A 72,089-nucleotide genomic window follows, 5' to 3' on the forward strand; every position below is an offset into this window, starting at 1 on the left:
GTGGGACCACCACTACACTATTGGTGGGAATGTAAATTGGTGTGGCCACTATGGAAAGCTATATGGAGGCTCCTCAAAAATCTAAAATAGTTTCCATATAACCCAGCAATCCCACTCATGGACATATACCCAGACAAACTGTAATTAAAAAAGATATATGCACACCTATGTTCAGAGCAGCACTATGTATAATAGCCCAGACTTGGAAATAACCTAAATGCCCATTGACAGATAAACGGATAAAGAAGATATGGTACATACATGTGATGGAATACTACTTGGCCATAAAGAAGTGTGAAATAATGCAATTTACAGCAACACGGATGCAACTAGAGATTATCATACTGAGTGAATTTAGAAAGTCAAATATCATGTGCTATCACTTGTATGTGGAATCTAAAATACGACAAATGGACTTATCTATTCAACAGACTCATAGACATAGATAATAGATTTGTGGTTGGTTGCAAAGGAGGAAAAGAGACGTGAGGGGGATGGATTGAGAGTCTGTGATTATTAGATGCAAACTAGTGTATATAGAATAAATAAACAACAAGGCCCTACTGTATAGCACAGAGAAATATATTCAATATCTTGTGATAAACCAGAATGGAAAAAAATATGATAAAGAATGTATATATATATATAAATTTCTTTGCTGTACAGAAGAAACTAACGTAACATTGTAAATCAATTATACTTCAGTAAAATAATTTTTTACGGTTTTAAATTAAAAAAAAAACAAATAGAGATGTTAAGTAGACAATTAAATATACAAGACTGAAGCTCTGACACGTAGTTTACTTTGGAGATATGAATTTGGAAGTTGCCAGTACCCAGAGAAAAAGTCAGACATGACTGAGTAACTGAACTGAACTGAATACCCAGAGAGCATTTGCAACAGGGAGAACAGATGAGATAGGCAGGAAGAGAGAGAAAAGAAGGAGTCATAGCAGTTCTCCTCAAGGTCCTAGGAAGTCATGGCAGCAAAGGAGGCTGCAATTGAGTAAAAAAATGTGAAAGAAAAATCTAGGAGAGTATGGCATCCAAAGAGATCAAGAGAGGAGAGTTTTAAGGAAGAGGGGTCATCAACAGTGCTAAATGTTCCAGTAAAATCAAACAGGAAAGTCTCCAGCAGACTTGTCAACATGGAGGTCATTGGTGTCCTGGATTAGAGGAGAGTAAGTGAAAGGAATTGCAGAAACTCAGCTGAAGTGGGCTGATGTATGAATGGAAAATGAGCAGTCAGAGGCAGCTAATAAATATGAATTTTACAAAACTTTGTCACTGGAGTAAAGGAAAAGAACAGAGCAGTAGCTGGAGGGGGTTGTGGGATAAACAGAGGGAATCTTCCAGTGTGAGTGATACTCTGCTTTGGGAAAGGCTGATGGAGCAGTCAAGCAAGGTCAAGTTTGGTGAGGATCACACTGACCGCTTTCCCAGCACAGCTCCTTAAGAGTTGGAGTGTGTTGCAGAAGAGGGTGAGCTGCAGAGGTATTAATAGAAAAGCTAAGAAATCTGTGGGGTGTAGGAGAGCCATAATCAGAGAGGAAATGCTGAATAGCATCAGCAAATTAGACCAAATTAGAGCCTTAGCACTCTGTCTCAGCAATACTGGCCAGAAGAAATTGAAATGAGAAGCTTTGTTGAGGGACTGCTGTTGTGGTCCAGTGGTTAAGACTTCACCTTCCAATGCAGGGGATGTGGGTTTGAACCCTGGCTTGGAAATTAAGATTCCACATGGCTTGCAGCTACAAAACCGAAACATAAACCAGAAACAATATTGTAACAAATTCAATAAAGACTTTAAAAATGGTCCACATAAAACATTAAAAAAAAAGAAAAGTATTGTTGAGTAGAGATTCCACTTGACAATGAGAAAACCAGTAAAACCAGTATAGGGCTGGAGGGCTGGAGGGTGTTGGCAGTTTTCCAGAGTAGAAACACACAAGGCAGAAGATGATGGCACTGAACAGCTGGGGATGGAGGTGGGAGGTGTGGTGCTTGGCCTGAAATGATAATCCTTCATTAACTCAGAACCGAGCTACCCACTACTGATGTAAAGGTCAGGAGACGGTGTTTGGCCTTGTTGATTGTTCCTGCACTGCTGTGTTCTCCTTTTCAATATAGAGACATCCTGCCTCCAGGGACAATTTGTAACATCTTCAGCACAAGGTGGGAACTGTGAGTTGGATCCTAAATCACATTCACTATGTCTGGGATCTTCAGTTTCTCAAAAGGCCAAGCTTGTATCAGAAAACCAGAGCCATGGAAATAAATATGAGATAGCTGTATTTGGGCAGCGGGGAGCCTTGGAGAAAGGATGGGACAGTCCTCATTGTCAGACACCCTTTCAACACCTGCCTTCTGCCACCCTTCCTAGAGGTGGTCTCTTATGGGCAAGGGAGCTCAAGGGAGCACCAACTCTGGTGACAGATGACAGAAATCAGTAGGTATCATGTTCCCCATAACTGGCCTCATGCAGCCTGTGAAGGATATCACACAGGATACATTTCCCACATATGTCCCTTCTCCTGCTGCCTTCCAGAAAGTGCTGCTTACATCAGATTTCCCTTCCAAAGTCAGGGCTGAATAGAATTTGACCAGCGAATAGCAATGAATCTGTCTTTTCTCAACTGTCTACCATAAGCTAGATAACATTCTAAGAGCTTTCAGTTTTTCAATCTGTGTTTAATTCTCACAACAATTCAAAATAGATACTGCTAGCATTCCCATTTAGAAATGGGAAAACTGAGGCTCAAAGATTTGTTTAGAGGGTCTGTGTTGATGTGAGTGGTAAGAGACAGAGAAACAGCAGAAACTCAGCCAGTCTGGGGGAGAACTCTGCTCTTAATCTCTATGCTGCAGGGCAGCAGGGCTATGTCTTGAGGCTCCTTTATAATTCTTTATTTTTTTAACTGAAGTTATAGTCAATTTAGTGATTCAGTTAATAAGTGATTGAGTTGATTTAAAATTCAGTGATTCATATATATATATAACTCTGTGTGACCCTATGGACTGTAGCCTGCCAGGCTCCTCTGTTCATGGGATTCTCCAGGCAAGAATATTGGGGTGGGATGCCATACCCTCCTCCAGTTGATCTTCCCGACCCAGGGATCGAACCTGCATCTCTTATGTCTCCTGTTTTTACAAGCAGGTTCTTTACCACTAGCACTACCTGGGAAGCCCAATTATTAACCAGGCATCCTGTGAAAGACCTGAATTCCAGTCTCAGCATAGCTTCCCCAGGATCCTTGAGATAGAGGTGGGATCCCCAAGACTGTTCAGGGTCCATCCCTGCACACCCATTCTCCTTGTTCAGAGGCTCGCCAGTCATACCAAGGCAGCAATTCAATTGGAAATAGAGATGTTCATTGACTATAGTTCAGATCATTCCTGAGGGCTACAAAATATAGCCCAAATATAAGCTGGGCCCTCCTGATTAAACTTGGCCTAGACAGAACAAGAGCCATGATTTCTGTAATTTCCTGCACTGGCTTCCTGCTGTTTACATGCCCACACCAGCCAGAAACCAGCATAATGACTGGCTCCACCTGTAGTCTGGTCTTCCTCTCCCAAACACAAAGGTGCTCTTGCTGGGGGTGGGGGCTGATATGGGGAGGCCTCCCTTCCACATGGCCCATATTCTGGCGGAGTATTGGAGTAGAAGGATGCACTGGAGGTGTTCTGCAGAGCTGGGACTGAGGACCAGTGAGTGGGGAACAGGAAACACAGACGAAGAAGAGAGCAGATGAATGGCCTTCCAGAAGAAACAATCAGATTTATGGTTTGCAATCTCCAGGTCACCCAGACCTAATACCCCTTTCACCTATTCCTGACATGACCTGTGACACATTACTGCCTGAAATCTAAGGCTTACCAGTGAACCTTCCTTATGTGATGGATGCTTATTTTTTCTTACTAAAGTCAGGTTATTGAGCTAAACTCAATAAAAAACCTGAACATCCAAACACAGAGAATGGATAAAGAAGATGTACATATATACAATGGCATTTACTCAGCCACTAAAAGGAATGAAATAAGGTCATTTGTATAGATGTGGATGGAACTAAAGTCTGTCATACAGACTGAAGTAAGTCAGAAAGAAAAGCAAATATTGTGTATTAATGCATATCTGTGGAACCTATTTGCAGGGCAGGAAAACAGAAGCAGAGGTAGAGTACAGACATGTGGACATGGGGAGGGGAAAGCGAGGGTTGGATGAATCGGAAGATTGGAAATGACATATATACACTACCATGTGTAAAATAGATAGCTAGTGGGAAGCTGCTGCAGAGCACAGGGAGCTCAACTCAGTCCTCTGTGGTGATTCAGAAGGTGGGGAAGGCAGTGGGAAGAGAGAGGGGATATAGATATACACAGAGCTGATTCATGTCATGCTACAGCAGAAAGTGACATAACAATGTAAAGCAATTCAGTTCAGTTCAGTTGCTCAGTCGTGTCTGACTCTTTGAGACCCCATGGGTTGCAGCACACCAGGCCTTGATGTCCATCACCAACTCCTGGAGTTCACCCAAATGCATGGCCATTGAGTTGGTGATGCCATCCACCATCTCATCCTCTGTCGTCTCCTTCTCCTTCTGCCTTCAATCTTTCCCAACATCAGGGTCTTTTCAAATGAGTCAGTTCTTCACATGAGGTGGCCAAAGTATCGGAGTTTCAGCTTCAACATCAGTCCTTCCAATGAACACTCAGGACTGATCTCCTTTAGGATGGACTGGTTCTGTCTCCTTGCAGTCCAAGGGACTCTCAAGAGTCTTCTCCAACACAACAGTTGAAAAGCATCAATTCTTTGACGCTCAGCTTTCTTTATAGTCCAACTCTCATATCCATACATGAATACTGGAAAAACCATAGCCTTGACCAGACGGACCTTTGTTGGCAAAGTAATGTCTCTGCTTTTTAATATGCTGTCTCAGTTCAGTTCATTTGTCACTCAGTCATGTCTAACTCTTTGCGATCCCATGAACCGCAGCACGCCAGGCCTCTCTGTCCATCACCAACTCCCGGAGTCCATCCAAACCCAGGTGCATTGAGTCGGTGATGCCATCCAACAATCTCATCCTCTGTCATCCCCTTCTCCTCCTGCCCCTAATCCCTGCCAGTATCAGGGTCTTTTCCAGTGAGTCAACTCTTTGCATGAGGTGGCCAAAGTATTGGAGTTTCAGCCTCAGCATCAGTCTTTCCAATGAACACCCAGGACTGGTCTCCTTTAGGATGGACTGGTTGGATCTCCTTGCAGTCCAAGGGACTTTCAAGAGTCTTCTTCACACCACAGTTCAAAAGCATCAGTTCTTCAGCATTCAGCTTTCTTCACAGTCTAACTCTCATATCCATACATGACCACCAGAAAAGAGATAACCTTGACTAGACGGACCTTCATTGGCAAAGTGATATCTCTGCTTTTTAGAGTGCTATCTAGGTTGGTCATAACTTTCCTTCCAAGTAGTAAGTGTCTTTTAATTTCATGGCTGCAATCACCATCTGCAGTGATTTTGGAGCCCCCAAAAATAAAGTCTGAGACTGTTTCCAATGTTTCCTCATCTATTTCCCATGAAGTGATGGGACCAGATGCCATGATCTTTGTTTTCTGAATGTTGAGCTTTAAGCCAACTTTTTCACTCTCCACTTTCACTTTCATGAAAACGTTCTTTAGTTCTTCTTCACTTTCTGCCATGAGGGTGGTGTCATCTGCATATCTGAGGTTATTGATATTTCTCCCAGAAATTTTGATTCCAGCTTGTGCTTCCTCCAGCACAATAATACTTGTGATGTACTCTGCATATAAGTTAAATAAGCAGGGTGACAATATACAGCCTTGCCGCACTCCTTTTCCTATTTGGAAACAGTCTGTTGTTCCATGTCCAGTTCTAACTGTTGCTTCCTGACATGCATACAGGTTTCTCAAGAGTCAGGTCAGTTGGTCTGGTATTCCCACCTCTTTCAGAATTTTCCACAGTTTATTGTGATCCACACAGTCCAAGGCTTTGGCATAGTCAATAAAGCAGAAATAGATGTTTTCTGGAACTCTCTTGCTTTTTCAATGATCCATCAGATGTTGGCAATTTGATCTCTGGTTCCTCTGCCTTTTCTAAAATCATCATGAACATCTGGAAGTTCATGGTTCACATATCGCTGAAGCCTGGCTTGGAGAATTTTAAGCACTACTTTACTAGTGTGTGGAATGAGTGCAAATGTGTGGTAGTTTGAACATTCTTTATCATTGCCTTTCTTTGGGATTGGAATGAAAACTGACCTTTTCCAGTCCTGTGGCCACTGCTGAGTGTTCCAAATTTGCTGGCATATTGAGTGCAGCACTTTCACAGCATCATCTTTCAGGATTTGAAATAGCTCAACTGGAATTCCATCACCTCCACTAGCTTTGTTCATAGTGATGCTTCCTAAGGTCCACTTGACTTCACATTCCAGGATGTCTGGCTCTAGGTGAGTGATCACACCATCATGATTATCTGGGTTGTGAAGATCTTTTTTGTACAGTTCTTCTGTGTTTTCTTGCCACCTCTTCTTAATATCTTCTGCTTCTGTTAGTTCCATACCATTTCTGTCCTTTATTGAGCCCATATTTGCATGAAATATTCCCTTGGTATCTCTAATTTTCTTGAAGAGATCTCTAGTCTTTGCCATTCTATTGTTTTCCTCTATTTCTTTGCACTGATCACTGAAGAAGGCTTTCTTATCTCTCCTTGCTCTTCTTTGGATCTTTGCATTCAAATGGCTATATCTTTCCTTTTCTCCTTTGATTTTGGCTTCTCCTCTTTTAATAGCTGTTTGTAAGGCCTCCTCAGACAGCCATTTTGTTTTTTTTTTCATTTCTTTTTCTTGGGGATAGTCTTGCTTCCTGTCTCCTGTACAATGTCATGAACCTCAATCCACAGTTCATCAGGCACTCTATCAGATCTAGTCCCTTAAATCTCTTTCTCACTTCCACTGTATAGTCATAAGGGATTTGATTTAGGTCATACCTGAATGGTTTCGTGGTTTTCCCTACTTTCTTCAATTTCAGTCTGAATTTGGCAATAAGAATTTCATGATTGAGCCACAGTCAGTTCCTGGTCTTGTTTTTGCTGATTATATAGAGCATCTCCATCTTTGGCTGCAAAGAATATAATCAATCTGATTTTGGTGTTGGCCATCTGGTGATGTCCATGTGTAGAGTCTTCTCTTGTGTTGTTGGAAGAGGGTGTTTTTACCAGTGTGTTCTCTTGGCAAAAGTCTATTAGCCTTTGCCCTGCTTCATTCTGGACTCCAGGGCCAAATTTGCCCCTTACTCCAAGTGTTTCTTGACTTCCTACTTTTGCATTCCAGTTCCCTATAATGAAATGGACATCTTTTTTGGGTGTTAGTTCTAGAACGTCTTGTAGGTCTTCATAGAACTGTTCAACTTCAGCTTCTTCAGCATTACTGGTTGGGGCATAGACTTGAATTACCATGATATTGAATGGTGAAGCAATTACATTCTGATAAAAAAAAAATCACAGTTTGGGGGAGGAAGTAGTTATATGAGTTTGACAAATGCATACAGTTATGTTAACCATCACCACAGTCAAGAACTAAAACATTTCTGCCACTTTTTTTAATCCACCCTTCTTCGAACTGCAGTTCCTGGAAACTGCTGATCTAATTTCTGTCTCTGTAATTCTGCTTTTTCCAGGATGTCGTATAAATGAAATTATATAATATTCAGCCTGTTGAATATGATTTCTTTTACTTAGCAGAATGCATTTGTGTTTCATCCACATTATTGTGTTTTTTTTTGTTGTTGTTAACTAGTTTTCAGTTGTGTGGATATACCACAGTTTTATCCATTCACAAGTTGATAGACAGGCTATTTCTAGTTGGAGGCATTATGAAAAAAGTCACCACAACCATTCACATACTGATTTTTGTGGAAGCATAGGTTTTTATTTCTCAGGTACACATCTAGGGTATTTACTGGGTTATATGGTAAGTGTATGTTTAACTTTGGGATTCCCAGGTGGCTCAGTGGTAAAGAATCCTCTTGCTGATACGGGAGATGTAGGTTTGATCCCTGGGTCAGGGAAAATCCCCTGGAGGAGGAAATGCCAATCCACTCCAGTATTCTTGCTGTGAAAATGTCATGGACAGAGGAGCCTGGCAGACTACAGACCATAGGGTCTCGCAAAGAGTCAGACACTACTGAGTGACTGAGCACAGACATGCACATGTTTAGCTTAGAAATTGGCAAACTATTTTCCAAAATGGCTGTACCATTTTCCAATCCCATCAGCAAGGTTGTGGGAGCTTCAGTTCTCAGATTTTTAACAGTTGATAATGTTTGCTTTTTTGGCTCAGTTTTGTGTGTTTGTTTTGAATTTTAGCTATTCTGATCAAGGTGTGTCAGTATCTCATTGAGATTTCTATCTGCATTCCTCTAAGATTTATGACATTGAACACCTTTTCATGTGCTTCTTTATATCTTATTTGATGATGTGTTTGTTCAAATATTTTGCCTACTTTTTAAATTCTTTTCTTTTTATTGTTTTGAGAGTCCTTTGTATATGACTAAAGAACATTTGTTTTTCACTAAGACTTTATCTGGAGGACATAACTAAATTGTGCCACCACCTCCACCTTAGTTTGAAGAAGGGTTAGTACAGTGAATGTTATAAAGCAAGTATGAACAGTTTGAGAGACTGGAGCCAACATTAACTGACAAAAACCAATTTCCATCTGAATCATCATAAAAATGTTTAAGTAAAAAGAAGGGGGGAAGGGGGAAAAAGTGGTTTCAGATTGAACAAGATCATCACATTTTATCTAATAAATTCAATCCTAGCTAAGGTTTACCAAGATTGAAACAGGATTGCATCTGTGCTAAGTCGCTTCAGTTGTGTCCAACTCCTTCTGACCCTACAGGCTGTAGACCGCCAGGGTATCCTGTCCGTGGGATTCTCCAGGCAAGAATACTGGAGTGGGTTGCCATGCCCTCCTCCAGGGAAATCTTCCTAACCAAGGGTTGAACCCATGTCTCTTGTGTCTCCTGCATTGGCAGGCAGGTTCTTTACCGTTAGTGCCACCTGGGAAGACCTAGGAAACAGGATTACTATAATACAAAACTTCCACTACAGCACGCTGCACACACCTGTGCTCCAAGCCCACCCCCTTCTCCCTAATGCTTCCATATTCAAACTATTCCCCAGCCTGTTTGGCCTGTCCACAAAGGAGCAGGTAGATCTCTTTGATCCAGTCTTTGTTATAAGGCTGGTATATCTGGGTATCAGCTCGGTAAACAAGGCAGCTGAGGTCTGCCAGGTCATCAATAAAATCAAACAACTGACTGATATCATATGGGATAGAGGGGCTGTTTCAGATGCTCTTCATATATTTTACAAACACCTTCCAGGCACTTATTCACAGATTCACAGTCAGCGGAAGTTCTGCCTTCTGGCCTCTTGGTAGGCCGTACCCACACAATGGCATGAGACGTCGCGACAAAGTTTCCTGCTGTCTCCACACAGGAGCTTATCTGCAGCACCACCCGCAGCCAATCCCCCGAGAGTTCTTTACAAAACCTAGATATAGAGCTTTTATCAGATATATATTTTGTAAATGATTTCACAACTGATTTTTTAAAATACAGGTTTTTTTCCTTCTCTCTTTGTTCTAATACTATTACCACTTCCTGGTATAATCATTACCACTGACTGGATTATAAAACATAAAGAAAACATTTATCACCATTTTATGGAAGAGAAAAACTGAGGCACAGGTTTGTTTTTTTTTTTAACAGACCTGCTGCTTCCACTGTAATGGACAGCTGGAGCCAGCTGTGAGATTTGATGACTAAGGAGAAAGTCTTAGAAGGTTTTTGAAACCATCATTCCCTTTAAAGGGGTGCCATTCTGTTAAGTAGGATCCAGTCAGCTTACTTCATGGAGGAGGAAACAGGTATTTGTTAAAAATCTATGATGCACCTGTGAATGATTTAGGTCAGGTGCCAGTAAACCACGGCCAGTGACCCAAATCTGGTCCTTTTTTTTTTTTTTTCTTTTTTACAGCCTGTAAACTAAAGGTTTTTGTTTTTGTCTTTCCTCCCACAAATGAACATTTGCAACTAATTTGATGACAGAAAAAGCTAATTTTGAAGCCCCAAATGAGGGAAATGCAATCCCTCCCCACCCCAATTCCATTTTATTAGTTGACATGTATTTAAACAAACAAACAAAAAAAACTGGGGCTTCCCAGGTGGTGCTAGTGGTAAAGAAGCTGCCTGCCAATGCAGAAGATGTAAGAGACGAGGGTTTGATCCCTGGGTTGGGAAGATCCTCTGAAGGCGGGCATGGCAACCCACTCCAGTATTCTTGCCTGTAGAATCCCATGGACAGAGGAGCCTGCTGGGCTATAGTCTATAGAGTCACAAAGAGTCAGACACGACTGAAGCAACTTAGCAGGCACACATGCACATTGTAAAAAGCTATATTCAAAATGTGCTATGAGAGAGATAACCAGTGTTCTCACCACAAACACATACATATACACATACACAAATTATACAAGGTTATGGACATGCTAATTAGCTTGATTGTGGTAATGATTCTTTAATGTGTACATATACCAAAACATTACTTTGTTTGCTTTACATATACACAATTTTTATTTGTCAATTATGCCTTAATAAAGTTGGAAATACTGACCTCAATTTTTATTAATTACATAGTATTAATTATTATTATCATATTTAAAATTTTGTCAACAACAAATTTGAAGAAATTTATTTTCTCTCTTCTTGTTTAAGAACCTACATAATATCCTCAATTTTATCTCTTTGCCTGCAGAGCTTCAAATATTTGGTATTTCCCTGATGGCTCAGATGGTAAAGAATCTGCCTGCAGTGCAGGAGACCAAGGTTCAATCCCTGGGTTAGAAGGGAATGGAAACCCACACCAATATGGTCACCTGGAGAAGTCCATGGACAGAAGCCAAAACATCCTCAATCTATCTCTTTGTTTGCAGAACCTCAAATATTTACTATCTGGCCATTTATAGAAAACATTTGCCAGATCAGATCAGATCAGATCAGTCGCTCAGTCCTGTCCGACTCTTTGCGACCTCATGAATCGCAGCAGGCCAGGCCTCCCTGTCCATCACCAGCTCCCGGAGTTCACCCAGACTCACGTCCATTGAGTCAGTGATGCCATCCAGCCATCTCATCCTCTGTCATCCCCTTCTCCTCCTGCCCCCAATCCCTCCAAGCATCAGTCTTTTCCAATGAGTCAACTCTTCGCATGGGGTGGCCAAAGTACTGGAGCTTCAGCTTTAGCATCATTCCTTCCAAAGAAATCCCAGGGCCGATCTCCTTCAGAATAGACTGGTTGGATCTCATTGCAGTCCAAGGGACTCTCAAGCATCTTCTCCAACACCACAGTTCAAAAGCATCAATTTTTTGGCACTCAACCTTCTTCACAGTCCAACTCTCACATCCATACATGACCACTGGAAAAACCATAGCCTTGACTAGACGAAGTTTTGTTGGCAAAGTAATGTCTCTGCTTTTCAATATGCTATCTAGGTTGGTCATAACTTTCCTTCCAAGGAGTAAGCATCTTTTAATTTCATGGCTGCAATCACCATCTGCAGTGATTTTGGAGCCCAGAAAAATAAAGTCTGACACTGTTTTCACTGTTTCCCCATCTATTTCCCATGAAGTGATGGGACCGGATGCCATGATCTTCGTTTTCTGAATGTTGAGCTTTAAGCCAACTTTTTCACTCTCCTCTTTCACTTTCATCAAGAGGCTTTTTAGTTTCTCTTCACTTTCTGCCATAAGGGTGGTGTCATCTGCATATCTGAGGTTACTGATATTTCTCCCGGCAATCTTGATTCCAGCTTGTGTTTCTTCCAGTCCAGCGTTTCTCATGATGTACTCTGCATATAAGTTAAATAAACAGGGTGACAATATACAGCCTTGATGAACTCCTTTTCCTATTTGGAACCAGTCTGTTGTTCCATGTCCAGTTCTAATTGTTGCTTCCTGACCTGCATACAGACTTCTCAAGAGGCAGATCAGGTGGTCTGGTATTCCCATCTCTTTCAGAATTTTCCACAGTTTATTGTGATCCACATGGCACCCCACTCCAGTACTTTTGCCTGGAAAATCCCATGAACGGAGGAGCTTGGTAGGCTGCAGTCCATGGGGTCGCTAGAGTCGGACACGACTGAGCAACTTCACTTTCACTTTTCACTTTCATGCATTGGAGAAGGAAATGGCAGCCCACTCCAGTGTTCTTGCCTGGAGAATCCCAGGGATGGGGAAGCCTGGTGGGCTGTCGTCTATGGGGTCCCACAGAGTCGGACACGACTGAAGTGACTTAGCAGCAGCATTGTGATCCACACAGTCAAAGGCTTTGGCATAGTCAATAAAGCAGAAATACATGTTTTTCTGGAACTCTCTTGCTTTTTCCATGATCCAGTGGATGTTGGCAATTTAATCTCTGGTTCCTCTGCCTTTTCTAAAACCAGCTTGAACATCACGAAGTTCACGGTTCACATATTGCTGAAGCCTGGCTTGGAGAATTTTGAGCATTACTTTACTAGCGTGTGAGATGAGTGCAATTGTGTGGTAGTTTGAGCATTCTTTGGCATTGCCTTTCTTTGGGATTGGAATGAAAACTGACCTTTTCCAGTCCTGTGGCCACTGCTGAGTTTTCCAAATTTGCTGGCATATTGAGTGCAGCACTTTCACAGCACCATCTTTCAGGATTTGGAATAGCTCAACTGGAATTCCATCACCTCCACTAGCTTTGTTCATAGTGATGCTCTCCAAGGCCCACTTGACTTCACATTTCAGGATGTCTGGCTCTAGGTCAGCGATCACACCATTCTGATTATCTGGGTCGTGAAGATCTTTTTTGTACAGTTCTTCTGTGTATTCTTGCCACCTCTTCTTAATATCTTCTGCTTCTGTTAGTTCCATACCATTTCTGTCCTTTATCGAGCTCATCTTTGCATGAAATGTTCCTTTGGTATCTCTGATTTTCTTGAAGAGATCCCTAGTCTTTCCCATTCTGTTGTTTTCCTCTATTTCTTTGCATTGATTGCTGAAGAAGGCTTTCTTATCTCTTCTTGCTATTCTTTGGAACTCTGCATTCAGATGTTTATATCTTTCCTTTTCTCCTTTGCTTTTTGCTTCTCTTCTTTTCACAGCTATTTGTAAGGCCTCCCCAGACAGCCATTTTGCTTTTTTGCATTTCTTTTCTATGGGAATGGTCTTGATCCCTGTCTCCTGTACAATGTCACGAACCTCATTCCATAGTTCATCAGGCACTCTATCTATCAGACCTAGGCCCTTAAATCTATTTCTCACTTCCACTGTATAATCATAAGGGATTTGATTTAGGTCATACCTGAATGGTCTAGTGGTTTTCCCTACTTTCTTCAATTTAAGTCTGAATTTGGCAATAAGGAGTTCATGATCTGAGCCACAGTCAGCTCCTAGTCTTCTTTTTGCTGACTGTATAGAGCTTCTCCATCTTTGGCTGCAAAGAATATAATCAATTTGATTTCGGTGTTGACCATCTGGTGATGTCCATGTGTAGAGTCTTCTCTTGTGTTGTTGGAAGAGGGTGTTTGTTATGGCCAGTGCATTTTCTTGGCAAAACTCTATTAGTCTGTGCCCTGCTTCATTCTGTATTCCAAGGCCAAATTTGCCTGTTACTCCAGGTGTTTCTTGACTTCCTACTTTTGCATTCCATTCCCCTATGATGAAAAGGACATCTTTTTTGGGTGTTAGTTCTAAAAGGTCTTGTAGGTCTTCATAGAACCGTTCAACTTCAGCTTCTTCAGCGTTACTGGTTGGGGCATAGACTTGGATTACTGTGATATTGAATGGTTTGCCTTGGAAACCAACAGAGATCATTCTGTCGTTTTTGAGATTGCATCCAAGTACTGCATTTCGGACTCTTTTGTTGACTATGATGGCCACTCCATTTCTTCTGAGGAATTCCTGCCCACAGTAGTAGGTATAATGGTCATCTGAGTTAAATTCACCCATTCCAGTCCATTTCAGTTCGCTGATTCCTAGAATGTTGACATTCACTTTTGCCATCTCTTGTTTGACCACTTTCAATTTGCCTTGATTCGTGGATCTGACATTCCAGGTTCCTATGCAATATTTGCCAACCTCTGATTTAAGTAGTGATAAGTTATCTTTTCTTTAACCATTACAAATGTGGCAACCTATTGGGTTGGCCAAAATTTTCGATTGGATTTGCCTATACTATCATATCAATACCCAAATGGACTTTTTGGCAAACATGATTATTTTTACAGATGAGAAAAGTGAAGACCTCTGAAAAAAATAAGTGACTTGTTAAAAGTCACCCAGCTAATAGCAATGAAACAGAGATACGTGTCTTATTTCAAAACCTGGTGTTCTTTCCAGAAGCAAATTTGTAGCAGCAATTTAGCAGAAAATGAAAAAGAACAAAAAACAATTTCTGGCAGTGAGTGGTGGGCAGGGGTGTAGTTCTTGGATCAAGACACATCTGCCCCGGCTTCCTGAACCTGCTGTTGGCCAAGCCACAGGTCTGTCCACTGGGACTAGGAACCCATCAGAATGACCTCAAGACCCTGTGGGATTCTCAAGTCACCCCAGGGAAATTCTATTTTCTTCACTCCACTTCACTTGCTGAAGTGTACATAAAAATTTTAAAGCTTTTCAGTGACAAGGTTTTATACCAAAACAAAACATGTTAGGTAAAGCCTAGAGAAGCTGATAAGCTCATGAATATGGAACTGGACATGCTGAGTTCATCTCCTATAAATAGAGGCAACTTGGGTTTTTTTAAATTTTTTTAAACAGGCTATATTGGGATCCACTATTAAATCTTCCATGAGTATTAAATGAGTTAGTATTTGCAAGATGATTAATGCATCACCTGACAAGGAGCAAGCAGTATATCAGTGTATATTAAAATTAAAATAAAAGGTTGAATAATCATGAAATCAGATCTCTACAAAAGGATTTCAAAAAAGAATAAACACACACACATATGTATAAATATATGTATATATATGTGTATGTGTGTATTGGAAACAGTGTCAGACTTTATTTTTTTGGGCTCCAAAATCACTGCAGATGGTGATTGCAGCCATGAAATTAAAAGACGCTTACTCTTTGGAAGGAAAGTTATGACCAACCTAGATAGCATATTGAAAAGCAGAGATATTACTTTTCCAACAAAGGTTCATGTAGTCAAGGCTATGGTTTTTCCAGTGGTCATGTATGGATGTGAGAGTTGGACTGTGAAAAAAGCTGAGTGCCGAAGAATGATGCTTTTGAACTGTGGTGTTGGTGAAGACTCTTGAAAGTTCCTTGGACTGCAAGGAGATCCAACCAGTCCATCCTAAAGGAGACCAGTCCTGGGTGTTCATTGGAAGGACTGATGTTGACGCTGAAACTCCAATATTTTGGCCACCTCATGCAAAGAATTGACTCATTGGAAAAGACCCTGATGCTGGGAGGGATTGGGGGCAGAAGTAGAAGGGGATGACAGAGGATGAGATGGCTGAATGGCATCACTGACTTGATGCACATGAGTTTGGCTGAACTCCGGGAGTTGGTGATGGACAGGGAGTGCTCTGGGGATGAATCAGGGCGTGCTCTGATTCATGGGGTCGCAAAGAGTCAGACATGACTGAGTGACTGAACTGAACTGAACTGATTGTTATTATTTAGTTGCTATTTCATGTCCAACTCTTTTGTGACCCTACGAACTGTAGCCCACCAGGCTCCTTCTTTCCATGAGATTTTCCAGGCAAGAATACTGGAGTAGGTTACCATTTCCTTCTCTAGAGGATCTTCCTGACCTAGGGATCAAATTCGAGTCTCTTGCATTGGTAAGTGGGTTCTTTACCACTGAGCCACCAGGGAAGCCCCTATGTATATGTATATATTTGTGTAACCAATTACTTTTGCTGTACACCCCAAACTAACACAATATTGTAAATCAACTACACTTCAATTAGAAAAAAAGAATAAAAGAAGGAAATAAAATCTCCAGAAAACATGCCTCTTCGCTTTCTGCTTGAGGGTTTTCCTGTATTAAAATGGGATCTGCAAGACAGAGGCAGAGGAAAAGAAACTGATAGCAGCTGTACTGCTTCAAAGCCTGGAAGTTCTCTGGGGAAACAGAGAAGCATAAGGAGAATGTATCCTCCCACCTCCAGCTGACAATGAACTCTCCAGCTATCCGGTCCAGGAGAATGGCCTTCACACCCTTTCATGTCAGAAGAATCAGTTTCCACATCTCTCCAGTTTCAGAAAGACTACTCCCAAGAGTGTTCCCTGCTGGTAATATTACTAAGATTTACCCTCCACCCTTCCTCTGTCTCTCTCTCACACACAGACATGTACACACACACACATATACACATACAGGGTACTCAGAACTGGGAAAGGTGTGAGGCAGACAGACGCTGTCATGTACTGTTGGTGATTAGGTATACCTGTGGCAGATTCATTTTGATATATGGCAAAACCAATACAATATTGTAAAGTTAAATAAAATAAAATTTAAAAAAAGCAATTTAGAAATTTCTATCAAGACTTCAAATACACTCTTAATCAGGATCTTCACTTTCAAATAATTGAGACAAAAAGGCTGTGTGAAGCAGAGTAGTGAGTGGGAGCTGTAGGATTTAAGGAAGAGTTTAGTCTGATATACTGATACACATGCTCAAGTTGCCTGGGACGGGTGTGGGTGCCTAGAGCCTGCAGGAAGTTTGTGGTTATGCTGAGGATCCTTCATGGGCATAGCTAGCTTCACCACGGCCTGAGATGAGATAGCAGTGATGCAGTGTGAGATGCTGCAGAGCATGGGTGGTAGGTGGTACTGACCAGGCCAACACAGTGACCTATGCTGTGACCGCTTGCTGGTCACAGGGCCAGTCTCCTGGAGTCAGGGCCAGTCTGGAGGCTGAGAGCTGGGGCTGACTCTGTCCTGGTCCATACATCATTTGACAGGCTCTGCAGCCTTCCCACTCGCTGGCAGGTCAGCTCTGAAGCTTGGCTGCCTCCATGATCTCCATCGTTCCGTTCATCACTGTGTGTTTTGAGGACCTAATACATGAGGTGGCTTGTGAGCGTAGTTGTTTCCAACGCTTTGTGATCTCATGAACTGTAGCCTGCCAGCCTCCTTTGTCCATGGGAATTCCCAGGCAAGAATATTGGAGTGGGTTGCAATTTCCTCCTCCAGGGGATTTTCTTGACCCAAGGATCGAACCCTCGTCTTCTGTGTCTCCTGCATTGCAGGCACATTCTTTACTGCTTGAGCCATCAGGGAAGCCCCCTACTACATGAGAGATGATCTTAAAAGTAAGATTCCTGTATGAATATTATGGGTTATCATCCACAGGATTTGAAACGTTTAATCTTCTTAGGTTAAATTCTCAGATGTCCTAGGCTGTCTTTAATTTTTTGGTCAGAATTCAAGATAATTCATCTTAAATCATTTTAATTTAAACAAATAAGTAATTGAAAGTTCCATTTTTAAGGAGGACTGCTGAAATAAAATATAGAACTCTGAGACCATACATTAATATTCAGAGACACACTAGGGAAATGTTTAGAATATTCATTTGTTTAACACCAAAAGGACATTCATCTACTTAACAAATAAGAGACACTTCAATCAATGAAAATTACCTCACTAAGGCTCACAGAGTCCAGCTAGCTAAACCCTTATTCTTATCTTCCGGGGTGAGGGAACTGAGGCCAATCAGCTTGCCTAAGGCCCGGCAACAGAAGTGGCAGAGCCAGGATTTGAACTCAGGTCACCCAGCATCAGTCAGCTTGCTTACCTGCCCAGCGTGGCAGCCAGTCACGGCTCAGCCTGGCACAGCATGCTGTGAATTCTCAGCTGTGCAAATGTTCCCAATCACACATGAGGACATTTAATCTCTTCTGTGATCTTCGGAGCCACTTGGGAAATGGAAGCAGAATTACAGAGATGAGTCATTCCATGTCAGCAGACAAACTGTAACGGAGTTTTTATTACTATTTTATTATTTATGTATTTGTCCAAAAAAAAAAGTCAGTGGGAAGAATAAGGCAGCAGAGCCCCCTGATGGCTGTTTCCTCATCTGGATCTTTGTGTATATGTGTGTGTGTGTCTGTGTGTTTGTGTGTGTGCCCAGCAGTGTGTTGTGAGCATGTGTATTTGTGCACTGGTCTCCCATTCTCTTATAGACACTTATGCTCTCTGAGAGTAGGGGTTGGACATAGTTTGTGTGGAATTATATTTTAGGAGTCTAGAGTCTTTATTTGTGGTGTGTGTACGTTAGTTAGTGTGTGTGTGAGAGAAAGAAGACATTGTGTGTGCTATTGAGAACGTGCCGACTGAAATAACTCTTCTGTAACCCCTGAGACCCTCAACTTCTTCATCCTACCCTTTACATTCTTCCCCCACCTCTTTTTTTTTTGTGTGTGTGTGAGATCTTAGTTCCCTAACCCGGGATCTAACCCAGGCCCTCGGTAATGAAAGCTTAGGATTCTAACCACTGGGCAACCAGGAAGTCTTCCTTTACAGTCTTTCCTTTACCAAAGGAAATGCACAATGGCCTGGACCTCTCTTTAGTCCTTAGATTCCAAAACAGGTACCTAGTTTTGACCTTAGCCAAGGACCTCTGTGGTGCCCAAACACCCTGCCTTCAAGGTCCCTCTCCCTACCCAGTTCAAGGCTGATGACGGCATCCCCCCAGTGCTTGGTTGTTGAGGAAATTAATAAGTATCTCTCAGGGAATCTCTCTGATTGAGGTATGTAGCATACATAGCTGCAGAGAGCTCAAAGGCTCTCAGACCCGTGCAGCTCAAGCTCTTCTTCCAACATGATGGGTTCCTAAGTTTGAAAATATAAACTTTGACGTCTGTCTTGCTCCCATCTGAAAGAAGAGAGAATAGGGTATTTCTGGATCTTGGGCTGGCCCCCATCTTCTCATATTCTTGCCCCTTCTCTAAAGGTGGTAGGGTCCTTTCTGGAACCCTTTCCTTGGGTTAGCATCATGGTATTACATGTAGTGGTATTACATCATGTATTACAAGTAGATTGGAGGCTCAAAGTGGTGATGCCAAGGGGTATAAGACATGGTTCCTACCCTATGGGGTCAACAAGAAGAGGTAGCAATTAGGCAAAGTCCAATAAAAATATAAGGTACTGAGTAGTTTTATTTTGGGACATATTCGCCCTCTAGAATGTGAGGTCCTATTAGTATTTATGTCTTTCTGCTACATCCTCGGTTACTGCAATGCCTGGATTACAATAGATACTAAGTAAATATTCAAAGAAAAAAAACGAATGAACCTAGAAACACCACACCTCAGTCACACTGGTCCCATTAAAATTCAACTAACATATGTTGAAAACTTCAGTTCAGTTGCTCAGTCGTGTCCAACTCTTTGCGACCCCATGAATCGCAGCACGCCAGGCCTCCCTGTCCATCGCCAAAAAAATTAAGTCTGCCACTGTTTCCACTTTTTCCCCATCTATTTCCCATGAAGTGATGGGACCAGATGCCATGATCTTCGTTTTCTGAATGTTGAGCTTTAAGCCAGCTTTTTCACTCTCTACAAGTTAAATATTATATTGGGGAAGTTTTCAAATTGAGAGCTCCTTCTAGCACATTGCCTTGCTTTTCTTTCCATTTCACTCATTTATTTTGTCTTTATCTCTTTTGTGCCGCTTCACCTTCTCCCCGCTTTCTCTCCTTAGGAGATGGCCCTCTCTCAGCCCTGTGGGCTCTACACTCAATTTTCTGGACCATCCAGAAAGGTCACTGCCTCTTAGCCCCAGATTCTAAATAGACATGCTAAGCCCAATGCTGCTTGACAGTAAGGGCCAAACAAATGTGAGCGGAACTTAGCTCTATTGCTTTCCCCTTACCAAAAATGCATTAATAAAGTTAATTAGCATTGACCTGAAAAAAAAAATCTGAACAATAACCTTCTGGCATTAGGATCAAATGCAATGAAGCACAAGCAATAAAAACTCCATTACTGTTCCCCTCTGAGCAACTGTCACTGATCCTTGGGCCGAGAGGGAGGGGACAGGCTCACATCTATCCAGGGATCTGCCTGCCTCCTCTAAGCCTCTCTGTAAGACTCTGAGCTCCAGCTGGTGTGTCAAAATGCAAGCAGGTGTGAAGGTGAGCCAAGCTGGGCCCCGGGTAGGATTGTTGTTGTTGTTCAGTCGCTAAGTCATGTCAGACTGTTTTGTGATCCCAGGGCCTGTAGCCCTCCAGGCTTCTCTGTCCATGGGATTTCCCAGGCAAGAATACTGGAGTGGGTTTCTATTTCCTTCTCCAGGGGATCTTTCCGACCAAGGGATAGAATCCCTGTCTCTTGCTTGGCAGGTGAATTCTTTACCATTAGTGCCACCTAGGAAGCCCTACAGTTAATATAGAAAATATAAGACACACAGAAATCTAGAGCTAACACAGGCTTGGTTTGGGCTATAGTCAATATATAAAAGGTCCAGAGTATGGGGAAGGCAGCAGGTCATCTAGGATGGCAGTCACATCTCTACTAGTTGAGGCTGGGGGTTGGCAGATGCTCAGGGAGTTGAGTAAGCAGGTGCCCAGGACCCTTGCCAGATACAGCAGAAACCTGGCCCAGGGGAATAAGGGTAATTCTAGACTGCATCCTCTGGCAGGCCAAGGTGACTAACTCATTGTTTCCTCTAATCAGAGTTGGTTTGGAAATTGGGCCAGGATATGTCTGTTATTGACCCCAGCTGCAAGGCAGTGACTCTCTGCCCTCCAGTGCCCTCACCCGACACTTCCAGTGATCTCATTTTATCACTGAATTTCTATACTATGCCAGGCATTGAGGATCTGGGATGTGGAGACACAAATATAAGACCCACTACTCGTCTTTTAATGGTCTTCAATCTAGTGGGATTTAGTCAAGAACCCACTGGATTTCTGTCCCCTTTTCATACTTCCCTCTGCCCTTATTCTTCATAAAACTATGAAATATCAGAGGGAGCGTTCCATGTTGATATTAGGCTACCTGAATCTCTCCAATTCATCATTCCATTCCCGAGGGCATGACTGGGAGCCGGAATGGAGGTGCTGCTGGATCAAATCCCATTCATGCCCCTCAGTTATATATACCATGTGGGGTGCCCATGACTCACAGGGCCCTGCGTGAGCCCACAGACTCAGAGAAGTAACAAGAGCTGATGCACTTGCCCTTTTGGAGTAGGTCCAGGAGGTCACTCTTTTTCAGAAGTTGCCTCAAACTGTAGAGGAAGATTTGCTCAGATGGAAGGAGGGCATGGGGAGTATGAAGGAACACAGTCCGAGAAAGTATCTTCTCTATGCAGCTCTTGAAAAAAATACATATATTGGTCCAAAAGTCACTGTAGGGAGATACCCAGAAATGACAGGAAAGATGAAGATTTAAAAGGAGAAAGACAATGCAGGGTATCTTTGATGTTGAGAGAGAGTGGGAACTTCCTGAGAACACAGGCAAATCCTTAAAATATTTAAAATAGAAATATAGTAAGTGCCCTACATACGAATGGGTTCTGTTCCAAGAGCAAGATCCTAAGCCCAATTATTTGTAAGGCTGACAGCCTGGGTACCCCACTAACACAATTGGCTATTTAGTACTATACTCTAACAGGTTTATACTTTATACACAATAATACATAACAAACACTAAAAATAAAGAAATCTTTCAGTACAGCACTTGAAAAGTACAGTAGTCCAGTACAACAGCTAGCATACAGGGGCTGGCATCGAGTGAACAGGCAAGAAGAGTTACTGACTGGAGGAGGGAGAGGAGGTGGGAGATGATAGAGCTGAAGATTCATCAGCAATAGGAGATGGAGGGCAAGCTGCGATTTTACTCACACCTGATGTTGATGGAACAACATTTCAAAGTTTCACATCTTTGAAAGTTCGCAACTAGAAGATTCATATGTGGGGGCTTACTGTATTTTGCTTATGAACTGATACTCAGTGCCACCAAAATGAAATCTGAGTACCCACAAATGCACCTTTGGAATGTGTCAACCAACAGTATGAGAAAGAGAGATCTTGGGAAACCTATTGCCTCCTTGTCTGCATCCATCTACGGTCTCAGGTCTGATCTGCCTCATTTGCAAATAGCCACCTAAGTGCTGTCTTCGCTTCTTATCCGCCTCCTACCTGGCCAGAATTGTCTTCTCAAAGCACAGATGGGGCGTCTGTTTAAGAAGACAGTAAATGTTCCCTGACATGCAAGGGTCTGCAAAAATGACCTCCACCTTGCTTTCTGCCTCCGATCCACAGACACCAGACTGGCTGTTTCTTGGTTGCTCCCTTCTCTGCCCCTCCTGAGAATGAGCTGCTCCAGCAGGACAACTCTTTTCCATTAGCCTGGAAGAATGAGAGAAAATTCCTATGGGCTTTGGAGTTATTTGCATAACGCTCTGCTTCTGGGCTACAGGCTCCTGGAATCTATAGATACTCATATTATGATAATAATATAAAATATTTACCAAGCAATTATTATTTAACTTTGCATGCAGCATCTCATTCTAATCCTTAAGTTAGGCAATATGATTATCTTTTTTTTTTAATAGAGAAAGAGTCTGAAGGAGGGACACACAGCAGCAGGAGCAGAGTCTAGGCAAGTTGACTTTTGGGTCTAAGCTATTTCTGATCTTTGGAACTGCCGAGTTCACAGGGGGTCTCCAGGCACAAAGCAGGCCAGTCAGAGTTTGCAGACTGAAACAATAGGTGAACAAGAGAATAAGGGCAGGGTAAAGGAGTAAGCAATTCCAGGAAGGTAAGCCTACAGATTGGGCTGGGAATGAAACTTCAGAAAGTGTGCTCACTCCTGCTCTCTTGATCAACTGGTCGACCTTGGAGGAGGTAGCATCTAACAGGAGAGCCCCAGAGGTGCCAGGGAGACCCCCTATCCCCCCCAAAACCTCCCTTAGCTGCTTGATGGTGCCTGAAATTGTACCATTACAGCCTAATTCCTTTAGCTTAGGCTGCAATTCCCCTGTTAAAATGCAAATACTCCTGGGAGAGGCAAGTTATTAAACTTTATTAGTGTTTTATATCCCATGGTGGATTTATTGATCAGATCCTTTTCTTTAGAAATGGCTGGGGTAAGGGAGAAAGATGGAGACCATATAAATGTCCCAGGTTCCAGGGAATGGGGTCACTTGGAAGGTGAGGGGTGGGGGAAGCAGGGATTGAAGGAGGAATCATGAGAGCTGGGAAACCTGGAAGCAAACTTTTGTCCTACGCATGGCAATAAAAGGCCAGTAGCTTGTGTCTTTGAATGCACTGGGTGGGGAAAGGCTCACAGGCTCCATCATCAGAAGGGCCAAGTTAGTGCGTCAAGATGCAGTTCTAACTCATTGTAGGAGCCTTCCCAGCCTCTGTCTTATCTGAGAGAATAGCATCACTGGCAGCGCTGTAACCACTGCCAACAGTTTTTGCAAGTGCCCTGTGGACATCCTGATGACTTCCTGTGTGGTGTTCCTGGAAGTCCTTCCCACCCATTCAGTCCAGTGGCAGAGCCCTGAGCCACTCCCCTTCCAGTGTGATGCTGCTCACTTGCAGCATTACTCTGGCTCCTTTGGCCTGGAGGTATGCCTCAGCTTCATTCTCTACCCTGCACAGACCTTTCTCTGAAGCCCTTCATCTTCTACCCACTGCCTGGACTGCAGTCAGAAATGGAGTATAAAAGAGACAGAGCAGGGAGACACAGAGAGAGAGAGACAAAGGGAGAGACAGAGAGAGACAGAGACAGACTGAGAGGGAGAGACAGAGAGAGAGAGAGAGAGAGAGAGACCTAGAGAGAGACAGATACAGAGACAGAGAGACTGAGAGACAGAGCAACCGAGAGTGAGAGAGAGAAAGAGACAGAGAGAGAGACAAAGACAGAGAGAGACACACACAGATACAGAGTCAGAGACAGAGAGAGACAGAGATGGGGGAAACAGAGACAGACAGACTGAGAGAGAGAGAAGTAGACAGAGGGACAGAGAGAGAGAGAGACAGACAGAGAGGCACACACACACACACAGAGACAAAGACAGAGAGACTGAGAGAGAGAGAGAGAGACCAAGAGAGAGAGAAACAGAGAGACAGAGAGACTCAGAGAGAGGGAGACAAAGGAGAGAGACAGAGACCCTTTCTTAAAGACTTGTCAGGGTTTCTAGAACAGTATTATTTTACATGTTTTCAAAATCCTTTTTTTCTGCCTTCAGATTCATGAGATGCCCTTTATCACTTCAGTGAAATATTTAAAACAAAAATAAGAGAGGAAGCCTGAAGATTTCGGCCTCCAGTTCTCTGGAATCAGCCCACACAGGCATACTCCCTAATCTTCACCCACCTCCTTGTCTTGGAGACCCCAGCAGCTGTAGTCTGCCACACAATTCTGATATTTAAAAATTAGGCAAAACTGTACCTGGGACTGTATTTCTATTCGATATATCGTGTTTATCCACCTGATGGAAAATCAGCCTGGAAATCTACCACATGGAATACATTTTTTGTTGTTCAGTGATTCATTGCAGTTCAGTGATTCAATGATTCATGTGCCTTACTTTTGAAATGGAAGTAGCACACATCGGCATTTTAAACAGAAAAGAATGTGGGTGTGATACTTAGTAGTTGCAATGAGACAGAAGTTGCCATGAGGGGTGGGTGATTTAGTAAATTTGACTGGGGGACAGGAGACCTGGCTTCTGAATGAGGTCTGACTCTAATAAACTGTGCAGCCTCAGGCTTCAACAATTCCTTCTGTTATTCATTCAACAATTATTTATTGTGTCGGCTCTGTTATGAGACTTCATGCCAATCTAAAAAGGGAGGCGATGCATTAAATGCCTTCTTCCCAGTCTAAGATTCTGGGGAACTTTTAATAAGCAATGAAAATCTTGGATGTTCACTAAGAATGATGGACAAGGATTTTCTTCTCACTTCTCGAAGATCTAATGAATTTTCCAAATGTGAAGGTCATAAGAACCTCAAGCAGGTGGCAGGGTGGTAAATCTTGCCCTCCTCATTTTGCAGTGTGGGAGTGCCAGAGGGTCTGGGTTCTTTATAATTCACCTGATAGAGTCAAATAAATTTTACTTCTTTCCCAGTGGATTTTATTTTTCTTGATCTGAAGGCAAATGATTCTGTCACAGGGATTGGTCCTAGAAAGAAAAGCCCAGGTGGCACCCTGTCAAGCCCATTCTTCCAGACCCTTCTCTCTCCTCCTTTGCTACTTCTTCCTTGGGAAGGTTGGAATCTCTACACTAGCAGGCACTGCCCTAGGTTTTAGGGCTATTATAGCCTCTGTCCTTGAGAAAAGTGAACATGTTAGTTGCTCAGTCATGTCTGACTCTTTGCGACCCCATGGACTGTAGCCCACCAGGTTCCTCTTTCCATGGAATTCTCCAGGCAAGAATACTAAAGTGGCTAGCCATTTGCTTCTCCTGGGGATCTTCCTGACCCAGGGATTGAACAAGGGTCTCCTGCAATGCAGGCAGATTCTTTACCATCTGAGACACCAGGGACTCATAGCCTAAGTTGGAGAACTGTAAATGATAGACAGATATAGTGGGAAGAGGAATACTTTGGAACTTGAAAGGATTCAAGAAAGCTTTTTCTTAGAAACAGCACTTGAGTTTAACCCTGAGAAATAAATGTGATATATAGGCAGATAAGGTAAAAATGGTGCTCTAGGGTGATGAAATAGCACAAGCAAAGGCCCTGGGGTGGCAGCGTATGAGAGGCAGTACGGAAGGAGGCCAGTTACATGGGATGGAGCATCACACAACGAGGCAGGGCCCCTGGCCAGGATAACCTCCAGGAGGCTTGGAGATGCCAATGAGACTCTAAAGCAGGGATATGGCTTGGTCCTCCCTCTATTCTCCCTAAATGTTCTTCTGTCACCAAGCAGCCTCCCATGCATTGATACCAGAACTAGCTCTCATCTGTCCCCGCCCCCTCATCAAATCTGCACCCTTTGTCCCATTCCTTTATGGAAATTCTCTCCTTTTGCTTCCTTCATTGCTTTTCAAGAAGACTCACTAATCCAACTTGATAATAGTTTAATGAACAAACTCTCCATTTAACAGAAAAAAATACAAAATCAAAAGGAACCTAAAATGAACAGTGGACTTTCAGACACTGAGATCATTTAGAGAAGGATATATATATATATATATATATTTTTTTTTTTTTAGGAAGGGGCACCTACACAATATCTAGAGTGTGTGTAGGCCTGCAGTGGTGGTCATGTGTGCATGCTCAGTTGTTCAGTAATGTCTGACTCTTGTGATCCTGTGGACTGTAGCCTGCCAGGCTTCTCTGTCTGTGGGATTTCCCAGGCAAGAACACTGGAGTGGGTTGCCATTTTCCTTCTCCAGGGGGTCTTCCCCACCCAGAGTTTGAACCTGAGTCTCATGCATTGCAAGCAGATTCTTTACCACTGAGCCACCTGAAAAGCCCATAGTGGTGGTCACTATCCACCCATCTGCTTCCTGCAGGACCACTATAAACCAACGACTTGCTCTAATTCAGTGTGACAGGGGCTGATGGGTCTGAAATGACATTAAGCTGAGTTGGCAACATTTCTGGATTTCTCCTCCATTGAACTACCTGGCTCTCACCATTATTCTAGCTACAGGGCCTCTGTTTATGAAAAGAGCTCACAGCAGCCATCATCACAAAGAATGGCAAATAGTGTGGCTTGAGGAAACAAGTCTGCTATTCAAATGCCAGAGGATTTTAAAAATATAGTAATAGGCATCTTTGGGGCTGAGGTTTGTGTTTCTCTAAATCTGAGGGGATTTACAGAAAAAATAGGTATTTCAGCTTTTCTGAGAAATGGGTAGAATGCCTTGGGAAAATGGTCCAATACAAAAAAATAAGACAATCACAGAGTAGATGGCTCAAAGACGGACTTTGTTTGGATCCAATTCTAAGTGTCACAGGTGTTGAGAGGGGCAAAGAGGCGGTACTGGTGCAGTCTAGGAAGGTTACCTGGAGAAAATGTGCTTTAAGCTGCGTTGAAACTGTGAGATCTTTCTTTATTCATGCTTGTGTGCATTTCTGTGCCTGCTGGGTTGGACCTGCTTCCTGCTCTCAGGGGGCTGGAGTCTTAACTGCTGCAGAACTGCCAATATGTAGATTATGGAGTCAGATAGAGTTTGCTCACTGTGACCTCAGGCAAAGTACACTAACCTATAAAATCAGTCTCTTCCTCCAGAAAATAAGATTGACAAACTATTTACCTTATTTACCTCATGTAAAGATGAAAAAGAGGTAAATATATTTGTAAATAACATTGAGAATGTTGAAAGTGAAAGTGTCAGCTGCTTAGTTGTCCCCGACTCTTTGCAACCCCATGGACTGTAGCCCACCAGACTCCTCCGTCTATAGGATTCTCCAGGCAAGAGTATTGGAGTAGGTAGCCATTCCCTTCTCCAGGGGATCTTCAAAACCCAGGGATTATGCCTGGATTCTTTAACATCTAAGCTACCAGGGAAGCCCAAAAATGTTGAAACCTCTTACTAAAAACACTGAATTCCATACCAATGATGCTGGTCCATCTACTAGAATGACTCAAGCCTGAGTGGTCTTGCAGAGACCTGAGTGTGGGGATCCACTTACCAAGACTGTCTCTGCCTTAGCCCACAGGGTTTTCTGGGACCCTCTTTGCCTCTCTGTACCCCAATTACCACAGCCACCTTGGCACCCTCTGCTGCTGATGCTGGTGGAAACTTCATTCTCTAACCCCATTCCTTAGGCACTATGAAAATGAAAATGGCAACATTAATTCCCAAATGACCAATAAAGCTACAGCTGTGGTCTCTGTTCCCGTTTTAGGAGGCTAAACCTTCAGCTGTACAACCCCCATATATCCAGACTTTCAAAAGTCCCATCCCTGTGAACATTGAGAGTATCCATACTCAGCATCCCCATTACATGAAATGAAACTAACTTATTGAAAAGTTGCTTGCCAAGTACAAGTATATTATCTCTGATATTCATCACCACAATCCTCCGAGGCAAGGGTCATTAACCCCACTTTTATAGATGAAAAATGGATACTGTAAAAGATTAAGTGACTTCCCCAAGTTCACATTGAAACCAGCAGAGCCAGGAACTCATTCTGATCTGAAGTGGTACAAGCATTATTTTTCCGATGGTGTGTCTGACTTGGAGTTGCAGAAACATGCTCACAATAGTCAGTTGGGAGAGAATGCTGTTAACCTGAAACAGAAACATGCTCATGCACATCAAATCTTCATGGAAGGTGGGTTATTCTAAGCGTGTGTACAGATGAGCAAATGGATAGCTATTTTATCATAATTGCATATATATAATCCCTTGCATATGCATTATTCCACCTGGTCACTTGTCACATGCCCACCCACAGATGTCTATTAGAGAAAATGTGCCAGTAATAAGATGGAAAATATTCCCCAGACACTGAGCTTTGCTCAGTGGTTTAGGGTAGGAATTAGTGGGAGAGGAGATTCTGCCACTTAAGATTGTACCAAACTGTAATTCCCTTGAAACTGGTTGTTCCAGCAGCCCTTAAAGACTTGTGGCTGTCCTTTGGCTCTGCCTTAAGCTGTCCACTTTAAAAAAATCACTTTATCATATCTCCTTGTAATTGTATTTGCCTAAGCACTGCACTTGAAAGTCCCCTTAAATTAAAAGCTTTAAAAATGACCTCTCTGAACAGCAGAACACTGGGGAGGAGGGATGGGGAGCCCCACAAGGGTTTCCTGGCCTCTGGGTTATAGATCACTAGTTTTACTTTTTTAGCTGGAGATGTGGGTCACAGCCAGTGATGGGGATGAACTCAGCTTATCTTCCACAGAAGGTCAACATCCAGTGTTTCTCGTGATTTCCAAAGCATGACATGCACATCCCAGTCAGATGACTTTTCTGAGATCGGGTGCTGGGGATGTTAATCCTCTGGTTTCATTTCTAGACCCAACTATGTCATGGCTCCCTGTAATCAATCTCTAGACACAAGAAATATGCTCTTGGTGTGTGTTTGTGTGCATGTTACTTCATCATGTCTGACTCTTTTGTGACCCTATGGACTGTAGCCCACCAGGCTCCTCTGTCCAAGGGGATTCTCCAGGAAAGAATACTGGAGTGATGCTCTTGGTACATTATCTGAAAGAGATAAAAAAGGCTGGTGTTCTCCCAACAATTCCTATGAATGGGGAATACAGGATGAGCAGAATGGCAGAGTATTAACAATGTCTGAGAATTCGGAAGAACCATGATAGATTAGATTGTTGGTCCCAATTCTTCACCCTTCCTGGGAACCACACTCTTGCCTCATTGTGGGAAAGACACACTTCCTTATCCTTTGACTTGTGGTACAATCAAGGGATTTGCATTGAACAAAAGTCAGTAGATATGAACAGGGTCTTGGAATGTACTTGAGCAGTGGGGCTTGCTTTCTGCCACCTCCTTAAGAAAAGCATGCCCTGGCTAGCTCACTAGCAGGGAAAGGGTCAGTGATGCATGGACCAGAGCCACTCAAGCCCACCCTACTAAGGGGAGCTGCCCAGTGAGCCTGAAGACCCATAAGTGAGAGATGGTTGCTGCTGCTGCTGCTGCTAAGTCACTTCAGTCATGTCCGACTCTGTGCAACCCCATAGACTCCAGCCCACCAGGCTCCCCTGTCCCTGGGATTCACCAGGCAAGAGTACTGGAGTGGGTTGCCATTGCCTTCTCCAATGCATGAAAGTGAAAAGCGAAAGTGAAGTGGCTCAGTTGTGTCTGACTCTTAGCGACCCCATGGACTGCAGCCCACCAGGCTCCCCCATCCATGGGATTTTCCAGGCAAGAGTACTGGAGTGGGGTGCCATTGCCTTCTCCTGAGAGATGGTTACTTACTGTTATTTGACGCTGATATTTTGTGGCTGGTTGTTATAGCATCATTGTGGCAATGCCAAACTAATATAAGAACTTATTTTCATGGCTATTAAATTCTCCCTCTGCAGGTCCCTCCCTCACTCACAGAGGATTTATAAGATCTGCTACCAGCCAGCACATTGGTAGGCTCTGTGGAGATGCAGGAGAAGTGGAAAATAACCCCCCTGCCTGCCCTCAGAGATATCACTGTTTACATAGGGGTGATAAAACAAATATCACAGCTCAAGATGGCATTGCACTGTAGCTAAATCGTAGTCATTACAATGGGGAGAACCAAACCAGTTGCCAAGTGATCTTGTCAGGGGTTTAGATTTCTATGCCCCACCTTTTGTGTCCTGTACAAGTGTGTGCATGTGTGCTGTTGTTCAGTTGTGATCCAAGGACTGTAGCCCACCCCCATGGGCCCCATGGACTGTAGCCTACCAGGCTCCTCTGTCCATGGGATTTTCCAGGCAAGAATATGGGAATGGGTTGTCATGCCTTCCTCCAGGGGATCTTCCCTATCCAGGGTTTAAACTGACATCTCTTGTGCCTCCTGCATTGGCAGGCAGATTCTTTACCACTGAGCCACCCGGGAAGCAACATTTGCATATATGCTGACTCTGAAAAGATGTGGTAAATAATAATATAACTCAATATTTGCCATAGACTCTCATACCCGTTCACATTTGTGTATGACATGCAGAATGGCCACGAGGAAGGGACGTGTTGTTTATTGTTAGCCATGATTTTTTATTGCAGGTCTTAAAAACAAAAACGAGATATCTGAAACAGAGAGATGTTCACCATTGTCATGGTCATGGTCAAGCTGTGATGGAAGGAGCTGGAGTTGGTGTGGCTCTGGAAGCCATGTTCCTTTTTGTCCACTATCTGGCCACCCTTCCTCTGTCCAGAGGCCACATGGCATGGCTGTAGTGGCTCAGCATTGGAGAGATGAGACTGGTGTGCCTTCCATCTCTGTTGCTTACTAGCTATGTGACTTCAGGTGTGTTTTCCATTCTCTCTTATGTTCCAGGTTCACAGCTTTAAAATGGGCATACTTACAATGACTGAAAGGTATCATCAAGATTAGAGATAATTCATCTTTCATGGGCTGAAGTGTATCTTCTCCAAATTTGTATGTTAAAGTCCTAACCCCCCTCTTCCCCGCCCCAATCCAGTATCTTAAAATGTTACTTTTGAGAGATCCTTCTAAGAGGTGATTCAATTAAAAGGAGGTCCGTCATGGGTCCTAGTCCACACAACTCACATCCTTATAAGAGGAAGTTTGGACATAGACAGACAGAAAGAGGACCATGCGAGGACACAGGGAGAAGTCAGCCAGCTGTAAGTCAATAAGAGAGGCCTCAGGAGCAACCAACCCTTAGCACCCCTTGACCTCCCAGCCTGCAGAATTGTAAGAAAATACATTTCTGTTGTTGAAGCCACCTAGCCTGTGCTACTTTGTCAGGGCAGCCCTACTGAACTAACACAGTATCTGAGAGTCAGAGACAAGATGGCGGAATAGAGGACCTTGAGCTCACCTTCTCTGACTAGAACTCAAAATTCACAACTAATTGCTGAACAAACACTAATAAAAAAATTACTAGACCCTACAAAAAAGATATTCTACATCCAAAGACGTAAAAACCTTGACAAGATGGTAGGAGGGGTACACTCATGATGTAATACAATGTCTGAAACTCCAACATACTTGGAATCAACACCCAGTCGAGAGTGATCTCTGCAGATTCAGCAAACTGACCTCCTCTCCTCTTGTTTTTCTCTATTGTCTTTTCCTCCTTCCCTCCTCTCCCTTCTCTCTCTCCTTTCTTCCATTTGTCCTTCTCCTTATTTCTTTGCTTCACTTAAAATACACAGACTGCTAGCCTCTCAGTTTGAAGAAGGAGGCTCGGTGGTAGGGAAGCAGTCCAAGCAGCATTTATGTTCATGTAAAAATTCCATGAACAGAGGATCCTGGTGGGCTACAGTCCATGAGGTCACACAGAGTCAGACATGGCTGCACGCTTCACTGGGGCTTTCCTGAGGGCTCAGACAGTAAAGAATCTGTCTACAAGGCAGTAGGGCTGGGTTTGATCCCTGGGTCAGGAAGACCCCCTGGAGAAGAAAATGGCAACCCACTGCAGTATTCTTGCCTGGAGAATCCCATGAACAGAGGAGCCTGGCGGGCTACAGTCCATGGGGTCACAAAGAGTTGGACATGACTGAGCGACTAACACTTTCAAAAGGGAAAAGAAAGAATCTGGCACTTTCCTGGGCTGGCTCGACTCACAGAAGAGTAGCAATCAGGTGAGATACCCAGATACTCATGGCACAGTCTGCTTTTAGGATTATGGAGTTTAATGAATTGGATATCACAAAAATAGGGGCCCTGGAGATTGCAATAGCTCATGATTATCTTCTACTTAACCAAAAAGCAAGGAGTTGATATGGAGGGAGATACTTCATCCTAATTTATCCCACAGTTTTAGGGCTGGATTTCTGTTCTGGAAATGTCTTTTGGGCTGTGGTCCCCATGATCTAAATCTATCCATCCAAAGCTAGGGAGGACCAGCAGGCAGCCCAGGACGCCAGTGGGAGAGCTGCCCAGTCATCCTGTAGCTTTTCCCAGGGGTAGTTATAACAGTCTTTGGCAACCGACTTCCCTTCCCAAAAAGATGTTTTCCCTGTCCAGAATAATGAGTGTAATCAGACTTGCTGGCAAAACCATTCTGAGATTTCTTGGATGAGAGGCTCTGTGTAAACCCAGGGCACGGTTGTTTTCATACCTGGCTGGTGGGCTATGGGAGAAGAGAAATGGAAAGCAAAGCAAGAATGCCTCCCTGGCAGCTTGTCCCCGAGCCTCTCAATCACACCCTGACGTTGCAAAGCCGCTCACAAACCGAGAAGTCACGGAGATTGGTGTGAAAACAGAGGACCAGGCAAGCAGGCTGCAGAGAGAGGATGTGGGAAATAAGTAGGGGGTTGGAAGATCAGGCGAGAGGACATTCACACGAAGGAGAGTGGACCCAGTGGAGGGTCCTCTGCTGAACTCCTCTGCTGCTCATTTCTTCACCTTCAAAATGAGCAAATGAGCCTGCCTGTCATTTCTGGGACTCGGACTACAGACTTTCCAGAATTCTCATTAACAAATACAGATGGAGTCCAGGTCAGAAGTCAGGAGAAGGGATAACAGGATGAGGGTGAGAGAGTCTAAATGGAGGTGAGGATGCATGCGGGAGGAGATGAGGACAGGAAAGGAGGGAGGAAGGGGAAGCAGAGAGAAAGGCAAGCAAGGGGTTTCCCTGGCCCCAGAGTCAGAGCTCGATCCAGCGATCAGCAAAGGGCAACTTCCTAATGAGGCTTTGTCACCTTCCGGATGACTTTTAAGCAAGAAGTTATAGCAACCTTCCCTACACACAGGCACTCTCACCTCCAACAGCAGGAGAAAAGGGCTTTGAAAAGGACACCTGAACTTTCTAGGTAATATGCAGCCCAGGGTCTTACTAAGAGAACAAGCAAATATAGCAGCTGAGAAGCTGGTTATCCCTCTACATAGGGGTGGCAAGAAGTCTAGACCCCAATCCATTTTTTCCCCCACTCTAACAAAAGAAGAGCAGCTTTGAAATGCGAAGAATCCTATTGCCGTCAAAGGCTACCTGGCCTGACATGAAAGACCCTTTTCTCCTCAAGGCAGGACTCTAAATAACACTGTGGGCTTGCACAGACCACTGTCAAGAGGAGGCTGCCTGTGTCAGCTGCTTAATATGCAGATGGAAGGAGTCATAAAGTCAAGTGCTTGTAACATTTAATGTGGATGATAAAGGAGCGAAAACACCCCGAACAGAAGGCAAATCTGTGTGTTTCATTATATGTGAATGGCAGGGGCTCCACCTGGCACTGCAGCTGAGAGCATCCACCATGTGGGCACAGATGCATATGTGTGTCAGGAGGCACATGTGTGGGCATCTATAGGTGCATACTTGAGCATGCATGCACACACAAGCCACACACGTGGCTTCATAGGTGACGACCAGCAGGAGAACTGGAACTATTGGACTTTTGGAACTATTGGAACCATAGGAAATGCACATATGTATATATGTCTTTGCATTATATTGTATCTACAAATTCAAAATACCTTTGTGGAAATATACCACCTACAAAAGGTGATTCATGGGGCTGCATTAGCTCAGTGACTTCTCTGCCCTAGGGAAAGCTATCTTCTCAGGGCAAAAAAGAGGAGCTGAGTAGACTCCTAGAATTACCCATTTGCTTCACTTCTCCAGAGTCCTTACAGGAATAGTCAATATGATAGTGCTAACCATTGGTGACCCCGGCCTCTAGATTCTTTGATGGTGATCATCATGGTGGCTTCTGGTTCTGGTACATGCCTGAACATCCCTGCTCTTTATCACAGACAGCACTTTTGCTCTCACTTGCGAGGGAAACCAGTCTCCCCATGGCTAGCATTTGCCTTCTGATCAGAGATACTGGCTCTCTATTCTCTAACAGATGCCTCTTTTCTTAAGAAATCTGGGGTGTCCTGCCCTGGGTGGGGACAGAGGACCCCACAGGGAGGCACAGCACAGCATCTACAGTCTGTAGCCTAAGAACAGCAAACACAGGTATACTGGCCTTGGTATCAACCAAGGCTCTTTTGAATTATGTTCCGATAAAGGCTCAATTCCAGGGACTTGTTTCCATCTCCCAGCTACGAATCCTCATTCCCCTTTCAAGGTCCCAAGCGACGATCAACATGTGTCATTTGCAGTGACTGACATGCTGGTGTTCCCTCAGGGAGTGTGCAGAAAATCTCAGAGTCTCTGTATCACACACCCACCCCCACCCCCACCCCATAGGATTTTCTAGAAGGAAAATTCTCTTTAGTAATTAAAATTAATATGGTGACCTCTGAGACAAACATTGGAAGAATATTCCTTTTGGAAGGAGGATAGTTTTGCTTAAGGCAGCTGAATTTCACCTTCTTAGAGTGTCTCACTGATTATGACCTGATCTCAGATGGGGATATAGATAGTAGGATCAGAATTTCCCTCTGACTATGCACCACATGGGTTTCCTCGGTGGCTCAGCAGTAAAGAATCCACCTGTAATGAAGGAGACATGGGTTTGATCCCTCAGTCAGGAAGATCCCCTGAAGGTGGACATGGCAACCCACTACAGCATATTGCCTGGAGAATCCCATGGACAGAGGAGCCTGGTAGGCTACAGTCTTTAGGGTTGCAGAGTCAGACACGACCGATGTGATTGAGCATGCAGACACGCACATGCACCATGTCTTAGACAAAACATGACCCAAACCACAATACTTTATAGCACAATTGCAACCATGCTGAAACGTTTACACAAGACTTCACCAAAGGGGATGGGAAAACAGAAGGGAAATGAAAACAAAAAGCAATGGGTTTCAGACAACCTGATCTTAAAAGGATGGCCCAATGCCCTGAAGTTTTTCTTATTCCGCAGAAACCCTAGAAAGAAAACAATGATGCCCCAGGAAATTCTCGCCTTTAAAACTGCTGCTTTTCTTTCTCTTACTTCTCTACTAGATGAGGACACCTAGAGAGTATAAACCTCTTGGTTTTGAGAAATATTTCCTTACATCCCTTCTCCACATATAGTGTAAGGCCAGAGGAATTTCAAGACTTGTGCAGTGGAGTAATGTATACAACAGAATCACTAGAATCATCTGAGCAGCTTGTTATGAAGGCAGATTCCTGGACCATAGCCCCAGACATTTTCATTCCATGTGTCCAAAGAGGACACTGGGAATGTGCCTTTTTTTAACAAGTCCCTTAGGTTGATGCATCTTGATATTTCAAAGGTCAGAAAACTACGGTCATAGATGGTAACATGGATGTTGAGCAAGAACATTTTTTGCTAATGTTTCTCCCCATTAGCCAACCTTGCGCCCTAATCAACAGACTTCAGCCGAACCTATGAGAGAAGACTCTCGAGAGTCCCTTGGACTACAAGAAGATACAACCAGTTGATCCTAAAGGAAATCAACTCTGAATATTCACTGGAAGGACTGATGCTGAAGCAGAAGCTCTAATACTTTGACCACCTGATGTGAAGAGCTGACTCATTGGAAAAGACCCTGATGCTGGGAAAGATTGAAGGCAAAAGGAAAAGGGGATGGCAGAGGATGAGATGGTTAGATAGAACCACCGATTCAATGAACATGAATTTTAACAAACTCCAGGAGATAGTGGAGGACAGAGGAAGCTGGTGTGCTATAGTCCATGGGGTTGCAAAGAGTTGGATGCAACTTAGTGACTGAACAACAACAACATGGGAGAAATAAGAATCCTCACATTTGGTGGCTGAACTCAAGTCCACATGCCTGATTCCCAGTGAGGCCAAACAAACCAAAGCAGCAGAGTCTAGAGCAGAGAAAGGTTTATTGCAGGGCATCAGCCAAGGAGAATGGGCAGCTCATGCTCAAAAGACCTAAACTCTCTGATGGCTTTCAAGGTAGGATTTTTAAAGGTGACACTTGGGGCAAGGGCTGCAGGGGACATACTTTTCTTCTGATGGGTTGATGGTGAGGGAAGAGGGTGATGAGAAATCTTCATCATCCACTTCCTGGTTCCATCCACTCTGGGATCTCTGCGCGTGTGCTCAGCATCAAGTCAACATCCTTCACTGGGCTGGGACCTTTGTTCCTGGAGAACAACTTGAAGGCATGTTTCAGATCACTATGCTTGTCCCTTGAGGAAGAAGTAGGATTCTGTTTTATCACTGCACTTTGTTTCTTGACCACTTTTAATTCATTTCTGCATTCTCTCACTTTCCTAATTAGTAACTGCTTGAAGCTGCTCTTTGTAACTCAAGGAAAGCCTAGGAGACCAAAGCCTTTTTGTAAAAGCAAGAGATGGGGACACAGAACAACTTTTGTACCCAGGAGGGTCCAACAGAGTCCTTGATTTCAATGCCCACCATACCCTGTTTTTCTTTGATTTTTCCTTTTAGTCCTGAGGGGAAAAGCTCCAGGACAAGAAAGGAAATAAAGTTTTGGATAGAGAGGTTAATCAGAAGCTCAGCAGAGGAATTTGATTCTACAGGGACTCAGTTTCAATTCCAAAGGAAAATTTCTCTGTTTGACTTTCTACTAAGGAGCTCATCTCTAGGGTCAGAAAAGAAAAAAAATGCCCCTGATGTGAGAGAGAACTAGCTAGTGCACCATTTAGAAGCGGTGTGGCCAAAGTAGTTACGTACTGATGTGAGAATTGGACCATAAAGAAAGGCTGAGCACTAAAGAACTGATGCTTTCGAATTGTGGTACTGAAAAAGACTCTTGAGAGTCCCTTGGTCTGCAAGGATATCAAATCAGTCAATCCTAAAGGAAATCAACCCTGAATATTCATTGGAAGGATTGATGCTGAAGCTGAAGCTCTAATGGTTTAGACACCAGATGCGAAGAGCCAACTCATTAGAAAAGACCCTGATGCTTGGAAGAATTGAGAGGAGGAGGAGAATGGGGTGGCAGAGGATGAGATGGTTAGATAGCATCACCAACTCAATGTCCATGAGTTTGAGCAAACTCCAGGAGATAGTGAGGAACAGGGGTGTCTGGTGTGCTGCAGTCCATGGGGTCTCAAAGAATCAGACATGACTTAGTGACTAAATAAGAACAAGGTCACACTCCCTTAACCTTTATCATTCAGACCCGGTGAAATCTCAACTCCATGAAGTATTTAGTAAGCCCCTACCTACTGCCAAGGGTCTTGGAACCCAGACTTTCTGCAGGATGGATATTAAAGGACCTGAGTTCTAAACCCAGCTTTCTGCAATTTGTCTAACTAGCTAGGTGATGTGGGGCAAATTATTTTTCCCTTCCAAGTATCAATCTTTTTTCTCAGAAACTCTAAGGTCTCTTTCCAAGTTTGGAACCCTGCTGACAAGCAAGTACCCAATTTTGAGCAATGTGCTAATACTGAAATCAGGGCAAATGACAACAATGGCTACTATATGTTAGGGGCTTCGTATAGGAGAAGTAGGGAGGAAGGAAGGCTCAGCCCCATTGTTGGTCATTAATAGGACTGAGGCTTGATACAAGCAAGTACACACCTGCAGTTTCTTGACACTATTGACAAGGATATGGGACAGGGAAGGGGTGCCTAGAAACTTTCCCTATTTTGGCAAAAACCATCACAGCTCTCTTCTCTGCTGCACACATCTCCTCTCTCCCAAGCCTCAGCCAAGACCACTTGTCACTGGGAATGAACCTCAAGTTTGCTGGTGCAGGTGCAAAGAAGAGGTTCAGGGGGCAAGGGACGGTGAGTGATGCGTGAAAGTCCATGGGCAGACCTTCAGATTCAGAAGCACACTGGGTGTGGTCTCATCTTTGACCCATAGCATGTGAAGTCTGGCGCTAGAAGTCCTCTAGTGATCCTGCCTTCCCATTAACAGAGGATGAACCTGAAGTTCAGAAAGGTGAGTTCTTACTCAGTGCCACATCACTAAAACTCACCTTTTCTTCTTAAGGCTATTCCAATGTCTCTTTTTCTCTTTCTAGCTCACTCCATCTCTCCTCTGTGAGCTCATGTAAACTCACTCTGTAATATTCTTGCCGCCGTGAAGTTCATTACATGTTGCATTCTTATTCCTTTCCATTGTGTCCCTATGACTAGACTCTCAACAAGGCAGGGGCTGTGCCTTTTGTGTGTCCTCCATGTACGAGACTATACCCAGAATAGATATTCAGCAAAGATACATTAACTTGATCAGGGTAGTGATAACCATCACTTAGAAAATGCTACAGCAAGGATGCAGAGCACTAGGACGTGTATCACACCTGACTCTTCACTGCAAGGACTTTCCAGTGGTGCTAGTTGTAAAGAATTCACCTGCCAATGCAGGAGACTTGGGTTCGATCCCTGGGTCAGGAAGATCCCCTGGAGGAGGGCATGGCAACCCACTCCAGTATTCTTACCTGGAAAATCCCAAGGACAGAGGAGCCTGGCAGGCCACAGTCCATAGGGTTTAAAAGACTGGGACATGATTGAAGCGATTTAACACATATTCATTGGAAGTTCTGATGAAGCTCCAATACTTTGGCCACCTGATGCAAAGAATCAGCTCACTGGAAAAGACCCTGATGCTGGGAAAGATTGAGGGCGGGGGGAGAAGGGGACGACAGAGGATGGGATGGTTGGATGGTATCAGCGACTCAATGGACATGAGTTTAAGCAAGTCTGGGAAATGGTGAAGGACAGGGAAGCCTACCGTGCTACAGTCCATCAGGTTGCAAAGAGTCGGACACGACTGAGCAACTGAACTGTATAGTATGACATGTATGTCTCTGTATTAATCTCCTTAGATAAACTCAGCATGCTCTTACCCCACCTCACCTACCCCTGTTAGCCCTTGGATATCGCCCTCTCCCCTCATTCGACTGCACAGATCATTAATCAGCCCTTACTCACCCTTCCATCTCTCACTCCATCTTGACCCTGAGTCTTGCTTTCTGCTCTTCACCACCCTGGGAATGCTTTCCTCCTACAGAAGAGGATTCCTGAGGTCTGTCCATTCCTTTACCCCCATCTGCATCTTCAGTTCATTCTCATCCTTGGTCTGGCACTTTCTGCATCTTTGCACATTATTTCAATCATATCCACCTTTCCCTTTGTCTTTTTATCCCCAAGCACAGTCTCTTAGACAAGATGGAACGTAGAGATTGAATTAAAGGATTCTAGCACAAGTGAAGCCTGGACATAAGAATGGGGGGCAGGGAAACTGTCATTTCCCAAGGGTATGCCTGAGAACCCAATAAAATGATGGCCTCTGCAAACTCTAAGTACCATTTCTATCTCCTTGATGTATTTATGCACAGAGACTATAATTCTTCACTTTGCCTTGACATTTGTGGAAGGGTTCTATTTGTTTTTCCTTTTTCTCTCTCCTCATCCCCTTCACATGCATTCACCATCCACACAGGCACACACACTCACCAGCACTTTTTCTCTTAAGAATACAGATCACAGGTACGGGTGATGATTCATGCGGGAGAAGGATAGGAATTATTTTTTCCTGAAGATCCTGGTATATTTCTCTTGACTCACTCCTATCCTGGTATGAAGACAGCCCCAGAGCTGTGTTCACTGGATGATTTTGTTTCATTCCTTATTATCTAGTTCTTTATCACTGCTAAACCAGCAATAAAAAAAAAAAAAATCAGGTCTTTTTTCTTTTAAAACAACCCGCTACTCCTGCCACCACCAAGGCCACTCAAAAGGAGATTGTGAAAGTTGGTTCTGGCCCAGTGCTTCTCTGAACAGGGGTATTCACTGCATAGCTTACATGCATAAGTAGTCAAAGGCAAAGGCCAGTAGTCATTGAGAGATGTATCCAAGCAACCTTGGTGCTAAGCAACAGATTGGAACTCAATGTGTCTTGGTCCACTCCAGTCAGAGCAGGCTGCTCAAAACTTGGCCTTGAATGAAGGGAGAAGTTTATTTAGGTGAATGAAGGGCTAGAGGTGGGAGAAGGAGAAAAGAGAGAAGATGGGGACAGAAGAACAGATAGAAGAAGGGAAAAGAAGAGGAGAAAGAAAAGGTGGCACAGAGGAAGATGGTTGGGTTCAATTCCATTTCTGACAGTCATTAAGACTGATATTTAAAGAATGGCCTATGGTTTTTGCAGAGTAGATGGCCACAGTTAAGATTTTTGAAACTGTTTTTTTTTTTTTTTTTTTTGGCATGTGCTATGTGGTTGGTGAAAGCATCTCCCAGGGTGTAAAAATATTCCCTCTCAAGTACCCTTGTGACCTGGATCATCCATTGTCCAGAAATTAGTATCGCCTCACTTCCTGGCTTCCTCTTATAGAACTAAAATGCAGGCATGCACCAGAGGGTTAATTTCTGTTGGGAGGTGTTGGGCCTGACAATGAGAATGGAATCATTGAAAAAAAAAAAGAAAGGGGGAAGGTTCAGGTTAAAGAGAGAGGTCAGATTAACAATCTCACTCTGATAGGGTAGGATTGAGCAAAGCTGTTGGGTCAATATGAACTCCCTCCTTGCTTTCTACTGTTCTGCAAGTATTCTTAGGAAAGAGGCCAAGAACTGTCTGTAAATTTCTTCTATATGGTGAGACATTGTAGTGCTCAAATGACCCAAGCCCGTCTTGGGTCACACAGATCGGGGAAAACAGCTTGACAACCACATTATAATTAGGCTGGGAAATCTTCCCAGAGGGTAGAATAGCTGGAGGTAATAGGATGCCAGGCAGCACCTGGTATTTAAACCTCAATCCCGGTGACTCTTCTACTCCCATCCCACCCACCCACTTCTCCACATGCTTCTCATTCACCGTCTGTTCTGAACAAGCCTCTCCCACTCTCTCCGCCTCCATTGGTTGAGAGCAGTTGCAGTGTGGCCCAGACTGCATGGGCCACTTAGTAAAACCTCTTCATGCAGACTAGCAGGATGATGAGGTGCCATTTTATCAAGGCTCTGGAATGGGGTCATTAGATGTCATTCCCTTTCTCTAAGCCAATTTGTCTGTATCAGCTGTTGTAGGCCGTCAGAATCTCTCAGACTCATGGAGAGACGTCTGAACCCTGCAAATGCTTGGCATATGGCAAGCATAGCATGTGCTTATGAGCTGTGTCTCGTCCCTGATTGAGATCTATCATCACCAGCCAAGCCTCCGAACTCAGCTATTTATAAATTCCAGGCTTTTGTGGTTTGCCTCCTCCCCAGGGTGATTCCTAGGCCCAGCTTTGCCTGGAAAGTACCAGGTGCATTTGGTCTGGGGTTGATGAGATGTCTCTTTTTGTTTGGCTTTTAAAAGCCAGACAAGAAGAACATTAGAAATATCAAGCTTATTGTGGCACCAGATGAAGGTAGTCTGAAATAGTTAAACAGTGCATGTACATGTGTGTGTATGTGTATGTGATAGAAACTATTGAGAGGTAGGTTTCCAGGGGTTTTACATCTCACTCACGTGCACGCACACATCACACATAAACACACAAATATACTGGCAAAGGAACAGAATTTTTTTGAGGAAAAAAAAAACATTATCCGAAACTCATGCAAACAACCAGATAAAATATTTTTCTTTCGTAGAACACTAATGTCTTAGTGTCATTGGCATGTTTTTAGCCATATAATAACTGATCCCCTTATGCATTGGAGGAATTTCCCATCTTCTGAGTCAGAAACTGACTGCCATTATATAATGAATATCCTATTCAGACAGATCAGATCAGTCGCTCAGTTGTGTCATACTCTCTGCGACCCCATGAATCGCAGCACACCAGGCCTCCCTGTCCATTACCAACTCCTGGAGTTCACTCAGACTCAGGTCCATCGAGTCAGTGATGCCATCCAGCCATCTCATCCTCTGTCGTCCCCTTCTCCTCTTGCCCCCAATCTCTCCCAGCATCAGAGTCTTTTCCAATGAGTCAACTCTTCGCATGAGGTGGCCAAAGTACTGGAGTTTCAGCTTTAGCATCAGTCCTTCCAAAGAAATCCCAGGGCTGATCTCCTTCAGAATGGACTGGTTGGATCTCCTTGCAGTCCAGGGGACTCTTAAGAGTCTTCTCCAACACCACAGCTCAAAAGCATCAATTCTTTGGCGCTCAGCCTTCTTCACAGTCCAACTCTCACATCCATACATGACCACAGGAAAAACCATAGCCTTGACTAGACGGACCTTTGTTGGCAAAGTAATGTCTCTGCTTTTCAATATGCTATCTAGGTTGGTCATAACTTTGCTTCCAAGGAGTAAGCACCTTTTAATTTCATGGCTGCAGTCACCATCTGCAGTGATTCTGGAGCCCAGAAAAATAAATTCTGACACTGTTTCTACTGTTTCCCCATCTATTTCCCATGAAGTGATGGGACCAGATGCCATGATCTTCGTTTTCTGAATGTTGAGCTTTAAGCCAACTTTTTCACTCTCCTCTTTCATTTTCATCAAGAGGCTTTTTAGTTCCTCTTCACTTTCTGCCATAAGGGTGGTGTCATCTGCATATCTGAGGTTATTGATATTTCTCCTGGAAATCTTGATTCCAGCTTGTGTTTCTTCCAGTCCAGCGTTTCTCATGATGTACTCTGCATATAGGTTAAATAAACAGGGTGACAATATACAGCCTTGACGAACTCCTTTTCCTATTTGGAACCAGTCTGTTGTTCCATGTCCAGTTTGAACTGTTGCTTCCTGACCTGCATACAAATTTCTCAAGAGGCAGATCAGGTGGTCTGATATTCCCATCTCTTTCAAAATTTTCCACAGTTTATTGTGATCTGCACAGTCAAAGGCTTTGGCATAGTCAATAAAGCAGAAATAGATGTTTCTCTGGAACTCTATTGCTTTTTCCATGATCCAGCAGATGTTGGCAATTTGATCTCTGGTTCCTCTGCCGTTTCTAAAACCAGCTTGAACATCAGGAAGTTCACAGTTCACATATTGCTGAAGCCTGGCTTGGAGAATTTTGAGCATTACTTTACTAGCGTGTGAGATGAGTGCAATTGTGCGGTAGTTTGAGCATTCTTTGGCATTGCCTTTCTTTGGGATTGGAATGAAAACTGACCTTTTCCAGTCCTGTGGCCACTGCTGAGTTTTCCAAATTTGCTGGCATATTGAGTGCAGCACTTTCACAGCATCATCTTTCAGGATTTGAAATAGCTCAACTGGAATTCCATCACCTCACTTTATTCATAGTGATGCTTTCTAAGGCCCACTTGACTTCACATTTCAGGATGTCTGGCTCTAGGTCAGTGATCACACCATCGTAATTATCTGGGACGTAAAGATCTTTTTTGTACAGTTTTCTGTGTATTCTTGCCACCTCTTCTTAATATCTTCTGCTTCTGTTAGGTCCATACCATTTCTGTCCTTTATTGAACCCATCTTTGCATGAAATGTTCCTTTGGTATCTCTGATTTTCTTGAAGAGATCTCTAGTCTTTCCCATTCTCTTGTTTTCCTCTATTTCTTTGCATTGATTGCTGAAGAAGGCTTTCTTATCTCTTCTTGCTATTCTTTGGAACTCTGCATTCAGATGTTTATATCTTTCCTTTTCTCCTTTGCTTTTCGCTTCTCTTCTTTTCACAGCTATTTGTAAGGCCTCCCCAGACAGCCTTTTTGCTTTTTTTCATTTCTTTTCCATGGGGATCGTCTTGATCCCTGTCTCCTGTACAATGTCATGAACCTCATTCCATAGTTCATCAGGCATTCTTTCTATCAGATCTAGGCCCTTAAATCTATTTCTCACTTGCACTGTATAATCATAAGGGATTTGAATATCCTATTATACATTATCAAAAGCCATTATATAATCACTAGCCACTATATAATCATTATATAATCCTAGATTGCCTTTCAAGTTCAGTAAAGATACATGATCTGGCTCAATCAACTAGACACACAAACTCATAAATTAGCAACAAAGAAAAAAAGAGCCACACAAAATCTATTTTTGTTAGAGAGTGGTGACAATAGGAGATCAACAGCAGCTATGTCTGCACCCCAGGGCAGTAGTGGCATCTGTGATTTGTGTCCAGTTTCTGTGGTAAACCACAAGGCAACCTGTGGATCACTGATTTTTCCTCTCATTAGTTCTGTGATGTGATCCGGGGCTGCGTTCCTGGCTTTCTAGCCATCAACTCTCATTCTCTGATCTTCCTGAAGATTTTGTGAGTCACCCAATTTCCTTTGGAAAAAACAATTATTCTTCTGTAAACCCAACCAAAGTTGATTACTGTTGGTTGCAATTAAGAACTAACTGCTGCAGAAATTGGCATGAAGTGTAGTCAAAGACAACAGACCCTCAAGTCTGGAATTGATAATCAGTTCTTATTAATTTGGGGGGAAGTCAATATCCAAATTCCACTATAGGACAGAATTCTGACAGTGGCCTGCAGTGGTGAAACTGCTTAGCAAATGATCACCTGTTGTCTTCTGTAACATGGCTATTGAAGGCAAAACTTTGTGAAATCAAGTGATAAGTTACATTAAACAGTGTGAATGGCAAGAGGAAATCAATCACTGTTGGGTGGGAAGGATTTTTCAATTATTTCAATTATTTTTCAATATATTTCAATTATTATTATCTTTTATTTAGTGCTTCAAAATAAAAGAAAGTGAATGGATCAAGCTTCTAAATTCTTCTAATCAAGCTTCTAATTTATAAACAGGAAAAGCAGGCACTTTCTATAAGTGTACTAAGAGACACCAATTTCTTCCATATTAAAGATTAAGAAGTACTTCCCTGGCAATCGATTCCTGGTTGGAGACCTAAGATCTCATATGCCTTACGGCCAAAAAATGAAAACACAAAAAAATAGAAGTGATATTACAACAAATTCAATAAAGACTTTAAAAAAATGGTCCACATTCAAAAAAAATCAAAAAAATAAATAAATAAACGTTGAGACCATCAACACCAAGCTTAAAATTTGATCTTGTAAGTATCAGGTATAATATCCATTGTATTCATAGCTTCACTATGTTTCTCAGGTTAAAGCTAATATATTTGTGGGGGAAGAGTGGCACTCCAAAACTTGCAATGAGATATTTAGCATAAATCAGAAAACTAAAAATATGATGCCCTCCAAGCCCATCTGAAGCATAATTTAATAGTCAAAACAGCATCCTTTTTTTCTTGTCTAATTAGGATGTTCCTGTCTTGACTGAAGATCCTGTAAGGATCTCACTTAAATGAATTACCTTGCAAGAAGAAGCTAATTTTCTAATAGCCCATCCCCACTTTTTCTCCTAATCTCAAAACCTCTAATTTAAGTCACTTTGCAGTATGTCCTGGGAAGTCATGAAGTAAGGGTGATTATAGAAAGAGCTTTTTAGTTCTCCAAATAAGCAAACAATAAATAAGGCCACAATCCTGCAGAAATTACAAAAAGTAGTAGCACCATCAATGTTTAGAATATGCAGGGGTGATGTAATAGACTTGATAATTGTTCAGCAAATATTCCCTACACTACTTTTCCCCTTTGGAAGGATAATAACTCCCTGAATTACTATGTTTAGGTTTGATAGAACTTACAGAATTAAAAGTAGTATGTAACCAAAAAGGACATATGTATTTTATTTTAATTTTTTTTTTTACCATTTAACTGCATCACATTTTTAAATTAATTTTCATTGGAGTATAGTTGCTTTACAAAGTGTATTAGTTTCTACTGTACAGAAAAATGAATGAGGCATACATATACCTATATCCCTTCCCTTTTGGACTTCCTTCACATCCAGGTCACCACAGTGCATTAAGTAGAGTTCTCTGTGCCATACAGTATGTTCTCATTAGTATCTATTTTATACACAGTATCAATAGCATGTAATTGTCAATCCCAATCTCCCAATTCCTTCCCCCATGTCCCCTTGGTATCCATATATTTGTTCTCTACACCTGTCTCTCCTTCTGCTTTACAAATAAGATCATCTGTACCATTTTTCTAGATGCTACATAAAGGTATTGGTATATGACATTTGCTGTTCTCTTTCTGGCTTCACTCTGTATGATGCTCTCTAGGTTTGTCCATGGCTCTACAAATGACCCAATTTTGTTCCTTTTTACGGTTGAGTAATGTTCCACTGTATATATACCACGTCTTTATAAGATAGTATACTACAGCTTCTTCATCCATTCCTCTGTTGATGGACAGCTAGTTTGCTTCCATGTTCCTGGGTATTGTAAACAGTGCCACTATGAACACTCGGGCGCATGCATCTTTTTGGATTATGGTTTTCTTTGGGTGTATGTACAGTAGTGGGATTCCTAGGTCATAAGGCAGCTCTTTTTTTAACTTTTTATGGAACCTCCATAATATTCTCCATAGTGGCTGTATCAATTTACATTCCCACCAAGAGTGCATAAGTGTTCCCCTTCCTTCACACCCACTCCATCTTTCACTGTTTGTAGATTTTATGATGGCCATTCTTACCAGTGTGAGGTAAATACTACATTGTAGTTTTGATTTGCATTTCTCTAATAATTAGTGATGTTGAGAACCTTTTTATGTGTTTGTTGGACATCTATAAGAACATATGCATTTTAGATAGATGTAAACAATTTCCATGATGATGTAGGCATCTTCCATCTCATCCAGGTACATGTGAACTGTCTCTCCAAAGTGAAGAAAATTTGCTGTTGTTGCTTCCCCTATCTTTCAGAGAGATGCTAAATGCTTGGAGGGTCTCTGTGGATTTTAGAGATAATATACACATTACTTGGATATACATATTGCTCTCATTCATATATTAAATAAAAATCCCAGGGTTATCCGTTTTGAGTTATAGTTTAAGTAGCACTCTTGCTTGACTGTTGCTTGAAGATCCTGCATATCCAAGAAGATTAAAATCCATGGGATTTCCCAGGCAAGAATACTGGAGTGGGCTGCCATTCTCTTCTCCAGAGAATTTTCCCAATCCAGCAATTGAACTTGGGTCTCCTGCATTGCAGGTGGATTCTTTACCATCTGAACCACCAGAGAAGCCTGCATTTATCTATACAGGGAATACATTTTCAATGTATTCTCAAAGGGTACATGAGAAATGTGTGCTCCCTTACATTTAAGAGATGCAGATTCGATCCCTAGGTTGGGAAGATCCCCTGGAGGATGGCATGGCAACCCACTCCAGTATTCTTGCCTGGAAAATCCCGTGGACAGAGGAGCCTCATGGGCTACAGACCACAGAGTCACAAAGAACCGGACATAGCTGAAGCGACTTAGCATGCATATATGTAAAATAATCAACCAGGACCTACTGTATAATACAGGGAACTCTACTCAATGTTTTATAATAACCTATAAGGGAAAAGAATCTGAAAAAATAGATACATATGCATGTATAACTGAATCACTTTGCTATACATCTGAAACTAACAACATTGTAAAGCAACTATACTTCAATAAAATGAATTAATTAAAAACCAACTGGTGAACACAACAGTGTTGTATCTGACTATGAGAAAGAGCATAATGTAGAATATAACTTATATACCATATATTCAGAAGCACACATACATATATTAAATCTGTATATGCATATACGTGTGTGTTTTCATAAACACTTTATCTGGAAAGGATTCAAGGTGACTCTATAAATATATACAAAAAGTTAAAAGAAAGTTCAGAATATTCAAATGAAGAAAGTGGGGAAAAGAAAAATTAGAATAGCAAAGATAAGATGTTATAAGCGCTTAGTATACATGATAGATATTGTATGTTTGTTCAGTAAAGGGGTAGATAAATTTGTCTCTAAACTCTCCAGCACCCAACTCAAGATGGAAAACAAAGAAAGACTGCTATAATTTTTTAAGGAAAGTTCTAATAATAGGCTGAGGGAAGAGAAGCTAATATTTATTCAGCAACTGTCCCATTTATTTCCAAAATAAATGCTATGCAAAATACATTGGCTCTTATTTTAGATAATAGGAAACTGAAGGTCCAAGATGTTTTAAAAATATTTAAAAATTTTCTCAGCTGTCAAGTATAAACCCAGGTCTCCAACTCCAAAGACCATTCTATTTCCATTACAACATGCCACTTGTAAGTCTTGTTTAAGAAAGAGCCCTGGATTAAAAAAAAAATAATAAGTGAAAACATGGGTGATCAGAGCAAGATATTCCTATCTATTTCTCTTAGTGAATCCCTTCCAATAGAAGAGACTGCATATGTTCATAAGCCCCACTGTGTTGACCACAGGATCTAAAGCTGTTTCAGCTTCCCATAGTGGTAGGAGGTATAGATAGATAAGCCCCAGTTACTCTTGCTCTAAGGGTTTCCCTCATACCTCGACTGGTAAAGAGTCTGCCTGCAATGCAGGAGACCTGGGTTCAATCTCTAGCCTGGGAAGATCCCTTGGAGAAGGGAAAGGCTATCCACTCCAGTGTTCTGGCCTGGAGAATCCCATGGACTATGAGTCCATGGGGTCGCAAAGCACTGGACATGACTGAGCGACTTTCATTTCACTTTACTCTTGCTCCACAAGTATGCAGTCATCATGATGGAGGGAAGGAAAAGAAATAAATGATAGAACTCAAGAGTATTTCTGCAGACAGTTTAAAGCAAGCAAATACAAACATGATAGATACTCAGGAAAGAGGATAGTGAATTTTATTTTTCTCTTCTAAAGATATCATGAAGAAATATATACAATGCAATACTACTCAGCCATTAAAAAAATGAAATGATAGCATTTGCAGCAACATGGTTAGACCTAGAGATTGTCATGCTGAGTGAAGTAAGTCAGACAGAGAAGGAAAAATATCGTATTCTCTTACATGTGGAATCTAAAAAGAAATGATACAGATCAACTTACTAACAAAACGGAAACAGACTCACAGACTTAGAGAATTAACTTATGGTTGCCAGGGGGAAAGATGAGGGGAAGGGATAGTCAGGGAATTTGGGATCGACATGTACATACTGCTATATTTAAAATAGATAATCAAGAAGGACCTCCTGTATAGCATCGGGAACTCAGCTCAATGTTATGTGGCAGCCTAGATGATAGGGGAATTTGGGAGAAAATGGATACATATTTATTTATGGCTGAGATTCTTTGCAGTCCATCTGAAACTATCACAAAACTGTTAAGTGGCTATACTCCTATAGAAAATAAAAAGTTAAAAAAAATAAAGGTATCATGAAGAAAACTTGTCTCCAATTTCCTGGTAATTACTAACTTTCCTGGCAGTGAGTTACCTTCAATTAATTACCTTTATTTATTGCTGTTGGCAGAATGATTATTGCAGTAAATCAAGCAATTAGCAGTTTCCCATATTATACTCAGAAGAGAGGTAACAAGATGCCAAGCAGATTAACTTTCTGCTTTATTTTTCATTCAACATTTCTCTTTTCAGGGTTTTAACCTTTATACTACTACTATCATGGGAATTTGGTGAGTTTAGGTGGAATTCTGAGGTCCTTTCAGCGGGTGGGACATGGGCCTCACAGCTGGGGCCCATGAACAGAATCAGTTATGAGTCACTAAACGATTTCTTTACTCAGACATTGGCGATAAGAAGCACAAAACAGCAGGTTGCAGCAGGAGATAGAGAATAATGTTGACTGGTCCTGTTTGTTTTGTATAGAACTTAAACTCATGGATGCCTATCTATGGCAGGAAGGCCTATTCAGGAAGGTTAAAATTGCTAATAGAAATTGGGGTATTCAGAAATATTTTGCTGTGCAGTAAGTCCTCTACATATGAATGAGTTCTGTTCCAAGAATGCATTTGTAAGGTCAATTTGTTCTTAAGTCCAATAAAGTTAGCCTATTGTGTCACTCAGTCAAGTCTGATGCTTGGCGACCCCATGAAATATAGTCCTCCAGCTTCCTCTGTCCATGGAATTCTCCAGGCAAGAATATTGGAGTGGGCTGCCATTCCCAGCCTAGGTATTCAGCAAATACAATTGACTATATAGTACTGTATAACACTGTACTGTAGTAGCTTTATAATACTGTTCACACAAAAGTGTGAATACATAAAAAACAAGCACAATGTGAATACACAGAAAAAGCATAAAAATAATTCATCTTACAGTACAGTGCCTTGAAAAGCACAATAGGACAGTATAACAACTGGTGCTTCTTAGCAATACCAACTACATTGCTGCTGCTTTTACTATTGCTTCCAGACATCCTGGGCTTGAAATAAAGATACTGTATGACTATAATCTGTACGGTACTTTGCAGTAAAGTACACAGAAGACAACTTGTAGAGGATGCACACACATGACAATGTATGCCAGACTTGAACTAACTTACATGTAAGACGTGAACTAACTTACATGACTGGACATGCAAACACACTTTCGCATGTTTGAAAGTTCACACCTTAAAGGTTCATATGTAAGGGACTTACTGTGTCTCTTAAAAGTTGTAGAGTAACCAGGTCCTGTTGAAGGCATATGTGACTAAGAAGAAAGCAATTGCCCTTCCTCTGGAAAAACCTTTCCCATTTGGAGGCATCCGGTCTCCATGGTCTTCTCCTCATTAATTGAGGTCCCTGGGTCACCCACTGAGGTCCTCAGTTCTGCACCATTCTACTTGAATGTTCATCACATCACTCTAGGCACTACTTGGTGTTTTCAAAGAAGACTTTTAAAGCTCCTCCTGATTTATCCAGTGTCAGATCCTGCCTTTCTTGTCCTCACTGCCTTTGTTGCATGGTTCAATATAGCCCTCCATCTTTTGATTTCATTCATTATCAGCAAATTTATAAATTTATTCTGATTAGCACAAGAAAGTGAAGAGGAACTAAAAAGCCTCTTGATGAAAGTGAAAGTGGAGAGTGAAAAAGTTGGCTTAAAGCTCAACATTCAGAAAACGAAGATCATGGCATCTGGTCCCATCACTTCATGGGAAATAGATGGGGAAACAGTGGAAACAGTGTCAGACTTTATTTTCTGGGGCTCCAAAATCACTGCAGATGGTGACTGCAACCATGAAATTAAAAGACGCTTACTCCTTGGAAGAAAAGTTATGACCAACCTAGATAGCATATTGAAAAGCAGAGACATTACTTTGCCAACAAAGGTCCATCTAGTCAAGGCTATGGTTTTTCCTGTGGTCATGTATGGATGTGAGAGTTGGACTGTGAAGAAAGCTGAGTGCCGAAGAATTGATGCTTTTGAACTGTGGTGTTGGAGAAGACTCTTGAGAGTCCCTTGGACTGCAAGGAGATCCAACCAGTCCATTCTGAAGGAGATCAACCCTGGGATTTCTTTGGAAGGAATGATGCTAAAGCTGAAACTCCAGTACTTTGGCCACCTCATGCGAAGAGTTGACTCATTGGAAAAGACTCTGATGCTGGGAGGGATTGGGGGCAGGAGGAGAAGGGGATGACAGAGGATGAGATGGCTGGATGGCATCACTGACTTGATGGATGTTGAGTCTGAGTGAACTCCGGGAGCTGGTGACGGACAGGGAGGCCTGGTGTGCTGTGATTCATGGGGTCGCAAAGCGTCGGACACGACTGAGTGACTGAACTGAACTGAGCACAAGAGAAAAAATAAACCAGAATTCTGTCTTTTGCAAATGAGGTCTGAAATTAATCTGCTGGTATGGATTTGAAAACTGGTGTTTCCAAATCAGTGGGTATTTTCCTGCCTACCAAGCCATAGCCTTCACAGGTCCTAGGAGTTTGTTTCATCATGACCAAGGAGGAAAGTGGGCAGAGAAGGAGGTGGTGCAGAGGAGGATTTTTAGTATTTATTAAGCCACCATTCGAAGAAGGCAATGGCACCCCACTCCAGTACTCTTGCCTAGAAAATCCCATGGATGGAGGAGCCTGGTAGGCTGCAGTTCATGGGGTTGCTAGAGTCGGACACAACTGAGCGACTTCACTTTCACTTTTCACTTTCCTGCATTGGAGAAGGAAATGGCAACCCACTCCAGTGTTCTTGCCTGGAGAATCCCAGGGAGGGGAAGCCTGGTTGGCTGCCGTCTATGGGGTCACACAGAGTTGGACACGACTGAAGTGACATAGCAGCAGCAGCAGCAGCAGCAAGCCACCATGAGACTCTCTCTGCATTCCTTGTCTCATTTAATCATAATAACAAACCTATGATATCATTGTTCCTGAATTACAAATGAAGAACTGAAGCTTAGAAAGGCTGACTCACTTGCACATGGTCACACACGGTTGTACATGGTCGTAAACAATAGAACTGAGATCTGTGCTCAGGTCTGTCATTTTCTAAAATCTATACTTTTCTTATGCCACCATTCTATCACCTCAATAACTTCTGTGGCAAGCTACTTTGCAGATCCCAAAGAAGCTCAAGAATTGCCTGGCCATGTTCTATTAGTGTCTTGGACTTCTGAGTCCCTGCAAACCTCATTCTTGTTCTTCTCTCCTTTGCCCATCTTCCTGATATATCATCATTTTTTTGGCAGCATCTGCTTATCTAGAATTTGAATCCTTATCTTTGGAAAGTTTCATTCTGGCTCATTTCTACCTTGATCTATTCTCCCTCCTTACATGTATGCCCAGTTTCTCTGCTGTTTCTGAAGCCAAAGCCCTGCCACCCAAAAGCTCTCCTATGGAATCTCTATCTCAAACTCATCATTACCTTCTATTTTAATGCCTTTTCCCATGTTTGCTTCCTATCCCTGGCATATCCTGACCAAATCACCTGTAACAGTCAGCTCCTGCTAATGTGTGCTGTTTTTTCCGGGAGAAGGAATTCTGTCCCTGAGCTTTTCCCATCTTGTTACTTGCATCTTCTAAAACACAGAGTGGCTTCTGAACAAACAGAATGCATGGCATTGATTTTGTAAGTTGGCCTCTCCCTGACTGGGTATTTTATTCCTAGGCCCTCTGGTACTCCTTGCTAAATATATATCTAGTCATTTCAGTGTACCCCGAAAAGAGGAAGCTACTGGCTATCTGAGCCCCAGTAATTAAGAGATCCTATCTTTCCTTTTGTGCTGAGAAAACATAGCTTACCTCCTAAATTAATAAAGCCTAATTCTTGAATTCCATCTTTGTCTAAAGTTGTGAACTGGATTTGCACTGTAGATGCTAGCCCTCTCTCTCCTGGGCCTATTCAATTCCAAACTCCAGACAAGATAGCTTATCTAGTCTCAGAAGTCTAATACCAGAAAGCTCACTAATCCAACTAGAACTCTCATTCCCACAACAGGTAATCATCCTGAAAGATGTAGATGAAATGCTGAGCAGGTGCCTTTGGCTTGAAATCTTTGCAGCCTGCACAGAATAATTTAATTGCATCTTAGGGCCTTTGCTCCATTTCCAGGACATAGGGCAACAGGGATTTCTCTATACTGATGGTGTAAAGTGCTACAACCATTTAAGAAAACTGTTAAGTGTTAATATGCCAACTTTGAAAATAGGCATACCTGTGCCTAAACAATTCTATTTGGGGTATTATATTATGTCCTGTTCTGCTGTAACCACAAAATTATCACAAACTTGATTGTTCAGTCACCAAGTCCAGTCCAGCTCTTCTCCACCCCATGGACTGCAGCACCATGCCAGACTTCCCTGTCTCTCACCATCTCCCAGAGTTTGCCCAAGTTCATGTCCATTGCATCAGTGATGCCATCCAATCATGCCATCCTCTGTCACCCTCTTCTCCTTCTGCCTTCAATCTTTCCCAGCATCAGGGTCTTTTCCAATAAGTCGGCTGTTTTTATCAGGTGGCCAAAGTATTGGAGCTTCAGCTTCAGCATCAATTCTCCCATTGAATACTCAGGGTTGATTTCCTTTTATTTTTTATTTATTTTTTTAATGAATTTTTATTTTTTTATTTATTATTATTTTATTATTATTATTTTACTTTACACTATTGTATTGGTTTTGCCATACATCAACATGCATCCACCATGGGTGTACACGTGTTCCCCATCCTGAACCCCCCTCCCACCTCCCTCCCCATACCATCCCTCTGGGTCATCCCAGTGCACCAGCCCCAAGCTTCCTGTGTCCTGCATCGAACTTGGACTGGCAATTCGTTTCTTATATGATATTATACATGTTTTAATGCCATTCTCCCAAATCATCCCCCCGCTCCCTCTCCCACAGAGTCCAAAAGACTGTTCTATACATCTGTGTCTCTTTTGCTGTCTCGCATATATATGGAATTCAGAATGATTTCCTTTTAAATTGACTGGTTTGATCTCCGTTCAGTCCAAGGCACTCTCAGGAGTCTTCTCCAGCACCACAATTCACAATCATCAGTTCTTCAATGCTCTACCTTCTTTATGGTCCAACTCTCACAACTGTACGTGACTACTGGAAAGACCATAGCCTTGACTATAAGGACCTTTGTTGGCAAATTTGGTGGATTAATATGAAATAAGTTTATTCTCTCATATTTCAAAAAGTCAGAAATCAGTATTACATAGCCAAAATCAAGAGGACAACAAGACACATTCCCTCTGGAAGCTCTAGGAGATAATTGGTCCCTTGACTTTGTCAGCTTCTGGTGCTGTTGGCATTCCTTGACTTCCAGCTGCATCACTCAAGTTTCCACCTACATGGTCATATTGCCTCTTCCTCTTCTGTCTGTGTCAACCTCACTCATCACTCCTTTCTAAGGACACTTGTGGTTGATTGTTTTCAAGGTCTATGTAGAGATTTCAGAATGACTTCCTCATCTCAAGACCTTTAACATAAAGACATTTACCCAAATAAAATAACATGTATTTGGGAATGCTAATCCTAATGACAAGAATTAAGACTTGATATCTTTGAGAGCTATTTTCAGCCTACTACAGGCATGCATGCTCAGTCACTTCAGTCATGTCAAACTTTTTGCAACCCTATGGACCGTTAGCCCACCAGACTCCCCTGTCCATGGAATTCTCCAGGCAAGAATACTAGAGTGGGTTGCCATGCCCTCCTCCAGGGGATCATCCCAACCCAGGGATCAAACCAGCATCTCCTACATTGCACGTGGATTCTGTACTTCTGAGCCACTGAGGAAGACCACTACAAGTATATATTCAACATATATGCATAGACATATTTACCTGGAGGCATGGACAAGAATGTATGTAGCACATACTGATAATAAACCCAAACTTGAAAAACATGAATAGCTATTAGGAGTAAAACTGATAAATAAGGGATAGTCATATAATGGAATATCATGCAGCAATGAAAATGAATATACTTTGTTTATATGTTCTATTAGAGATAAATATAACTATAACAGCACATATAATAACCATCACCAGGTGGTCAAAACTGAAATCAGGTTGATTATATTTGCAGCCAAAGATGGAGAAGCTCTAAACAGACAAAAAAAAAAAAAACCTGGAAGCTGACTGTGGCTTAGACCATGAACTCTTTATTGCAAAATTCAGAGTAAAATTGAAGAAAGTAGAGAAAGCCACTAGGCCATTCAGGTATGACCTAAATCAAATCCCTTATGATTATATAGTGGAAGTGACAAATAGATTCAAGGGATTAGATCTGATAGACAGAGTGCCTAAAGAGCTATGAACAGAGATTTGCAATATTATATAGGAGGCACTGATCAAAACCATCCCCAAGAAAAAGAAATGCAAAAAGGCAAAGTGGTTATCTGAGACCTTACAAAATAGCTGAGAAGAGAAGTGAAAGGTAAAGGAGAAAAGGAAAGATATATCCATCTGAATGCAGAGCTCTCCAGGTTCGATGCAGGATACTGGATGCTTGGGGCTAGTGCACTGGGACGACCCAGAGGGATGGTATGCGGAGGGAGGAGGGAGGAGGGTTCAGGATGGGGAACACATGTATACCTGTTGTGGATTCATTTTGATATTTGGCAAAACTAATACAATTATGTAAAGTTTAAAAATAAAATAAAATTAATAAAAAAAAAAAAACAAAATAAAATAAAGAATAGCAAGGAGAGATAAGAAAGCCTACCAAAGTGAAAAATGCAAAGAAATAGAGGAAAACAATAGAAGAGGTAAGACTAGAGAACTCTTCAATAAAACTAGAGATACCAAAGGGAACATTTCATGCAAAGATGGGCACAATAAAGGACAGAAATAGTATGGACCTAACAGAAGCAGAAGATATTAAGAAGAGGTAGAAAGAATACACAGAAAAGTGTGAGCCACTCAGACGTGTCCTACTCTTTGTGACCCCATGGACTGTAGCCTTTACCATTTTCTTCTCCAGGGGATCTTCCTGACCCAGGGATTGAACCCGGGTCTCCCACATTGCAGGCATATTCCTTACCATCCGAGTCACGGGAGAAGCCCTGTAAGAATACACTACGGAAGCCCTATAAGAATACACAGAAGAACTATACAAAAAAGTTCTTAATCTGGCTCACTCACCTAGAGCAGATGTCCTGGACTGCAAAATCAAGTGGGCCTTAGAAGACATCACTATGAACAAAGCTAGTGGAGGTGATGAAATTCCAGCTGAGCTACTTCAAATCCTAAAAGATGATGCTGTTAAAGTGCTACAGTCAATATGCCAGGAAATTTGGAAAGATCAGAAGTGGCCACAGGACTTAAAAATGTCGGTTTTCATTCCAATCCCAAAGAAGGGCAATGCTAAAGAATGTTCAAACTATAGCACAATTCACTCATTTCACATGCCAGCAAGGTAATGCTCAAAATCCTCTAGCTAGGCTTCAACAGTATGTGAAACAAGAACTTCCAGGTGTACAACCTGGATTTAGAAAAGGCAGAGGAATGAGAGATCAAATTGCAGATATCCTTTGGATCATAGATAAAGCAAAAGAATTCCAGAAAAATATTTACAGCTGCTTCATTGACTATGTTAAAGCCTTTGACTGTGTGGATCACAACAAACTGGAAAATTCTTCAAGAGATGGGCGTACCAGACCACCTGACCTGCCTCCTGAGAAATCTGTATGCAGGTCAAGAAGCCACAGTTAGAACCGAACTTGGAACAATAGAATGCTTCCAAATTGGGAAAGGAGTATGTCAAGGCTGTATATTGTTACCCTGCTTATTTAACTTATATGAGGAGAACATCATGTGAAATGCCAGGCTGGATGAAGCACTAGCTGGAATCAAGATTGCCAGGAGAAATATCAATAACCTCAGATATGCAGATGACACCACCCTTATGGAAGAAAGTGAAGAGGAACTAAAAAGCCTCTTGATGAATGTGCTGCTGCTGCTAAGTCACGTCAGTCGTGTCCGACTCTGTGCGACCCCATAGACGGCAGCCCACCAGGCTCCCCTGTCCCTGGGATTCTCCAGGCAAGAACACTGGAGTGGGTTGCCATTTCCTTCTCCAATGCAGGAAAGTGAAAAGTGAAAGTGAAGTCGCTCAGTCATGTTGGACTTTTAGCGACTCCATGGACTGCAGCCTACCAGGCTCCTCCATGGGATTTTCTAGGCAAGAGTACTGGAGTGGGGGAGTGGGGTGCCATTGCCTTCTCTGTGATGAATGTGAGGAGAGTGAAAAAGCTAGTTTAAGACTCAGCATTCAAAAAGCTAAGATTATAGCATCTGGTCTCATCACTTCATGGCAAATAGATGGGGAAACAATGGAAACAGTGAGAGACTTTATTTGGGCTCCAAAATCACTGCAGGTCATAATTGCAGCCACAAAATTAAAAGACACTTGCTCCTTGAAAGAAAAGCTATGACAAGCCTAGATAGCATATTAAAAAGCAGAGACATCACTTTGCCAACAAAGGTCTGTAATAGTCAGAGCTGTGGTTTTTCCGGTAGTCATGTATGGATGTGAAAGTTGGACCATAAAGAAGGCGAAATACCAAAGAATTGATGCTTTCGAACTGTGGTGTTGGAGAAGACTCTTGAGAGTCTCTTGGACAGCAAGGAGACCCAACCAGTTCATCCTAAAGGAAATCACTACTGAATATTCATTGGAAGGACTGATGCTGAAGCTGAAGCTCCAATACTTTGGGCACCAGATGTGAAGAACCAACTTATTAGGAAAGACCTTGATGCTGGGAAAGATTGAAGGCAGGAGGAGAAGGGGATGACAGAGGACAAGATGGCTGAATGGCATAACCGACTCAATGGACATAAGTTTGAGCAAGCTCTGGGAGATGGTGAAGGACAGGGAGGCCTGGTGTGCTGCAGTGCATGGGGTTGCAAAGAGCCAGACATGACTGAACAACTGAACTGATACTGACAGTTAAATAACATAAACTTAATGTTGATTGAAAGAAAACAGATGCAAAAGAATATATACTGTATGATATTATTTTTTAAATTTTCATTTCATTATTTTTTATAAATGTGTTTTAAAAATAATTTTATTTATTTATGTGTTTAGGTCTATGCCTGACCTTCACTGATATATGGGCCTTTCTCTAGTTGCAGGGGAGTGGAGTTACTCTCTAGTTCTGGTGAATGGGCTTTTCATTGCAGCGGCTTCTCTTGTTGTGGAGTACAGGCTCTGGAGCACACGGGCCTCAGTAGTAGCAGTGCTGCTGCTGCTGCTAAGTCTCTTCAGTCGTGTCCAACTCTGTGTGACCCCGTAGACAGCAGCCCACCAGGCTCCCCCGTCCCTGGGATTCTCCAGGCAAGAACGCTGGAGTGGGTTGCCATTTCCTTCTCCATTGCATGAAAGTGAAAAGTCAAAGTGAAGTTGCTCAGTCGTGTCCGACTCTTGGCAATCCCATGGACTGCAGCCTACCAGGTTCCTCCATCCATGGGATTTTCCAGGCAAGAGTACTGGAGTGGGGTGCCATTGCCTTCTCCAGTAGTAGCAGTACCTGGGCTCAATAACTGGGGTTCTGGACTCTAGAGCACAGGCTCAATAGTTGTGGTGTTTGGGCTTAGTTGCTTCTAGACATGTGGGATCTTCCTGGACCAGGGATCAAATTTGTGTCTCTTGCAGTGACAGGTGAGTTCTTTACCACTGAAACACTAGGAAACCCCACTCCCATTTTTCTAATTAAACTTGTAAAGTCCACAATAATTTATAATGTCCTTACATATACATTTCTTCATTAGAGTCTCAAAAACTGGGTAGCATAATTAACATATTTTCCCATTTACAAATGTGGAAATTTAAGTTTTTAAAGGCCTATCTATCTCTTATTAGGGCTTCCCTGGTGGTTCAGCTGGTAAAGAATCCACCTGCTTGTGGGAGAACTGGGTTCAATCCTTGGTTTTCGAAGATCCCCTGGAGAAGGCAAAGGCTGCCTACTTCAGTATTCTGGTCCAGAGAATTCCATGGACTGTATAGCTCATGGGGTTGCAAAGAGTCGGACGACAACTGTAAAGATTCAGCAATATCGCAATATATATATGTATATATAATTAACAAAAATACTGACGGAATGAATGAGGTCCTCTTATTGAGGTCTTATGTTTCTTACTAATCTGTGCTTTATTAAATTGAAATATATTTGATCTACAGTATTGAATTAGTTTCAGGTGTGCAGCACTGTGATTTAGTTATATATATTATTTTTCAGATTCTTTTTCCTTCTAGGTTATTATAAAAATTTGAGTGTAGTTCTCTGTGCTATCCAGTAGGTCCTTGTTGGTTATCTATTTGATATATAATAGTGTGTATATGTTACACCATTTAATAAAGTTCAAAATCAGGGAACATGAAGCTAGAGTACTTTGGAATGCATGTATTTAAGTGCTAAGAATATGTACTGGGTTGAATAGTGATGTCCCAGAAGTCATGTTCTCCTGACACCTGGAAATGTCACAATTTTTTTTTGAAACAGAGTCTTTGAAGATGTAATTAAGATAAGATGAGATCATCCTTCACTAGGGCAAGCCCAAATTCAGTGATGAATGTCCTTATAAGAAGGCCAAGTGGAGACACATTGGGAAGATGCCATGTGCAGACAGGCAGAAATTAAAGTGATACGTCTACAATCCAAGGAATGCCAAAATTGCCTGGAGCCACCAGATGCTAGGAACAGTAAAGGAAAAAAATTTCCCTGGAGTTTTTAGAAAGACTATGACCCTGCCAACACCTTGACTTCAAATTTCTAGTCCTCAGATCTGTGAGAAAATAAATTTCTCTTGTTTTAAGCCATCCAGTTGGCAGTAATTTGTTATGACAGCTCTAGGAAACTAATATAGAATATAAAGGAAAGCAAAGAAGTGATTATCATAAGAGTTGGGATAATGGCTGCCTTTAGCGGGGTGGATGGATTATGTTACGAGGAAGTGAAGTGAAGTGAAGTCATTCAGTCGTGTCCGACTCTTTGCAACCCCATGGACTGTAGTCTACCGGGCTTCTCCATCCATGGGATTTTCCAGGCAAGAATACCGGAGTGGGTTGCCATTTCCTTCTCCAGGGGAACCTCCCGACCCAGGGATCAAACCGGGGTCTCCCGCATTGTAGGCAGACGCTTTACCGTCTGAGCTGTTATGAGGAAGGGGCCTGATAATATTCTATTTCTCGATATGGCTACTATTAATAATAGGTGTTGATAATGATTTACTAAATTCCACACTTTGTTTTCCCTTTTATCTTTCTGTCTTCTATTTTTCAATGTAAAATATACACAATTTTCTAAGAGATTCCTAAGCCTCCGTATAGGAACACTTGCCCACTGAGGTTGAGTTTGCCAAGAAAACCTCAAGGAAGCAGGTTTGTGGCATCAGTGAACAGAACAATGGAGTTTGGCTGTATCCATCAAGGAGATTCAGATACGCAAGGGCCTATCAGAAATCTATTTCTCATCTTGGGAGAAAACTCATCACAATAGAAAAGGCCCAAGCCTGCTTGCTCCAAAAAGGAAAATTCTAGGCAAATTCTGGGATTTGTCAACCAGCCCTGTCCCCTTTCTAATATCCACCATATATACTTCTCTGAATCTATGGATATTGAGAATTGAGAGAGTTGAAAGTAGAAAACAAATTTTTTTACAAAAATGTCATCTAAAAATTTTTGGAGAGGTATCATAAGAGCATCTTTCAGATATTTTCGATAGCTAGAAACTTTCAAAAGGGAGGAAGTGTTTTCATTTTGAAAAACATTGAATGGCTTTAATGATTTAAGGGTCTCATGCTCTGGGAGAGGCTGGAATGTCCTCTGGATGGCAGATGTGTTGATTGACCTAAACTGTCTGTGAGGCTGAGGGACCTGTGGTCCAGGAGCACTTAGGAGGTGAGAAGGGAAGAAGCAACAGGTGAAAGTTGCGTATTGCTGGCTGTTGTAAGGGGCAGAAGACAAAGGATATGCCAGAAATTACCCTTGTTAATTGAAGTTTGGGGAGACTCCATATTTTTATTCTCAGGGGCTTCCTTTGTGACAAAGGTGGTAAAGAATCTGCCTGCAAAGCAGGAGATCTGAGTTTGATCCCTGGGTTGGGAGTATCCCTGCAGAGGGGAATGGCAACCCACTCCAGTATTCTTGCCTTGAGAATTCCCATGGACAGGGGGTGGCTAAAGTCCATGGTATCACAAAGAGTTGGACATGACTGGACATGACTACTACTACTAAATCTTTATTCTCACTAGAACTTTACAGGAGTAAGTCCTCTGCTGGGTCATTAGAGCTGACAAAAACAGAAAGAAGCGGAAAAAGGTGAGTGAAGCATGGTAAGAAAACAGTGTTCTTAGTTTTGTGGGAAGTATCGAGGCTGGTTAAGAACTCCTTATCCTTGGGAGCATGGTCCTTATCTTTCCCACAAAATGAGAGGCATGCCTAGCACACAGAAGGTTGCACCCATCAACGGAAAAGAAATGAATATGTACCAGATTCCTGCTCTCTACCAAGCACTTTATATTAATTGTTTCACTAAACTCTCATAGGAAAACTATGCCTGTTTGCTGTTGAGAATATCAGCTAAAGACCCCATTTAATCAAGAGGAAACATTGCCAAAGTCACACAACTTGAAACTGGTGGAGCTAGGATGTAAAGCCAGAGTTCTGTGCCTCCAAAGAACCTATCATCTTTGCTACATGGAATGATGTGAGATAAAGCTTATGGAGAGAGCCCAGTGAAAATCTTTAGGTGTCCTAGGAACCAAAACCATCCTGTAATTCAGTAAAGCCAATACTAAACTAATATAAGTCCAAGGAAGCCCAACACAAATCTGAGGACTACTTTGATAACCGAAATGTCAAATGTCTAAATCTTCACCAACCAATGATTTTGTGTGCCCTTCCTTTGCTCTTGTTCTACGAATATTCTCAACCTGTTTTTCAGGTGACCCAGTATTGTACATGGCAGCAAGTAAGGTAAAATATAAATTGGCGAAAAGAAGGCACAGTAACTGTTTTATCACCATGATTATACTGTGTATAATTGCTTGCTGTAGTATTATTTTTATTTGACAAGGTTGCTTGTTAAGACCAAGTAGCAGAGAGGTAAGGCTGGGAGGTGACAGCATGTACATTCATTTGGGGATCCTAGACCAGTTTCCAACAACACAAGAGAAGACTCTATACATGGACATCACCAGACAGTCAACACCGAAATCAGACTGATTATGTTCTTTGCAGCCAAAGATGGAGAAGCTCTATACAGTCAATAAAAACAAGACCAGGAGCTGACTGTGGCTCAGATCATGAACTCCTTAGTAACAAATTCAGACTTAAATTGAAGAAAGTAGGGAAAACCACTAGACCATTCAGGTATGACCTAAATCAAATCCCTTATGATTATACATTGGAAGTGAGAAATAGATTTAAGGGCCTAGATCTGATAGAGTACCTGATGTACTATGGAATGAGGTTTGTGACATTGTACAGGAGACAGGGATCAAGACCATCCCCATGGAAAAGAAATGAAAAAAAGCAAAATGGCTGTCTGTGGAGGCCTTACAAATAGCTGTGAAAAGAAGAGAAGCAAAAAGCAAAGGAGAAAAGGAAAGATATAAACATCTGAATGCAGAGTTCCAAAGAATAGCAAGAAGAGATAAGAAAGCCTTCCTCAGTGATCAATGCAAAGAAATAGAGGAAAACAAGAGAATGGGAAAGACTAGAGATCTCTTCAAGAAAATTAGAGATACCAAGGGAACATTTCATGCAAAGATGGGCTCGATAAAGGACAGAAATGGTATGGACCTAACAGAAGCAGAAGATATTAAGAAGAGGTGGCAAGAATACACAGAAGAACTGTACAAAAAAGATCTTTATGTCCCAGATAATCACGATGGTGTGATCACTGACCTAGAGCCAGACATCCTGGAATGTGAAGTCAAGTGGGCCTTAGAAACCATCACTATGAACAAAGCTAGTGGAGGTGATGGAATTCCAGTTGAGCTATTTCAAATCCTGAAAGATGATGCTGTGAAAGTGCTGCACTCAATATGCCAGCAAATTTGGAAAACTCAGCAGTGGCCACAAGACTGGAAAAGGTCAGTTTTCATTCCAATCCCAAAGAAAGGCAATGCCAAAGAATGCTCAAACTACCACACAATTGCACTATCTCACATGCTAGTAAAGTAATGCTCAAAATTCTCCAAGCCAGGCTTCAGCAATACTTGAACTGTGAACTTCCTGATGTTCAAGCTGGTTTTAGCAAAGGCAGAGGAACCAGAGATCAAATTGCCAACATCCGCTGGATCATGGAAAAAGCAATAGAGTTTCAGAGAAACATCTATTTATTGACTATGCCAAAGCCTTTGACTGTGTGGATCACAATAAATTGTGGAAAATTCTGAAAGAGATGGGAATATGAGACCACCCGACCTGCCTCTTGAGAAATTTGTATGCAGGTCAGGAAGCAACAGTTCGAACTGGACATGGAACAACAGACAGGTTCCAAATAGGAAAAGGAGTTCGTCAAGGCTGTTTATTGTCACCCTGCTTATTTAACTTCTATGCAGAGTACATCATGAGAAACGCTGGGCTGGAAGAAGCACAAGCTGGAATCAAGATTGCTGGGAGAAATATCAATAACCTCAGATATGCAGATGACACCACCCTTATGGCAGAAAGTGAAGAGGAACTAAAGAGCCTCTTAATGAAAGTGAAAGTGGAGAGTGAAAAAGTTGGCTTAAAGCTCAACATTCAGAAAATGAAGATCATGGCATCCAGTCCTATCACTTCATGGGAAATAGATGGGGAAACAGTGAAAACAGTGTCAGACTTTATTTTTGGGGGCTCCAAAATCACTGCAGATGGTGACTGCAGCCATGAAACTAAAAGACGCTTACTCCTTGGAAGAAAAGTTATAACCAACCTAGATAGCATATTGAAAAGCAGAGACATTACTTTGCCAACAAAGGTCCATCTAGTCAAGGCTATGGTTTTTCCTGTGGTCATGTATGGATGTGAGAGTTGGACTGTGAATAAGGCTGAGTGCCAAAGAATTGATGTTTTTGAACTGTGGTGTTGGCGAAGACTCTTGAGAGTCCCTTGGACTGCAAGGAGATCCAACCAGTCCATTCTGAAGGAGATCAGCCCTGGGATTTCTTTGGAAGGACTGATGCTAAAGCTGAAACTCCAGTACTTTGGCCACCTCATGTGAAAAGTTGGCTCATTGGAAAAGATTCCGATGCTGGGAGGGATTGGGGGCAGGAGGAGAAGGGGACGACAGAGGATGAGATGGCTGGATGGCATCACTGACTCGATGGACGTGAGTCTGAGTGAACTTTGGGAGTTGTGATGGACAGGGGGGCCTGGTGTGCTGTGATTCATGGGGTCGCAAAGAGTCAGACACGACTGAGCGACTGAACTGAACTAAACTGAGACCAGTGTTCTGTTGCACTGCAAATAGTATGGTGGATTCCGGTTTACTTTTGGCCAAACTGTGTTTCTTAAATTCCTAGTGGAAGCTCACCCTTCTGACAGGTAAATTAAATAGTCTAGTTCAGGCTTCAGAGACAAAGCAGAGGAGGCCTCTCACCTTGCTTCTAACCTGCCTGGACATTGCCCTGGTTGTGAGTGACAACCTGCTCTGAGTGCAAGCCTTGGGGCACTGGAATCTTAGATTATATGGGGGACAAATGTTGAGATTGTTGAGCCCGTGGAAGGAGTCTAGCCAACAAAGACCCAGATTTAACAACATTCCAAGTTTTACACAACAAAACCAACAGCATTAATGTGAAACTAGAGCTGCAATTCTCTCTCACAGATTTATGATGATACCAGTTTGTGTCCTGGGATTATAGTTGGGAACCCCAAACTGCAATCTTCAAAGTCTCACCCATGGTGTGGACATGCTGCCAGGGACCTTTTCCCAACTGGGACTCCAGATATCCTGTGACATGGGACTTCCCAGCGTTGTTTGAGTCTGGATATTGGTCAAAACCCAATTTAGTGATGTATCCTCTGCTCTTTCTATTTCTCTTTTCTTTTAATGTTAGTACACTGAAAATAAGCTAGATAATTCTCTAGTAAATATTTGTATTATTTATTTGTATAGAAGCAATATGATGTAAAGAAAAGAGGATACCCTATTATATTGAATTCTTCCTCTGTTTTTTTGAATTCAGTACTTTAAACAAATCTTTATTCCTTTGGATATCTTCTTATATGATTATCTGTTGATGGTCATTTAGATTGTTTCCATGTCTTGGCTATTTTAAATAGTGTTTAGATAAACAACAAGGTCTTACTGTATAGCACAGAGAACTTCCTGTGACAATGAAAAAGATATGGAATATATCTATATATATTCCATATATATAATTTTATATATATATATGTATATGTATATATATATATATATATATATATATTGGGGCTTCCATGGTGGCTCAGATGGTAAAGCATCTGCCTGCAATGAGGGAGACTCGGGTTCCATCCCTGGGTTGGAAAGATCCCCTGGAGAAGGAAATGGCAACCCACTCCAGTACTCTTGCCTGAAAAATTCCATGGACAGAGGAGCCTGGTGGGTTACAGTCCATGGGGTCACAAAGAGTTGGACACGACTGAGTGACTTCACACTCATATATAAATTCATATTGAGTCACTTTGCTCTACAGAAGAAATTGACACAATATTGTAAGTCAACTATACTTCAATACAATTTTAAAAATAAATAAAATAAAACTTTATTAATTCCTTCTCAATTTTCATATGAAATGTTCTTCCTCTAACTTCTTTAGTTGAATATTCAACTTATTTTCATCATTTCAAACTAAAAAAATATAAACATTTAAGGTTAATAATTTCATTTTAAATACAGTTTGGGCTATATCCCATAGTTTGACATGAAATGTTTACTTTGTTATTCTTTTGTACATAGTTTCTAATCACATGGTTTTCTTTCTCTTTGAACAAAGAGGTAATTAGGAATTTTTCATGGCTTTTAACTATGAGTGACTATGGATTTAAAAATATAAACTTGTTATTATTTTCTAGAATTACTATATATTATTATTAATAAAGAATATCACCTATAGGAATTGTTGAAATTTATTGATTTTTTTGCCTATTAAATGATAAAAGTTTATAAAGTTTCATAAGCACTAAAAATAAAAGACTTGTTTTACATATACTAATATGCTGAAAAGCTTGAAATTTATGTGCAGAATTCCATTTCTATATAATATGCTTTTTTGCCTTGAATTTTCATTTGTCTAATATTAAAGCTGTCTTTTGAAAAAAATTTCCTTTGGTATATGTTTATTCATTTCTTTTCATTATTCATACTTAGTTTTGTCATAGTTTTGTCTTGTTTAGTCTTCTCTTAGTGAAACAATTTACTTTACTGTTTGGGCCAATCTCCAACTCTTTGACTTAATTGAAGAGTTTAATGTATTTAATACATATGTATGGATATGAGAGTTGGACCATAAAGGAGGCTGAGCACTGAAAAATTGATGCTTTCAAATTGTGGTGCTGGAGAAGACTCTTGAGAGTCCCTTGGACTGCAAGGACATTAAACTAGTCAATCCTAAAGGAAATCAACCCTGAATATTCATTGGAAGGACTGGTCCTGAAGCTGAAGCTCAAATACTTTGGCCACCCTGATGCTGGGAAAGATTGAAGGCAAAAGAAAGGGACTGCAGAGGATGAGATGGTTAAATAGCATCACTAACTCAATGAGCATGAATGTGAGGAAACCCCAGGAGATAGTGAAAGACAGAGGAGCCTGGGGCATGCTGCAATCCATGAGATCTCAGAGAGTTGGACACAACTCAGCAACTGAACAGCAGCAACAAATACAGTTAAACTATCATTTACAGTTTCAGCCACTGCCGTAATTAAAAGTTCGGTCTTACTTTTAAAATCTTATCATTTGGAGTTTTCTATGTTGTTTCTTTTCTTTTTTTTTTAATTAATGTCTTTGATTATGTGATTTATATTTAGCTTGGTTTTTATCATGCCTATTATTCTTAAATTATATAACTTATTACATTGATGATTTGTTTGTGATGTTTCTCAAAAGCATTTTCTAAATCTATTTATCTGTAATTATCAAAGTGAAAAATGAATCAGCATTATATTTGTATATCCCTCAGGCAAGAGTTTGGGAACATTTTTTATTTATTCCATTCTTTCCCTTTCACCTTTGCACGTTTTTATTAATATAATTTTGTTAGTATAATGTAATATAATCTGTTAATAAAACTGCAGCTACTTTATCAGTTTCAAATTATTAAATCTTACAATATAAATTTTCCCTTTCAAGAGATACTTTAATGCATGCATTCCTTTTGAAACAGATTTGAAATTTTAAGGCTTAATTCTATGTGTTATTGGTTGCATGACATCACTATTTCTTCTATACTGTGTGTGTGTGTGTGCTCAGTTATTCAGTCATGTCCAACTCTCTGCAGCCCCGTAAACTATAGCTCACTAGGCTCCTCTGTCCATGGAATTTTCCAGGCAAGAATATTGGAGTAGTTTTCCCATTCTTTCACTCTTATTTTGTCCAGGATAGTAATGTATTTTCAAGTAATTTTTTGCTAGAAGTATATCTGGGTGCTATATTATCTTGGCAGGTGTATATCTGCCAAGAAAAAAGAAATTATTGAAGCATAGTTGACTCACTATATTTCAGGTGTATAGCAAAGTGATTCAGTCATACATATGTATATATATATGAATATATATATGTGAATATATATTCTTTTTCAGATTCTTTTCCATTACATGTTATTGCAAGACATTGAATATAGTTCCCTGTGCTATACAGTAGGCCCTAGTCGGTTATCTATTTTATATATAGTAGTGTATGTCTGTTAATCCCAATTCCAAATTTATCCCCCCTCCCACCTTTCCCCTTTGGTAACCATCAGTTCAGTTCAGTCGCTTAGTCATGTCTGACTCTTTACAACCCCATGGACTGCAGCACACTAGGCTTCACTGTCCATCACCAACTCCCAGAGCCTGCTCAAACTCATGTGCATTGATTCAGTGATGCCATCCAACCATCTCATTCTCTGTTGTCCCCTTCTCCTCCTGCCTTCAATCTTGCCCAGCATCAGGGTCTTTTCTAATGAGTCAGTTTTTTGCATCAGACGACTGAAGTATTGGAGATTCAGCTTCAGCATCTGTCCTTACAATGAACATTCAGGACTGATCTCCTCTAGGATTGACTGGTAACCATAAGTTTGTTTACTATGTGCGTGAGTCTTTTTCTGTTTTATAAATAAGTTCATGTGTATCACTTTTTTAGATCCCCCATATAAATGATATATGATATGCGTCTTTCTCTGCCAAGAAAATTTTAATAACTATAAAATTATTGCAAAATAGGCTCCCTCTCTTTATAATTTCATGTAAGGTTGCTCCATTACTTTCTGATTTTCAATGTTACAGAGGAGAATTCTGAGGCCAGTATGATCTCACTCTTTTATAACTGTATAATTAAAGTCATTTTTGGCTGTAAGAAAAGGAAAATGACTGATTAACTACTATGGTCTAAATACTTGTACCCCACACCCTGCAAAAAAATTCATATGTTAACATTTTAATGCCCCGTGTGATGGTATTGTTGTTGTTTGTCATTCAGTTGCTAAGTTATATCGGACTCTTTACGACCCATTGACTACACCATCCCAGACTTTCCTCTCTTTCACTCTCTCCCCAAGTCTGCTCAAATTCATGTCCATTGTGACAGTATTAGGAGGTGCTTAAGTCAAGAAGATGGAGCCTTCACAAATGAGATTATTTTTTAAAAAAGAGAGCCCAGAGTGATTTGTCTACCCTTCTTCCATGTGAAGCCAGGCAAGAAGTCACCAGCAATGAACCAGAATGTGGACCATCACCAGGGGGTGATTATTCTGGCACCTTGATCTTGAACTTCCCAGTCTACAACTGTGAGAAATAAATTTCTGTTTTTATAAGTACTTAGTTATAATAGTCCAAGTGGACTAAGACTTAAGAAAACAAGGTATTTATTGAAAGGATTATTTTACAGAATTGAAGGAAGAGCTGAAATCCTAAATTTGGGAAAGTCAGGAAAGAAGGTAATTACAAGTTCTTCATGGATGGCACTAGTGGTAAAGAATCTGCCTGCCGATGCAGGAGACGCAAGAGACTCAGCTTTGATCCCTGCATTGGGAAGTAGATCCCCTGGAGTAGATCCAGTATTCCTGCCTGGAAAATCTCATGGACAGAAAGGAGCTTGACAAGCTACAATCCATAGAGTTGCAAAGAGTCAACACAATTGAGCCACTGAGCACAAACACATACACAGATTCATAGATCTTTGTAGGGTGATGTTATTAAGGTAATTTAACTTGAATACTTTCAACAATTCATTGATTCAAAGTTTCCCATTTCTGGGAGAAAAAAATCAGACTGGTCCAGCTTAAGCCAGCTATATCATAATATCAAACAGCCTTGGAATGACATGGAATGCCATTTGGCAGGGGACCTAGCATGGTACCCTAAGGACATGCTCAGCAAGAGGAAATCATTTAGATCTAGGAGTCAACTTGACTGGTGCCCGCCACAGTAACTAGCTTTTCTGTGTGACGTTTTATAGGATTTTTTCTTCCTTTCTGTTATTTAAGGAGAAAGAAAGCCAGATAGGATTAGAATCTCAGATTTTTCTTTAGTCTAAAATATGTTCTTCTAGCACAGTAAGTCTATTGTTTCTATTTTTTGTCATTCTGATATCTTCTTCCAAAACACCCGTTGTCCAAATGCAATCTCCACATCTGTAATTTATTGGTGACCATTTTTATGTGTTTTTCTTTTGTAGTCCAAGCGGGACTCAGAGTTGATCTCTACACTAATTAAGTGATTTTCTTTCAGGGTTTATTTCTGTTTTTTAGGGCTCCAAAAAAGAAGTTTTTAAATGAGCTTTTCTTTTGAAATAATTTTAAATTTTAGAAAAGTTGCAAAGATAATACAAATAATTCCTATATGCCTTCACCCAGTTCCTCAAAAAGTTAACATTGTACATTATGGTGGAACATTTGTCACACTAGGAAGTTGACACTAGTAAGTGTACCAGTTTCTTACTTCTGTGGAAACAGACTGTCAGGAACCCTTTCCTCTGAGTTCAGATGTTTAAATTCAAGGTAATGGCAGGTCTGCTTTCTTTCCGGAGGTCTAAGGCCAAATGTACTTCCTAGTCTTTTCCAATTTCTAGAGGTTGACAGTTTTGTCTTACTGTCCTTTCTTCCGTCTTCAAAGCAAATCACCCCAACCTCTGCTTCTGTGGTCTCATCTTGCACTTTTGACCTTCTCGCCTTCCTCTTAGAAGGACGTTTGTGATTCCATTGGACTCACGCAGATAATCCAGAATAGTTCTCCATCACAAAATTCTTAATTTAATCACACCTGCAAAATTCCTTTTGCTATGTAAGGTAACATTTTCAGATTCCAGGGCTTAGGAGGTGGACATCCTGAGGTGAGAGGAGGGGCAGGCATTATTCAACCTCCCTTAGAACATAGCGTTAGTTGCTTCAGTTGTGTCTGACTCTTTACAACTCCATGGACTATATATAGTCCACCAGGCTCCTCTGTCCACGGAATTCTCCAGGCAAGAATACTGCAGTGGATTGCCATTCCCTTCTTCAAAGGATCTTCCCAACCCAGGGATTGAAACCAGGTCTCCTGCATTGCAGGCAGATTCTTTAGCAGCTGAGTCACTAGGGAAGTCACAGAACATAACATTTTTATTAACGAAACTCCAGTTATTTAAATTTCATTAATTTTTTACTCATGTTCCTTTTCTGATCAAAGATCCAATCCAGGATATTAAAATGCATTTAGTCACCATGTGTCTCCAGAATCTCTAGTCTGTGCCAGTTTCTCAAAAAAAGGATTTTAATTTTGCTTCTTCATTTTTCAGTTTTCTTGTAATTCTTTCCAATGTTATTTCTTTTCCTTTTAAATTCATCTGGTTATATCTTGTCCCATTTGGTCCTAACCTTATCATTTTCTGCCTGTATTTATGTTACTTCTTTTCTTTATCATTTGCTTTTTTTTTTGAAACCAATTATTTTGCATTTCATTGAAAATGTCAAACAGTTTCCTGAATTTTCTCTTTTCATCCTGCAGTAGATGTTTTTGGAGTAGTGCTCCTCCTCTGAGTCATCAGGACATGCCTCTTTGACTTTGTTCTCACTGTAGCTCTCTATAAGCCTAAAAGATTCTAGCATTGGCCAACATGCAGGATATACGGGTTATACTCCTGCTGATGGAAGAATCACTTTCTCTGATGAAGAACATGAAGACATGGGACTTTGAGACCTGAGTAAGATGACAAAGAATGAAGAAAAATTTTTCCTGTCCGCTTCCAGGTGTTCTCCCTGGTAGCTCAGCTGGTAAAGAAGCCACCTGCAATGTGGGAGACCTGGGTTCAGTCGCTGGGTTGGGAAGATCCCC

The 72,089-nt window shown here is 41.7% G+C and overlaps 1 pseudogene; it reads right to left on the minus strand.

Moving 5' to 3' along the window:
• Window positions 1-9,192: 9,192 nt before the first annotated feature.
• Window positions 9,193-41,325, minus strand: LOC147367300 (enhancer of rudimentary homolog pseudogene; annotated as a pseudogene).
• Window positions 41,326-72,089: the final 30,764 nt, after the last annotated feature.

The sequence above is a fragment of the Bos grunniens genome, chromosome 8, assembly GCF_055505025.1.
Source record: "Bos grunniens cultivar Pamir isolate PY7600 chromosome 8, Bosgru_T2T1.0, whole genome shotgun sequence".
Lineage (NCBI taxonomy): Eukaryota > Metazoa > Chordata > Mammalia > Artiodactyla > Bovidae > Bos > Bos grunniens.